The 72,089-nt window shown below is 43.9% G+C and overlaps 4 protein-coding genes across 4 annotated transcripts; all 4 read left to right on the forward strand.

Moving 5' to 3' along the window:
* Window positions 1-8,662: 8,662 nt before the first annotated feature.
* LOC127338846 (transcriptional activator hap3-like) lies at window positions 8,663-9,453 on the forward strand. The gene has a single exon (XM_051364815.2). It carries the CDS (start codon window positions 8,735-8,737, stop codon window positions 9,239-9,241), a length of 507 nt encoding a protein of 168 aa, XP_051220775.1. The 5' UTR covers window positions 8,663-8,734; the 3' UTR covers window positions 9,242-9,453.
* A 34,836-nt stretch (window positions 9,454-44,289) lies between these two features.
* On the forward strand, window positions 44,290-45,000 carry LOC127340310 (uncharacterized). Its single transcript, XM_051366079.1, has one exon. It carries the CDS (start codon window positions 44,290-44,292, stop codon window positions 44,998-45,000), a length of 711 nt encoding a protein of 236 aa, XP_051222039.1.
* Window positions 45,001-49,932: 4,932 nt separating this feature from the next.
* On the forward strand, window positions 49,933-50,643 carry LOC127340311 (uncharacterized). Its single transcript, XM_051366080.1, has one exon. It carries the CDS (start codon window positions 49,933-49,935, stop codon window positions 50,641-50,643), a length of 711 nt encoding a protein of 236 aa, XP_051222040.1.
* Window positions 50,644-55,355: 4,712 nt separating this feature from the next.
* Window positions 55,356-56,075, forward strand: LOC127340312 (uncharacterized). The gene has a single exon (XM_071827644.1). The coding sequence runs from the start codon at window positions 55,356-55,358 to the stop codon at window positions 56,073-56,075; it is 720 nt and encodes a 239-aa protein (XP_071683745.1).
* Window positions 56,076-72,089: the final 16,014 nt, after the last annotated feature.

Genomic DNA, 72,089 nt, shown 5'->3' on the forward strand with positions numbered 1-72,089 from the left:
GTCGATATGCTTTGCTAGAAGGCAATGTCACTAACGTTCCTTGACCGACTCTGCTTTGAGCACATCTCGGATTGGAACGCGACTTGGGTACAAAGTGCGACTCGGAGCATGTCCGGCTTACTAAGAGCATGTGTGTGGTCACATAGTTAAGTGTTTGGGCCCAGGTGAGTGAATGTTCCATCTAACTTAGAACATTTGGAGTGAACGAGATAGGGACAGAGCGAATGGGTTAGACCCAAGTGGACTGGGCTAGGGTTTTGGGCTGCGAGGCACCTAAGTTGTCTCCTCACCCACACCCTATATAAGGAGTGGGATGGCGATGGGAAAAGGCAAGCAAGGAACTTCCTTGGAAGGCAAGTTGCTCCCTCGCCTCCACCATCCGTCTCCGGCAGCAAAGAGAAGTCTAGCACCTGCTCACAATTGTCCCGCCATCATACATGTGCGAGCCGACAAAGATGTTGCATGTGCGGTGCTAGGCCGCGGGGTCGTGAAAGAAGAAGGCGGAGAAGTTCACGGGCACCGGAGACGAGGACGAATGAGCCGGACAAGGGATCATCGTCACTGGCTTTAGCGACGTGCTTTCTCGACTTCTGCATTTGCATGTCCAAGGGTACGATTTGTATGGTCATCTTTCTCAGCCGGATCCGTGGGCGGTGCTCGGCGCTCATCGGAGAAGTTGTTAACACGGTGAAGAAACGAACGTGGCCCAAAAAAGTCTTACTCGGGAAAATAATTGTGGAGTAAATCATAGTGCTAGGGAGGAACAAATTAAGTGATTTAATGAATGAAATTTAAATATTTAGTTCAAGGTTAATTCTTAAATCTCTCTTACTTGGTGGCGAAGGCTAGCGGAAGGATAACAACATATGAAATCACATCCTTGAGCCAGTAAGAGTAATTGATTCAAGATGATGGTGATATTTTAAAGCATGGTAGTAACTGACATGTATGTCTTAATATTCCTCTAGATATTGTATCAAATTGTGTGTATACAAGAAATTTAGAAAAATAGTTCAGTATGGAAGAGATAAAAAAAATGTTGTTATTCAGATGAAACATAATAAGGCACTTGGTCCTTATGGGTGCCCTATATAATTTAGTCAACATTTTGGGATCTCATAATTACCTGCCTAGTCTGTTTAATGATTTTTTTTTATCATGGAACAGACCGATACCATTACTTTGTGATATTCTAGGTTTCAGTGAGTGCTTTTGTTTATATGATGTATGTGCGTATATTTCTAGAGCATTGTGTGTTGATATTACTAGACATCAGGTGTTGATGTATATTCCCTGCAATTTGAGCCAAATGAACCAAACAAATGAGCCTAGAGCATAATGGGATGACCACCAATCTTCTGTTCGGTTGAAATTAGTGGGAAGCTACGTCACTATCTATGCCAGTCAGACATCTGACGTTGCATTGTATTATATGATGATAATGTTCGTCACAGAGGCCCCGGCCCGGCCTACCTATGTATGCTGTCCATCGGTGACAGTGCACTCAAAATAATCACGGAGTATAGCGGTTTTTTGTGATACATGTAGTGCGGCCCCATTGCACCCGCGCCAAGCCTGCCCTAGTCCTTTAGTTAAGACAAGTTGGCACATTGATTAGTACTAATCCCCGTCTAAAATGTAAGGCGTCTTTAATTTCTATAGGTTGATAACTTACAATTTTATTATTATTTATATTTGTATTATGCTCACTAAATTAGTATAAAATTATGTGAAATTTTTTTGCAAGGAAATATAACATATCACTTCTACATTCGGAACTCACATTATTTCCCTGGCGGGGAATATACTTATATTAGTGGTTAAAGTTATACATCAAATGCGTGTCTTACATTTTAGAATGAAGGGAAATACCCAATTTACAGGAATATACAATCATACCATCTTGAGTGGGATATGTTAGACAACATGTATACCGTATAATGTACGCCATGGTAGAGGCTTTTTCTACCCTATATAAACACGTAACACGAGCCAGAGAGAGGTATCGTTTCCGCCCACATGGTATCAGAGCCACCTCTTCCTAAACCCTAGCCGCCGATCGATCACACAAAATCGCCGCCGCCGCCCATCTGGCCGCCGCCGCCGCTCCACGACCCGCCGCTGTGGTGCTCTGCACTGCCGCCGCCAAATACCACGACCTAAAACCCCACGACCTGCCGCCGCCCTAGCCCCTTGCTTCGGCCGCCGCCAAAACCAAGACCCAAAAACCCCACGACCTGCCGCCGCCCTAGCCCTCTGCTTCGGCTGCCGCCAAAACCAAGACCCAAAAACCCCACGACCTGCCGCTGCCCTAGCCCCTTGCTTCGGCCGCCGCCAAACTACGACCCAAAAACACCTGCCGCCGCCACGACAACAACGACCGATCTGATGGCTTCTTCCTCGACGGTTCCCCTCGGTGTCATGCTTGGATCTCCACCGGCCACGAAGCTCACACGCTCCAACTTCCTTTTCTGGAAGACCCTGGTGTTCCCCGCCATCCGCGGTGCCATGGTTATGGGTCTCCTTGAAGGTACTGACCGCGCACCTGCAAAACTCATCTCCTCCAAGGACGCCGACGGCAAGGACATCACCATCACCAATCCTGCTTATGCTGCATGGATGGCGCGCGACCAGGCAGTCGTAAGCTACCTGCTGCAGTCGCTCTCGCCGGAGCTCCTTCCCCACGTCTTCGGTCTCGAGACCACCGAAGTTGTCTGGAACGCCATCACACGCATGTTCTCCACTACGTCTCCTGCCAAGGTGAATGCGCTGCGTGGAGCCCTCAACAACACCAAGAAGTCCTCCATGACTATGGCGCAGTTCTCCGCCAAGATGAAGGGCTATGCATCCGAGCTGGTCGCCCTCGGCAAAACCCTCGATGAGAGTGAACTCATCACCTACCTTCTCAATGGCCTTGACGGAACATACAATGACGCCGTCGCCTCCGCTAATGGACAACCTGGTATCACTGTTGATGAACTTTACGATCAGTTAACTGCTCATGATCTTCGTCATTCCTTGCTCCAGGACACAGGCGACAGTTTCACCTCCTCTGTCAATCTGGTTCGTCGTGGCCAGGGTGACACACGCCCTCGAGGACGCACTGATGATGATGATGACCGCGGCCCCCACGGTCGTGGTGACGGTGGCTACCGCCGCGATGCTGATCGTGGTCCTCGTGGCCGTGATGACGACCGTGCACCACGCCGCGATCGTGATGATGATCGTGGCTATGGAAATCGCCGCGATTGTGACGATGATCGTGGTTCCCATGGCCGCGGCGACCGTCGTGGTGATGGTGGCATCCGCCGCCGTGATGACTCCACTTGGCGTCGTCGTGATGATGGACCTCGGCGTGATGGTGGTCGCCACCGACAGTCGCGCGCACCCACTAAGTTTGTCGATGTTACTTGTCAGATTTGTACTATTCATGGCCATCCCGCCAGCGAGTGTTGGTGGCGTTATCAAGACCGCAACAAGGAGGACTCTGATGATGACGGTGACCGCCAGGACAAATCTGCCAATGCTGCCTCTTATGGAGTCGATACGAACTGGTACACCGACATAGGTGCCACAGACCACATCACCAGCGAGCTAAGCAAACTCACCACCCAGGAGAAGTACAAGGGCCGCGACAACGTCAACACGGCCAATGGTCATGGTATGCAAATCTCTCATGTTGGTCATTCAGTTTTGCATACCCCATATAGTTCCTTGCATCTAGACAACATCTTACATGTTCCAAGTGCCTCTAAAAACCTGCTTTCCGTTCAGTTTCATACTTTTTTCTTTTTGATTAAGGATCAGGCCACAAGGGAGGTTCTGTTTAAGGGTCCATGTCTTGGTGGTCTTTACCCTCTACTTCCAGTCTATAGTGGGGGCGCAAGGAAGCTTTCATCACAATAAAGCCATCTTCATCCACATGGCATCGTCGTCTAGGCCATCCATCATCCTTTGTGGTGCATCAAATAATTAGGAAAAATGAACTCTCTTATTCGCCAGAAATAAATCCATATGTCTGTGATGCTTGTCAGTTAGCTAAGAGTAACCAGTTGCCATACCCTGTATCCACTAGTGTCTCTACAGTTCCTCTTGAACAAGTGTTTTCTGATGTATGGGGTCCAGCACCTGCTTCTGCTGGTAAACACGAGTATTATGTCAGCTTTATTGATGATTTTAGCAAGTTCACCTGGATTTACTTGCTTAAGAAACAATCTGAGGTGTATCAAGTTTTTCTCAACTTTCAGAAATATGTTGAAGGAAAGTTTGAAAGAAAAATTAAAACTATGCAAACTGATTGGGGTGGTGAATATGAAAAACTCAACAGCTTCTTTCAAAAAGTTGGCATAGTTCATCATGTCTCATGTCCACATGCTCATCAACAAAATGGTTCTGCTGAACGTAAACATCGCCATATCGTTGAAGTTGGTTTGTCTCTTTTAGCCAATGCCTCCATGCCACTAAAATTCTGGGATGAAGCTTTTCTCACTGCCACATTCTCTATAAACCTTCTCCCTAGCAAAGTCATTCACTTTGAGACACCAGTTGAGCGCCTCATGAATACCAAACCCAACTACGAGTCTCTTCGTGTCTTTGGTTGCGCTTGTTGGCCAAACCTTCGGTCCTACAACAAACGAAAACTTGCGTTTCGATCTACACGGTGTGTTTTCCTTGGGTATAACCCTCTTCATAAAGGTGTCAAATGTCTTGATGTCAAAACTAGCCGTGTCTATATCTCTCGTGATGTTGTGTTTGATGAACAAGTTTTTCCCTTTGCTGAACTTCATCCTAATGCCGGCCGACGCCTCCGTAATGAAATTCTTTTGCTTCCCACTGATATATCTTCATCCACTTCCACTATTGGGGATGCACAAACTAATGACTACATGCCTTTGCCTATTGTGCCTGTTGTCGCTAACCATGATCAGGTACATCACGAAGATGCAGTCTATGATGATAGTGCTTCTGATTCTGATCAGTCTGATGAAAATTTCGCTGAAAATGATCAAGAAATGGCCCCGGTAGAGCAAGAACAAGATCCTGCCCCGTCTACACCGCCAAGGGGCAACGCCGGCGCGCGATCCTAGGCGGATTCGCCATCTTCCTCGGATCGGCCGCCGCTCGATTCCCCTGGTCGCGCCAATGATTGGCTACCAGGACGAGCCAGCGATGCTGACGCTGCGCCCAGTCCGGTGCCGCCACACGTGTGCACCAGCCCGGCTCCCGCGCTGCCTTCTCCGCCAAGAGCTGCTTCACCGCAGGCGGCACGTGCCCCTGCCTCCCCTCCCGCGACCGTGCCTCCGACAGATGACGCTGTGGCGCGCCAACCTGCGCCAGCCCTGCCTGCCTCTGCTCCTGCGGGATCCTCTGCAGCCCCAGTGCATGTGGCCTCCTCTGCGCCGGGAATGCGTACACGCCTACAACAAGGTATTCGCCAACCCAAAATTTATAAGGATGGTACCGTGCGCTATGGATTACTTACATCTTCAGGAGAACCTCAACATTTGTCTGAAGCTCTTTCCCATCCTCAATGGCGGGTTGCAATGGAGGAAGAATATACTGCTCTCATGAACAATCATACATGGCATCTTGTCCCTCCTGTCCAGCACAAAAACTTGATTGACTGCAAATGGGTATATAGCATCAAAAGAAATTCTGATGGCACTATTGACAGGTATAAGGCTCGGCTTGTTGCCAAGGGATTCAAGCAAAGGTTTGGTCTTGACTATGAAGATACCTTTAGCCCTATTGTTAAAATAGCTACCATTCGCACTGTTCTGGCCCTTTCTGTTTCCAGAGGCTGGAGTCTTCGGCAGCTAGATGTCAAGAACGCGTTCTTACATGGTGTTCTGGAAGAGGAAGTTTATATGAAACAACCCTCTGGTTTTGAAAATCCTGATGCTCCAACTTACATATGCATGCTTGATAAAGCACTATATGGTTTGAAGCAGGCCCCTCGTGCTTGGTTCTCACGGCTGAGTTCCAAACTTCATGATCTTGGTTTTATTCCCTCCAAGACTGATACATCTCTCTTTATATATCACAAATCCACTATTATGATCTATGTTCTGGTATATGTTGTTGATATTATTGTGACCAGTTCCTCAGATGCAGCCATAGATATTCTTCTCAAGGATCTCAATGTTCATTTTGCCATCAAGGATCTTGGTGAGCTGCACTTCTTTCTTGGTATTGAAGTGACCCGTTCTCCCCGTGGACTAGTTCTCACACAACACAAGTATGCTACTGATCTTCTTGAACGAGTTGGTATGAAAGATTGGAAGGCCTCGCCCACCCCCCTCTCTTCCACAGATAAGCTATCTCTCACTGAGGGGGAGCCATTGGGCACTGAAGATAGCTCAAAATATCGCAGCATTGTGGGAGCTCTTCAGTATCTCACATTGACACGTCCTGATATATCCTTTTCAGTCAACAAAGTGTGTCAGTACTTACATACTCCCATGACATCTCATTGGACTGCAGTTAAGAGGATTCTTCGTTATGTGTCCAATACTGCTCATCTTGGTATTACATTTCAGAAGTCACGTTCTATGTTGTTGAGTGCTTTCACAGATGCAGACTGGACAGGAGATTTAGATGACCGCAGATTCACTGGAGGTTTTGCCATTTTTGTTGGACCAAATCTGGTTTCGTGGAGTTCTCGAAAGCAACCAACAGTGTCTCGGTCAAGTACAGAAGTAGAATACAAAGCTTTAGCTAATGCCACAACCGATCTTATTTGGGTTGAGTCCCTTCTTCGTGAGCTTGGTGTACGACTGACAGAAAGGCCTTGCTTATGGTGTGACGACTTGGGTGCTACGTCCTGTTGTACGCTTACAGGAGTTTAGACGTAATCTAAATCTTCATAGAAGTTTAGATTAAGGGGGGCTGTTAGACAACATGTATACCATATAATGTACGCCATGGTAGAGGCTTTTTCTACCCTATATAAACACGTAACACGAGCCAGGGAGAGGTATCGTTTCCGCCCACAGGATACTCTACATATAAGATTTGGCCAAATATAAATGTTCCCAAGTTTAACCAGTTGTATGTAAAAATATATTATATTTAGAAAATCAACATAATACGATTAGTACCATTATGCAATGATACTATCATATCAACATTTGAATATGTATATATTGATATTTCATGCTGAATAGTTTGTTAAAAAATTATAATGCTTGACTCTAAGTCTCTAAACTAAACTTTATATGCGAAATAATATGAAACTGATGGAGTATTAATACATGGATGGTTGCGGCCAATGGTGGTGACCCGGCCTTGGGAAAGAGTAGCAGCAGCAGCTAGCAGAGGCATCAAAAGATGAGTTCGCTACCCCCCTCCCTCGTTGGCTACCCAGCGATTATCCCCTTTTGGAGCGGTTTTATGCTTGAGAAGGCTGCAAATCGGGGAGCCTTTCGTAGCATCAAGTGGCCAACCCTCCATTGGCATCTACGCTTTATTTTTCTCTCCGGAAGCCCACAGGCCACAGCGCGGGTACTCCTGTTGCTCCTCTATACGCGTCGCCTTTGCAAAGGTAGTAAAGCTCGCGGGTCTCGACATTGATCTGGGAGGATCCACGGCCACGTGCCGCGGCGCTGGAAGCCATGATCGCCCGCCATGCGAGGCCGGCACGGCCTGTCGGCAGGTGTCGACAATCCACCACCACCACCACCATGTCCGGTGTACCGTCGTAAAGAACGCCTCATTGGCGCGGCTAGGTTAGCACTGCATAGATGGAGCTCCCACAACGTCTTGGCGTTAACTTTCTTCCTGTCATCCTGTGTTTGCTCTTTGCACCCAACGCAACGCAAGCTGGTAAAGACGCTAGAGCTAGCTACTGGCAGCAACCGTAGATCCGTCGACTTGCGCATACCTAGCTAAACTGTGCTGCCAATTACTCTAGTACTTTCTCCGTTTCATAATGTATGTCGTTTTGGCCAACTATTTTTGTTTGATAAAAAGTTTTACATTGTGGAACAAAGTGATAACATATAAAGTGAGAGCAAGTTGCCAAGTTCACATCGACATGAATGGTAAAGTGGTACTACGTAAAGTACTTACTAATACCTCCAACTTCAAAAAAAAAAAAATACTACTACCTCAGGTTCCAAAAACCAAGTTCTTCAAATTTAGTCAAAACGTAAAGTTCACTAAGTTTAACCAAATATAAATATTAAATATATATGTTATGTGAAATACATAGATATATTTTTAGTTTTAGATTTATGGACGTTCATAGTTCTAGCTGTAAAATTGGTCAAACTTAGAAGGCACTAACATTTGACTAAGTTTATACATCTTTTTTTCTAGAACAGAAGGAGTGCTGAAAAGATACACATATAAGTACTCTACACTTTCTGCTCAAAATGCTCTTAGTAAATTCTTTTTTATTGGGCAAGATGGTCAGTTGGATATTTTTTATCCCATGAACGAATAAATGTGACGTCTACAATTATAAAATTAAAATTTCCCATGGAAGAATAAATCTAAAATTTAAAAATTAAAGACGAATCATTAACCCGCATGGAATGATGGACGACTGCAACACTATGCCACGATATAACATTCCGCACTTTTTGAGCATTCCAAGAATAAAATAGGCAAAATATTGCGGCTCTCGATGTATAAGTAGAGCCAGGTGTGGTAGCTACTTTTGGTGTGTCTGAACTGTATATATTGTTGAGACCAAGATCTCGCCCTTAACTTATGCATATACAAGATAGATATGAGTAGAGAGGATTTCATCAATTTTTCCGGTTTTACCCAACCGGGCCGTCTCAGCCTTCCTAGGGCATCAACCTCAAGCTTAAGCTCAGTCTCCGGAGATGTCAACGCGCAAGGAGGCCTGCTGCCGATCGCCAACATCGGGCGAATCATGAAGGGCGTGCTGCCGCCGGAGGCCAAGGTGTCAAAGAGCTCCAAGGAGACGATGCAGGAGTGCGCCACGGAGTTCATCGGCTTCGTCACCGGCGAGGCCTCGGAGCGGTGCCGGCGGGAGAGGCGCAAGACGATGAACGGCGACGACATCTGCCATGCCATGAAGAGCCTCGGCCTCGACCACTACGCCAGCGCCATGCACAGGTACCTCCAGAGGTATCGCGAGGGCGAGGAGCTCGCGGCGGCGCTCAACAACAGCATTAGGGCGCCGCCGGCCGATGACGACATGATCCAGATAGACGTCAGGGCGCAGCTGTCCATCTCTAGGGGCCAAGAGAAGCATGGTACGAATTGATTAACCGTACGTGGGCAATGAAGCAAATTATACTCCCCCGATCGTCGATCGATCCTCTCACGGGTTAATCGTGTGTTTGTTGCAATTTGTGTGTGTACGCTGGTGACGTACTGACGTGAAATAGCTCTTGTGTTTATGCACTACTCTCGTATTCGTGCGTACTACCATGTATTAACAGTGTACCCTTCTTTTGCAAGAACACTGTACCTTGTCATGCAATGGATATTTTCATGAAATGTTTCAACTTGGTTGTCGCCCACTTAGTCATGTAAAGAGTTCTATAAATATATGAGTACTGATTTTTGTAGTGAGAAAAGTTCTATTTCTGTCAGAACAATATGGAATGGTTAATTACAAAGTACCAATTGCTTAAAGTTTCGTGGGGTCAAGATGAGTTACAAACAAAAAATAACACTCCAACTGGCTGTGTGCATACAACGTCATTCTGGGTAATGAAACCAAGACATTCTATCTGATCTATTGGGTCTTTTGATTGCTAGCTCTCACGTGTAGACAGAGGTTTTTGTTTCCTCTCGAGAAGAGATAGACATGGGTTTTCCTTTCACGTTACTCTATGATACATGCATGGGTTGTATTTGATTCATGTGCACCTAGCAGCAAAAGAAGAAAGTTTGGATGAAAGAGCCCAAGAGGGCACCGAAGATTAGGGTAAATTTGCGGTTCACTACAATTTTGTAGGGGTCATCATTCCTTGAACAATTCCCCTTGCTTTTGTTTTCGAAATGCCACTATTCGTCGTGTGTGAAGAGCCCTACGCATGGTTAATATATATTTGTTCTTCGCAAAAGCGATTTTTGAAGCATATTGATGTTGGGCAACAAGTGTCAAGTTGCGAAGTGAGGGTTGCCCTGTAAACGCACTGCCTGATAAAATCACCTCGAGTGATGCAATGAATGATAATGTTCACATGTTCGGAGGCTCGCTTTATGTAAACTCTGCCCCCTTATTGGTGCTAGCAAAAGGGATCCTATAATAGCAATACCGGTCTAGTGGTGAAATTTTATTTGATTAGTCAATCAGCCGCCATTCAAAGCAGGTAAAGAAACCGCACTACTAGTACTCGGTGAAGTCCTTATTGGATAGGGTTTATAGTGATAGGTTATATAGCTTTTTGTATCATTTTTTTATATTTACGGGAAGAGGGTGGGGGCTCATTCCCTATCACACTGAGAAACACTTGTTGGAAACTTCAAACTATGTTGTGTGTGTATCCCAAGTTATCATCGATAGTTGTTTCGCTACAACCATATGTCAAATAAATGTAGTTAGTTTGGTAGTAGCCTCTGCCAAATTTTGTATACACAAGCTTTCTTCGTACTTATAGATAAATTCCAAAATTGTATGACCCAACATACCACTTCATGTTGTACTACGCAAGTCACTGATATAACACCAGTGAAACACCGTTCCACGAGTATTATATCCAGCAGAGTGGTACAACAGAAATATTTACGGTTCCAAGGGCGTGTCTATAGAATTAAAGCACTGATTCTTACAAAAGATCAGCACAACCTCATAATTTACAATGAGTTAAAACTGCAAATAAACTTCAAAAAAATAACTCATGGACTAAACTTTTTTCTAGCTCTACATATAGAGATACTTGGTGGGAAATAGAAACTATGACTGAATTCTAGCTACTCAGTTTCTAGGATTAGGGAACTGGTTGCCTTCTACTACTCGTCTAGGTTTACACCATAGTGTATGTAGAAATTGACTTTGTTGACTCCTCTGACTGGTTATGGGCTTTGACTCCTCTGGTTGGTTCACTTGTACTCATAGTCTAGGATTCCACCATAACTATGACTGAACTTTGACAGTTTAAGTTAGCTTTAGTTTTAATCTATCATAAGCATGCTCTTGGTTTATAATTGTGTACTGATGGGTATGTGCTTTGGCATTGGTATGGCTTTACAATGATCTTATGATCCTCTAGATACTCTTTTATGTTATCTACATGTTGGTAAAGTGTTTTAGTGCTGGTATTTGATAAGAACATCCACATACATACTTGTCCCGGTTGTTGGTGATGATTTTCTAAGGTTTATTACTTCTAGGTTGTTGGTGATGATTTTCTAAGGCTGATTAATTCCCTGGCGTTCCTGGTAATTACTTGGTGGCTTTATCCATTGAAATGTTGTAGTGGATTATTTCCACTCATATATAGGTTTTGCCATGCTTTGCAGATGCTTTAGATTATCTGATCATGACCTGATCATGTACTTACATGATCATGTAGTGTGAAAAGTATTGGAATGTATCCCATGGAAAAATTAATTGCTTATAGAGGGATGCTTTATTTGTCGACTTGCTTATACTTAAGCTGATGATCTTGTAGTTTAGATTATTGTATTTTATTTATTTGCATAAGTGCCCATGTGCTTCTCACTAGCATAATTATCATGTGGTTCCTTAGATGAGTGTGCACATGATAATGATATGTTGGAGCGAGTCCTAGTTCTGTAGGTGTTTGTGTAGAGAAGAAATAAGCATTTACATTGGCTAGATGATCAGATGATGTTAAATGTTCATCCAAGATCTTAATGATGCTTGAGATGATTTTAGTGGGCATACATATGCTTGCTTTAACTGATCACGCAAAGGCCGAGGCAAAATCTTGAATAAGAACAGATACTTTTGAGTGGCCATTTACTCTCTCTGATGAAATTAGCATAGCATTTCTATGCCATCTATGAGAGAATCAATTCTTCTAATCATCCTATACAAAATCTGGTTGCAGGGTGGTTGGATTTGGTGGATTGTATGATTCCCCTTTTATTTTCCCTCTGGTGATCATGCATAAGCTACAAAATAAATACCCCTCGAACTAGCTTGTATTTCTGGTAAAATTTTACCTGCTATACTTCTATAGCTTGGTAGCTGTTCTTCTGGCCTTTGAGATGTCCTTCTTGTGGAGTGCCTGCCCCTCATAGATACTTGATAGTTTCTTGAGATCCATATGTAGTCCTGAGACTGTTCTTGTGTGTTGAGGCTACTATTGTTCTTGTTATTCTAGTGTGACCAAATGAGTTGCAAAGTGAATTTGCGAGGAAGCAAAATGAGGTATGTCTAACATTCTTAGTACGATTACTGTAACTACTTGTACTATTGGGCTATGTCTCTGAGGTTGATAACACATAGTTGTATGTGAGCTACCTACTTGCATGGTTCAAGTTTCAACCAGATCCATCCCCGTTGTGGATATGCATTGGCTAAGAAATATCTGTTAAGCTTCATGCACTAGCCAGTTGAACCAAAAGTCCGAACTGATGGAAAGGGCTAGGCAATCCACATATACACTTCACAACACCCCCACTCGCGTGTGACGGGAGAAGAGAGAGTCAACACGTGAAAGAAGAAGAGCACACCGAAACAGCGGTGGCTAAAGAGGGGGGCAATAGCAATTTTTAGGCTTAATTGCGAAAACCATGTGAAAGCCAGGATTTGAACTTAAGACCTGGGGCTCTGATACCATGTTAAGCTTCATGCACTAGCCACTTGAACCAAAAGTCCGAACTGATGGAAAGGGCTAGGCAATCCACATATACACTTCACAACAATATCTACTTCTTTTGTACCCTTTTTCTTTTTAGTCCTATGCCATTTGGCATTTCCATTTGTTTGTCTTTGTTGTGCAGGTTTCCAATTGGAGAAGATGACCAAGACTTAAGTTAGGCTTTTATTATTCTTTTTCATAATTTGTAATTCTATTTGTAATATTTATTTTTAATTTATTCATTGTAAATACATTGTATTAATATCACTAAAGAAAGATTTTTCTTATCGTATAATACATATATTCTTGAATTACTTGTCTTGTAAACATTGGATTATTATATATGTAATTAAGTGTTAAATGCTCTATCAATTTTTAGTTTATATATTTTGTTTTATTAAACATGTGTATTTTATATAATGGTTTAGAATTCAAATTATTATTTGAATTTCTATTATTCAAAATTGAGTTGATTTTAAATTGTGCCCCAAAACCAAATAGTTGAACAAAGGTCACATTGAAGTACATCGCACTGATGTCAATGACCTAAGCTAATTCCCATCAACACAAGCGAAACCTCGATCTCTTTAACCGGTTAAATAAACGCGTGAAATTTCCTCGGGTTTTCGATGCATGAATATAATGCATACAACTGGGTTCGCTCAATTTTTAGTCTCGAAATCCTAGGACGTTACAAAAATATAAGGCTCTTCTCTTCACAACCAAATAGGCATTGTTTAGTTTTCATTTTTCAAGGTCATCGTAAGCAATCATCTATTGAAATATTCCTCCCTCAATATATGTATGTTGTGTGTGTCTTTGTAATTATGGAGAGGTGTGTGTCGGAAAACTTCTTGAGCGGCCAAGGATGGGAAAGAGTGTATAAACCACACATGTTGAAGGAGCATCATGCCGCACATGGGTGACGGAATTGGTTTAGCTCAACTAGCGGAGCGTAATGTAAAAGAAGTTGGATATGTGGCGCCCAGATGGAGTCACACTAAACATGTTGATGTTGTGGCAATGACATGTGCGGATATATTTGCTAGCAACAAAATAGCATGAACATGTGTTGTTTTTTTCTATTTTCTAGCATGAAAATTAAAAGTAAAATCATGAATAATTAACAATATCAATTTATATAATATAATTATTAATTTTGATAATATTTCTACCATCTAGTGTTCATGTGTGTTAAATAGGGTGTTTACGCTGTTTGTAAAATTCGCTCGAATAGATGAAGTAATATGCATGTAAAAAAATCTTGAATAGTGTTCTATGGTCCATAAAAAGTTTATGTGTGGTGAATAAGATGTTCATGTTTGCATAGCAAATCCAAAACAAACATCCAGAAATGGCTTTATAAGTTTTCTTGACAATTATTAATCGATTTGTACATTTTCTATAAACATTGTCCAATGTTTATTAAATATGCGTATATATCTTCTTGAAAAATATATCCATGTAACTTGATAAAAGTTTACAACATCTCACAAAAAAAAACGATATGCACCAGTGCTAAATATTCAAGCAGATATTACCATCAAAACAAATTATAATCGAGTTACCTCAACATTTTTGTACATGACGTATCACACACTAGTGGAAAACAGGGCTTCCGTGGGAGCCTTTTGTCGCGGGCGCGCCTGCACCCGCGACAAATGGCCTGGCCACGTCGCCCCGAAACCATGTGGAGCGGGCAGGGCCTTTTGTCGCGTCCTTTTGTCGCTGGCCATATTACGACCCGCGACAAAAGGTGTCTGAGGGCTGGTGCCTCCTGTCGGCACCCCTTTTGTCGCGGGTCGTAATACGGCCCGCGACAAAAGGGCCATGCCTATATATATAGAAGCAGCCAGCCACCCCCACCTCATTTTTTCCTTGGTGGTGAAGGTGGAGGTGTATGCTAGCTCATTTTTTCTACATGTGCACAAGAGGTGTTTGATGGAATGCTTGTGAGAGGGATGCCACTTGGTTTTATTTGATAAGATTTCTCCTCTTTTTGATCCTAAAAGGTTAGCAACTATTTTCTCGACTATATATGCATAGTCCGTATAATACTAATTTTAGCAAGGTGATTGCATCTGATACATATATAATTGTACTTATGATGCAGATGAGTCATCCATGGATGTACGGTAACCGATGTGCTCCCGCTTTCAGAGAGGGCGTGAATTGTTTCCTGCTTGTGGCCGAGGCCAACAAGTCGAAGCAAGGTTTTATGTGCTGTCCATGTCTAAAATGTAAGAACGAGAAGGATTACTCTTGCTCAAGAGACATTAAGAGCCACCTGCTTCAGTTTGGATTCATGTCCAGCTATAATGTTTGGACCAAGTACGGAGAAGAAGGGGTTATGATGGAAGACGGCGATGAGGAAGAAGATAATGATGACCAGTACCGATCTATGTTCTCTGAATGCTTTGATACCGCAATGGACGACAATGAAGAAGAAGGAGGTGAAGAACAGGCATCAGATGATCCTGTTGATGATGATCTTCGTCGGGCTATTTCTGATGCAAGAAGAGACTGTGGCACGGATAAGGAGAGGTTGCAGTTCGACAAGATGTTAGAGGACCACCACAAATTGTTGTACCCAGGTTGTGAAGATGGGCATAGAAAGCTGGGTAGCATATTGAAATTGCTGAAATGGAAGGCAGAGGTCGGTGTGACTGACTCGGGATTTGAGAAATTGATGATAATATTAAAGAAGCTGTTTCCAAGAAATAATGAATTGCCCGTCAGTACATATGAAGCAAAGAAGCTTGTCTGCCCTCTAGGATTAGATGTGCAGAAGATACATGCATGCATTAATGACTGTATCCTCTACCGCGGTGAGAAGTACGAGAATTTGAATAAATGTCCGATATGTGGTGCATTGCGGTATAAGATCAGAAAAGATTACCCTGGTGATGTTGAGGGCGAGCCACCCAGGAAGAGGGTTCCTGCGAAGGTGATGTGGTATGCTCCAATAATACCACGGTTGAAACGTTTGTTCAGAAACAAAGAGCATGCCAAGTTGTTGCGATGGCACATGGAAGAACATAAGAAAGATGCGATGTTGAGGCACCCCGCTGATGGTCGGCAGTGGAGAAACATCGGGAGAGAGTTTCCGGATTTTGCAGGTGAGGCAAGGAACTTATACTTTGGTCTAAGTACAGATGGCATGAATCCTTTTGGGGAGCAGAGCTGCAGTCACAGCACCTGGCCCGTGACTCTATGTATCTACAACCTTCCTCCTTGGTTGTGCATGAAGCGGAAGTTCATTATGAAGCCAGTGCTTATCCAAGGCCCAAAGCAACCGGGCAACGACATTGATGTGTACCTAAGGCCATTAGTCGATGAACTTTTGGAGTTGTGGGCCAAACCAGGTGTACGTGTGTGGGATGAGCACACGGAGCAAGAATTTGACCTACGAGCGTTGCTATTCGTAACCATCAATGATTGGCCTGCTCTTGGTAACATTTCGGACAGACGAACAAAGGATACAATGCATGCACACACTGTTTAGATGAGACTGAAAGTAAATATTTGGGAAAAAGCAGAAAAGTTGTGTACCCGTTCAATCGTCGTTTCCTTCCGCGCAAGCATCCCTTAAGGAAAAAAGGCAAGCATTTCGATGGCGAGGCAGACCGCCGTCCGAAGCCTGTCCCCCGTAGTGGTGCTGATATATTTGACATGGTCAAGGATTTAAATGTTATCTTTGGAAAGGGTCCAGGCAGTCGACCTGTTCCGAAAGACGATGACGGACACGCGCCCATGTGGAAGAAGAAATCTATTTTCTGGGAGCTAGAATATTGGAAAGTCCTGGAAGTCCGCTCTGCAATCGACGTGATGCACCTGACCAAGAATCTTTGTGTGAATATTCTAGGTTTTCTGGGCGTGTATGGAAAGACAAAAGATACACCAGAAGCACGGGAGGACCAGGAACTTCATAAAGGACGAAACGGCAATCATCCAGGGCAGTTTGTAGGGCCTGCCAGCTACGCTCTTACCAAACAAGAGAAGGAGATCTTTTTTGAAGCCCTATTCAGTGTCAAGGTTCCGTCTGGTTTCTCGTCGAATATAAAGGGGATAGTAAATATGAAGGAGAAAAAATTCCAGAACCTGAAGTCCCATGACTGTCACGTGCTTATGACACAATTGCTTCCGATTGCATTGAGGGGACTTCTACCAGAAAATGTTCGACTAGCCATTGTGAAGATATGTGCATTCCTCAACGCAATTTCTCAGAAGGTAATGGATCCAGAAACTTTGTCAGGATTACAGGAAGATGTGGTCCAATGTCTTGTCAGCTTCGAGTTGTTGTTCCCACCATCCTTCTTCAATATTATGACGCACCTCCTCGTTCATATAGTTGAAGAGATTAGAATTCTCGGTCCTGTATTTCTACACAATATGTTCCCCTTCGAGAGGTTCATGGGAGTTTTAAAGAAATATGTTCATAACCGAGCTAGGCCGGAAGGAAGTATCTCAAAGGGCTACGGAACTGAGGAGGTCATTGAGTTTTGTGTTGACTTTCTTCCTGACCTTAAGCCGATTGGTGTTCCTGAATCTCGGTATGAGGGGAGGCTGACTGGAAAAGGCACACTAGGAAGGAAAGCAACGGTGTGGAGGGACAAGATTTCTTTCAATCAAGCACACTACACAGTTCTATACAATTCCAGCTTGGTGGCTCCGTACATCGAGAAACATAAGAATGTTTTACGAGAAATAAACCCGGGCCTTTCCGAGTCCTTGATTACACGTCAACACATGAATACCTTCGGCAGTTGGTTGCAAAGACATCTCATTAATGACCCATCTGTTGTGGAGCAGTTGTACTTGTTGGCTAGGTTACCATCTTCAAACATATGTACATTCCAAGGGTACGAGATAAATGAGAATACATTTACACGATCGACCAAGATAAAAAGAGCACCAACCAAAACAGCGGTGTCCGCTTCGATGCAAAAGACGAGAATGGGCAGACCACCACATATTATGGATACATAGAGGAGATATGGGAACTTGACTATGGTCCCACTTTTAAGGTCCCTTTGTTTCGGTGCAAATGGGTGAAGCTCAGCGACGAGACAGCAGTGTGGCCGACTCGGAGGCCCCTCCTACACGGATGATGATAGATGCCGGTCCTGGCGACCCCTTGGATGGAATCAAGGAGCAAACACCTTGTGATCTCCATGAGGTGTTCAGGAAGGTTTCTGTTAAGGTGGCGGTCGGCTATGTCTTACCGGCATTTGGACCTCAAGTTCAACAAGTGCACCCCTCAAGGCCAAGCAAACGACAAAAGGCAAAAAGAGAAAGGAAGTTCCCCTCCTCGGTGCTCAGCCCAAACAATCGATCCCAGCACTCAAAGTGCTTAATGTTCCCAAGGTGTACCAGGAACATGGTGGTATCGATATGGAAGAAGCTGCAAGGCTAGCGGCTTCATGTTCAGTTACCGTGGAGGAATTGCTACTTGCAGCAGATGCTGCACTACCCATTGTTGATATAGCTCCTAAATTTGTCTACGGGGCCGACTTGGTCAGCAGAGAGCAGCTGCATAAACTACCAACACATATGCGGAATTTGCATCAGTGGTACCTTGATGCATGCAAGGAGAACATAATATACATCGTGGCGAGTATACCATGGGAATATTACTACCGAAAGGAGGAGATCCATATTGAGATGAATGAACTCTGGCAGTTATTCAATCTAGATGCCCTCGACAAATCTCTCATGAGTTGCTATTGCTTGTAAGTTGTTAACTACATATAAGTTCATTTTCATTCAGTTCATGTTCGTTTTCATTGCATATATATACTCATTATATCTTATGTGTTCTCTTATGCAGACTGAAGATCAGTGAATGCAAAAGTAATAATATTATCAATGTTGGGTTTATTGACCCAGATAAAATACATGTTGAAACGGTGAAGCATAAACGCGAAGAAACGGGGGGAAACCTACTAAGGTTTTTGGGGGAGCAATATTTCTGTGATTCAATATTGTTTCCTTACAACTACGAGTGAGAGTCTTAATGATCTTTTATGCACATTCAATTTTTCTTACTCGATGTTAAGTGTAATTCCTGACGTATATGCATAACATGTGCAGCTTCCTTTGGATTCTACTAGACATTCAACACGATAAGGGAATAGTTGAAGTAAAAGACCCACTTTGAGTAGAGGCGTGGACGGGTTCCAGGACTTGCAGAAGTTGCTCCAAGTGTAATTTCCTTCATCGCCGCGCTTTATCTTTCGTGAGATATCAATTAATTATCCACTCATTCAATCATTCTTTTGCCTGGCAGGGCTTGGCAAGCTTTGAAGAATCATCATAAGGAGATTACCTTTGCAAAGAAGCTAACATTTACTCCTGTACCGTGCCCCTAGCAGCCACAAGGGACGAATCTATGTGGATACTACGTTTGCGAGTCCATTCGCATGTTAACCACTGAGAAGCAGAACAAAAATAAATTCGACGTAAGCAATAACATTCACAACTTTATTTATTATCATCAATATTTCGTTATCAAGACTGATATAGTCATACTCATCTCATTTTCGTATATAGGTCGACTTCATGCGGGACAGACTCCAACCAAAGGAACACGCACTAGGAATCGCGGAGGAACTGGCGAGACTTTTGGTTAGAGAAGTAATAAACAACAAAGGCTTGTTTAGTCCAAATAGATGCTCTACCTCCAAATAGACGGTCGTTAGTACCGCTTGTCGATCGTGAGCTCCATGTATATATGTAGGGAATCTACGAATATCTGTAAGGGGAATCGACTTTTGCTTCCAATATTTGTTTGATCGATCTATATATATATATATAATGAATGAACGTGTACAACTTCTAGTAGCGTACAAATATATGCAACTTTTATTTTCGAACGAAAAAATGAAATAACAGGCGATCGGTGGCGGGGGGGGGGGGGGGGAGGGGTGCTGCACCCCTCAAACCCTAAAGCAGCAGCGTTGTGCGCGCGCCACGTAGAGGGCCTTTTGTCGCGGGTGGTAATACCGCACGCGACAAAAGGGCCTGTGCCCTGCGCGCCCCGCGGCTGCCACGTGGTGGACCTTATGTCGCGGGTCGTAAGCAACCCGCGACAAAAGGCCTACCTTTTATCGTGCCTTTCTTGTCGCGGATGGCCGCCCGCGACAAAAGGCCCTTACCACCCGGATCAAAAGGCCTGTTTTCTACAAGTGCACAGAACATATGGAAACTTATGGAATATTATATAAAAACAAAACAAAAAATTAAAACTGAGGTGAACAAATATAAAATTGAGAAATATGAGAAGAGAGAAAATAACAAAAGGCAATGAATTCGTTGGTTCATTGAAGAGTGAGACATAGATACTACTCCCATGCCTTGGTGCTATGGTGTCCATAATTTCAGCACCATGTTTTCGAATAACATTTGAAACTTTTGAAGTGCAAATACACCAGGACAAAAGGGAGGTGAAAGCCCGGTCACTGATTTGTTTTTTGTTTTCTGAGAAGTCCCTGTCACTGATTAGTGATAACCGTGTAGAAACTGAACGCGATACGTTTTGAATAACAACCGGTTTCATTTAAAGGCATCTCCAGCGGCGGGATGCATTTTATTATCCGCGAGCGTACGTTTGCGTCGCGCCGTGGATGCTAAAATGACTTTTATCCGCGCGTCCGTTTGCATCTGGGGGTGGCTCTAGCGAGGCGACGCATTTTTTTTACTTGTTTTGTTTCCTCTTCTCCATTTAAACATAGTTCCAAATATTGTATATTGGAACATGATTTTACACAAGCTAATACATAGTTTGGAACATGGTTTACACAAACTAATACATAGTTTAAACCATGGTTGACACAAATAAAACATTTTTTAAAAAAGAAACCAGTTGTGTTGATTTTCGTATGTTCGCTGCCAAGAAAGAACATCCGAGGGCACACCCAGTCACCCAAACTGGAAAATCCAGCTGGTGATGGTGGCCCTGTTGGTTCTTTCGAGGAAGAACAACCAGAAACCTTCACTAGCGGCTTCAATTGGCTCGTAGCCATATTCGCTGCAAAGAAAGAACACTCTAAGTTCTAACTATCGGTGTCCGAGCCGGATTTGCCGGTGTGTTAGTGCCTACGGCACGCTGTATCGTTGAACACCTTAACGATCATCTCGTCATCACCCTCGTAGAGGAAGGTGAGCTGGCAGACGGGCTCGAGCTCGAGGTCGCGGGCGAACTTGTCCCACCCTGTGTGCAGGTACATCTTGCCCTGCCCATCGAAGAAGACCTCGACATTTCACCGGCAGAAGTTGCAGCTGGCCTCCTGTAGCTGCAACTGCGCTGGCTCGACGACATCGACGAACTCGGTGAACTTATCCAGGAGTCGCTTGATGCTGAGTGGATCGTCGTCGATGCAGAGGAGGAACTCGAAGCAGCGGTCATCCTGCGAAGACGAGGAGGGCGCAGGCGACGACGACCGTGGTGTCGTAGCTGCTCCACCACGGCGCCCCCTCAAGGCTGCCCTAGCCGGCGCCCCCTCTCCCAAACCCTAGGGGTTCCCTCCTACCTCTCTCTCCCACATAGCTTAGGCGAAGCTCTGTCGGAGATCTCCACCACCACCGCCACCACGCCGTCGTGCTGCCGGGATTCCGAGGAGGATCTACTACTTCCGCTGCCCGCTGGAACGGGGAGAAGGACGTCGTCTTCATCAACACCGAACGTGTGACTGAGTACGGAGGTGCTGCCCGATTGTGGCACCGTGATCAAGATCTTCTACGCGCTTTTTCAAGCGGCAAGTGATCGTCTACCGCAGCAACAAGAGCCTACTCTTGTAGGCTTTGGAAATCTTCAAGGGTGAGTCTTGATCATCCCCTCGTTGCTCCCGTCTTTTAGATTGCATCTTGGCTTGGATTGCGTTCTCGCGGTAGGAAATTTTTTGTTTTCTGTGCAACGAATCCCTACAGTGGTATCAGAGCCGTGTCTATGCATAGATGGTTGCACGAGTAGAATACAATTGTTTTGTGGGCGTTGATGCTTATGTTGTCTTTAGTTCGAGTACTTTGCATCTTTGTGGCATGGTGGGATGAAGCGGCTCGGGCTAACTTTACATGACCGCGTTCATGAGACTTGCTCCACGTTCGACATGCAACTTGTATTGCATAAGTGGCTTTGCGGGTGTCTGTCTCTCCCACCATAGTGAAGATCCAATTTACTCTTTCTATTGACAACACTAGTATCACCGTTGTGGTTCATGTTCGTAGGTAGATTAGATCTCACTCGAAAACCCTAAACCACGTAAAATATTCAAACCAAATTAGAGACGTCTAACTTGTTTTTGCAGGGTTTGGTGATGTGATATGGCCATATTGTGATGATGAATATGTATGAGATGATCATTATTGTATTGTGGCAACTGGCAGGAGCCTTATGGTTGTTTTTAAATTTCATGTTGAGTAGTATTTTAAAGTAGTTGTAATAGTTGCTACATGAGGTGAACAACCATGAAGACGGCGCCATGGACCTTGACGCTACGCCGACGATGATGGAGATCATGCCCGTTGATGATAGAGATCATGTCCGTGCTTTGGAGATGAAGATCGAAGGCACAAAGACTAAAGGGCCATATCATATCACATATGAATTGCATGTGATGTTAATCCTTTATGCATCTTATTTTGCTTAGAACGCGACGGTAGCATTATAAGATGATCCCTCACATTAATATCAAGATAATAAAATGTTCTCCCCTCGTATGCACCGTTGATATAGTTCGTCGTTTCGAAGCATCTCGTGATGATCGGATGTGATAGACTCAACATTCACATACAACGGGTGTAAGCCATGTTGCACATGCGGAATACTTGGGTTTGCTTGACGAGCCTAGCATGTACAGACATGGCCTCGGGACAACGGAAACCGAAAGATTGAACACGAGTCATATGGATAATATGATCAACATGTTGATGTTCACCATTGAAGCTACATCATCTCACGTGATGATCGGTTTTGGTATAGTGGATTTGGATCGTGTACCACTTAACAACTATGAGGGATGTTGTATTAAGTGGGTGTTCATTAGTAATTAGATTAAAACATGAACTAATTATCATGAATATAGTCTGAGTAGTATTTTGAATTAGTTTTGTAGTATTGGCATCCGTTTTCTACCATGCGCTAGTTTTGTAATTGAGATAGAAATACTGTTAAAAATCTGACAATAAACTTTACGGACTGGTACCGTATTGTTAATGAATCAAGAAATGTTTAAAGTCCTATTGCAAACTTTTAGTAAACCTCAAATTGTTGATTCAAAGAACTATGGTTTCAATTAGTACCTAAAGTTATCTTGTCTCCGTGAGCTTGAAGTTCAAATCTGTTTGAAAAGTAAGGAGCTGAAAATTTAGTTTTCAGAAATAATCAAGGTATGAGATATATGTGATATCTAAGACCTTATTGCAAGATGATAGAATATAATTTGGTGAAACTACATAAACTCATAAGTTTTATGGGAATGTACGAAGGTTGAAGACGCAAGGCGTCCCAATCCTCCAACTATTGGGGCACTAACGATATTCGCATATCCATGAAGTGATCGTCCTTAGTATGCACCGTTGCTAAGACTAGTCGTTTCGAAGCATCACGTGATGATCGGGTGTTATAGATTCTACGTGTGCATACAACGGGTGCAAGCCAGATTTGCACATGCGAATAGTAAGGTTAAACTTTATGAGCCTAGCATGTACAGACATGGTCTCAGAAAGTCGTCATGAATTGATGGATAAAATTATGAGTGAAATTGTTCATCATATTACAAAGTTACTAATAGTGAAATCTAGAACACTTGTCATAGGATGATCAACTTCAAAGTAAGAACCTCAAGGTTATTGGTATTTGACCAACAAACTTAGAAGTTATTAAAGATGAAGTGTTTTTCTGAATAATGAGGAAAGCTAAAAGAGAAACTACAAAAGATTATTGGCAGAAAGAAAGAAAAGACAAGAAGTCTAACTCAGGTGTATAAAAATGATATACATGTTATGGATGTATTCCTTGTTTGGTCACATAATGAAATTCTTGGGTATTTGTACCAGGTTGGTTGGTATGAGATGTCACACAATACAACGCAATACAAGAATACGATGGCCTAAGTGACTAATAAGGAATATGGTAATAATGCATGTCTGGAACATAGTGTTATTATGTTTATCGTTGGCATTCTACCTAGCCCTTAGAATTTATAATAAAGAACTTAACAATTGTTATTTTGCTCTGGTCAAATAAAAACAATGAGTTGTTCAAATTATGACATTACTCCATATACGATGGATAAGTTATTATAAATCTTAATGGTGAATCACAGATACATAATACTGACGCTAAAATGCCATAAGGCAAATGATTTGAATTCCACTTATTTGTGGAACCGCCATTTAGGTCATGTTAGAAAGGAACGCATGAAGGAACTCCATGCAAATGGATTTTTGGAGTTATTTGATTTTTGAATCATTTGGCGCTTGCAAATCTTTTCTAAAAGAAAATGACTGAGATACTTTTCATAGGCCAAGAGTTGAACATGCAACTAACTTAGTGGAAACATACATGATGATATATGTGGTTCACTTGACATAGTTGTGTGCGGGAGATTCTCCTACTTCATGAAAACTTCAAACAATGAATTGAGTATATATATGTGGATATATTTGATAAGGAAGAAGTTTGAAACATTTGAATAGATTCAAATAAATTTCAACATGAAGTGGAAATCATCGTAATAGAAAAATCAAATGTCTATGATTAGATCATAGTGGAAATATTTGAATTACTTGTTTTAGCGAACATCTAAGAGAGTTATGAAATTGTTCTACAACTCACGTTTCTTGGAGTATCATAGTGATGATGAAGTATCCGAGAGATGTATCCAAACCTTGTTGGGTCAATGATGAGATAAAATATTAATGCCATTATATTTTTTGTGGATTATGCTTTAGAGACTACCGCTTTTACACTAAATAGAGCATCATCATGATCCGTTGATATGACACCATACGAGTTATGGCATGGGTATGAACCCTAATAGTCATTTCTTAAATTTTGGTATGCATAGCATATGAAAATAAGTTTACAACCAAAATCGGATAAATGTCTTTGTTGTTATCCCAGAATTGGGAATTCTTCCCACTATGAAGTAAAAGACAAAAATGTTTGTTAATGTTACTTGCTTATTTCCAAGAAATTGTTTTCTAGCGAAGTATTTGAGTGGGAGGACAATAGAACTTGATAAGGTTTATGAACCTGAGCATAATGATTAGAGTAGCGCAGCATCGGAAATTGGTTCCGGAAGCGGTCACAACGATCATGGCTCCCATGACTACAAAGTATTTTAGCCATGGAGATCAAAGTACATATTGAACCTTGTAGGTATGGTTTACTTTGTGATCAAATAAATGATTTGTGGACAAAGGATTGATTTTGAACAATGATAAACCAACTACAAACAAGGAAGTTATGATAGGCCCTGACTCCGTTAAAATGGCTATACGCCATGAAATCCAAGATATATGAATACTTTTTAGAAAGTAAATGGATCTATAAAAATGATGGACTTGGATGAAATATCCTTGAAGAAGCTCGACTTGTCGAAAAGTTGTTTACGACAAAGTTCAAAAAGTTGAGTACGATAAGATTAGATCTTCCGTGGCAATGCTTATAGTCTATGTGGATTATTCTAGTAATCACTACATATTTCTTTTATGAGATATGCTAGTAGGATGGCAAAATACATTACTTAACAGAAGTGTGTATTAAAGATGTACACAAGATACAACCAAAAGTTTTGCTAGTCCGTGGAATACTAGATAGGTATATGATACGTCTCCGACGTATCGATAATTTCTTATGTTCCATGCCACATTATTGATGATATCTACATGTTTTATGCACACTTTATGTCATATTCGTGCATTTTCAGGAACTAACCTATTAACAAGATGCCGAAGTTCCAGTTGTTGTTTTCTGCTGTTTTTGGTTTCAGAAATCCTAGTAAGGAAATATTCTCGGAATTGGACGAAATCAACGCCCAGGGTCCTATTTTGCCACGAAGCTTCCAGAAGACCGAAGAGTCAACGAAGTGGGGCCACGAGGTGGCCAGGAGGGCAGGCGGCGCGGCCCCACCCTTGGCCGCGCCGCCTGTCTCTGGGCCCTCGCGACGCCCCCTGACCTACCCTTCCGCCTACTTAAAGCCTTCGTCGCGAAACCCCCAGTACCGAGAGCCACGATACGGAAAACCTTCCAGAGACGCCGCCGCCGCCAATCCCATCTCAGGGGATTCAGGAGATCGCCTCCGGCACCCTTCCGGAGAGGGGAATCATCTCCCGGAGGACTCTACGCCGCCATGGTCGCCTCCGGAGTGATGTGTGAGTAGTCTACCCCTAGACTATGGGTCCATAGCAGTAGCTAGATGGTTGTCTTCTCCTCATTGTGCTTAATTTTCGGGTCTTGTGAGCTACCGAACATGATCAAGATCATCTATCTGTAATGCTATATGTTGTGTTTGTTGGGATCCGATGAATAGAGAATACTATGTTATGTTGATTATCAATTTATATCTATGTGTTGTTTATGATCTTGCATGCTCTCCGTTATTAGTAGAGGCTCTGGCCAAGTTTTTGCTAGTAACTCCAAGAGGGGGTATTTATGCTCGATAGTGGGTTCATGCCTCCGTGAATCTGGGGAAGTGACAGAAATCTCTAAGGTTATGGATGTGCTGTTGCCACTAGGGATAAAACATTGATGCTATGTCCGAGGATGTAGTTATTGATTACATTACGCGCAATACTTAATGCAATTGTCTGTTGTTAGCAACTTAATACTTTGGAGGGTTCGGATGATAACCTGAAGGTGGACTTTTTAGGCATAGATGCATGCTGGATAGCGGTCTATGTACTTTGTCGTAATGCCCAATTAAATCTCACAATACTCATCATAATATGTATGTGCATGGTCATGCCCTCTTTATTTGTCAATTGCCCAACTGTAATTTGTTCACCCAACATGCTGTTTATCTTATGGGAGAGACACCTCTAGTGAACTGTGGACCCCGGTCCAATTCTCTTTACTGAAATACAATCTACTGCAATACTTGTTCTACTGTTCTCTGCAAACAATCATCATCCACACTATACATCTAATCCTTTGTTACAGCAAGCCGGTGAGATTGACAACCTCGCTGTTTCGTTGGGGCAAAGTACTTGGTTTGTGTTGTGCAGGTTCCACGTTGGCGCTGGAATCCCTGGTGTTGCGCCGCACTAATCTCGCCGCCATCAACCTTCAACGTGCTTCTTGGCTCCTACTGGTTCGATAAACCTTGGTTTCATACTGAGGGAAAACTTGCCGCTGTACGCATCACACCTTCCTCTTGGGGTTCCCAACGGACGCGTGCTGTACGCGTATCAAGCTCTTTTTCTGGCGCCGTTGCCGGGGAACTGAAGAAAAGTTACACCACAGAGATCTCTAACTCCCACGTCAACTTTGCGCCAGCAGCTCTTTTTCTGGCGCCGTTGCCGGGAAGATCAAGACACGCTGCAAGGGGAGTCTCCACATCCCAATCTCTTTACTTTGTTTTTGTCTTGCTTAGTTTTATTTACTACTTTGTTTGCTGCACTAAATCAAAATACAAAAAAAAATTAGTTGCTAGTTTTACTTTATTTACTGTCTTGCACTCTATATCAAAAACACAAAAAAATTAGTTACTTGCATTTACTTTATCTAGTTTGTTTTATTTACTACTGCTAAAATGGGTACTCCTGAAAATACTAACTTGTGTGACTTCACAACCACAAATAATAATGATTTCTTATGCACACCTATTGCTCCACCTGCTACTACAGCAGAATTCTTTGAAATTAAACCTGCTTTACTGAATCTTGTTATGCGAGAGCAATTTTCTGGTGTTAGTTCTGATGATGCTGCTGCCCATCTTAATAATTTTGTTGAACTATGTGAAATGCAAAAGTATAAAGATGTAGATGGTGACATTATAAAATTAAAATTGTTCCCTTTCTCATTAAGAGGAAGAGCTAAAGATTGGTTGCTATCTCTGCCTAAGAATAGTATTGATTCATGGACTAAATGCAAGGATGCTTTTATTGGTAGATATTATCCCCCTACTAAAATTATATCTTTGAGGAGTAGCATAATGAATTTTAAACAATTGGATACTGAGCATGTTGCACAAGCATGGGAAAGAATGAAATCTCTGGTTAAAAATTGCCCAACCCATGGACTGACTACTTGGATGATCATCCAAACCTTTTATGCAGGACTGGATTTTTCTTCGCGGAACCTATTGGATTCAGCTGCTGGAGGTACCTTTATGTCCATCACTCTTGGTGAAGCAACAAAGCTTCTTGATAATATGATGATTAATTACTCTGAATGGCACACGGAAAGAGCTCCACAAGGTAAGAAGGTAAATTCTGTCGAAGAAACCTCCTCCTTGAGTGATAAGATTGATGCTATTATGTCTATGCTTGTGAATGATAGGACTAATGTTGATCCTAATAATGTTCCGTTAGCTTCATTGGTTGCTCAAGAAGAACATGTTGATGTCAACTTCATTAAAAATAATAATTTCAACAACAATGCTTACCGGAACAATTCTAGTAACAACTATAGGCCATATCCTTATAATAATGGCAACGGCTATGGTAATTCTTATGGGAATTCTTACAACAATAATAGGAACACACCCCCTGGACTTGAAGCCATGCTTAAAGAATTTATTAGTACACAAACTGCTTTTAACAAATCTGTTGAAGAAAAGCTTGGGAAAATTGATATACTTGCTTCTAAAGTTGATAGTCTTGCTACTGATGTTGATCTTTTGAAATCAAAAGTTATGCCTAATGAAAATCATCATAATAAAATTGTTACTACAGCAAATGCCATCCAAGTTAGAATTAATGAGAATATAAGATTGATGGCCGAATTGCGTGCTAGGTGGGAAAGAGAAGAAAATGAAAAAGAAGATAATATAGCTAAAGTTTGGACTATTACCACCACTAGTAATGCTAATGCTACACAAGTTGCTGCACCTCCTACTATTACTAATAAAATAATTGGTGTTAGCAATGTTTCCACTTCTAATGCAAAGCGCAAAAAACTGCCTGAAACTGCTAAAACTGCTGAAACTGCCTGTGATAAAACTGCTGAAATTTTTTCCAACATTGGGGATGATGATCCCATTGCTTTAGATTATAATGGTTTGAATTTTGATGATTGCCACATCTCTGAAGTTACAAAGTTCTTGCAAAAACTTGCTAAAAGTCCTAATGCTAGTGCTATAAATTTGGCTTTCACAAAACATATTACAAATGCTCTCATAAAAGCTAGAGAAGAGAAATTAGAGCGCGAAGCTTCTATTCCTAGAAAGCTAGAGGATGGTTGGGAGCCCATCATTAAGATGAAGGTCAATGATTTTGATTGTAATGCTTTATGTGATCTTGGTGCAAGTATTTCTGTTATGCCAAAGAAAATTTATAATATGCTTAACTTGCCACCATTGAAAAATTGTTATTTGGATGTTAATCTTGCTGATCATTCTACAAAGAAACCTTTGGGGAAAGTTGATAATGTTCGCATTACCGTTAACAATAACCTTGTCCCCGTTGATTTTGTTGTCTTGGATATTGAATGCAATGCATCTTGTCCCATTATATTGGGAAGACCTTTTCTTCGAACTGTTGGTGCTATCATTGATATGAAGGAAGGTAATATTAAATATCAATTTCCTCTCAAGAAAGGTATGGAACACTTCCCTAGAAAGAGAATGAAGTTACCTTTTGATTCTATTATTAGAACAAATTATGATGTTGACACTTCGTCTCTCGATAATACTTGATACACACTTTCTGCGCCTAGCTGAAAGGCGTTAAAGAAAAGCGCTTATGGGAGACAACCCATGTTTTTTACTACAGTACTTTTTTTTTATTTTGTGTCTTGGAAGTTGTTTACTACTATAGCAACCTCTCCTTATCTTAGTTTTGTGTTTTGTTGTGCCAAGTAAAGTCGTTGATAGTAAGGTTCATACTAGATTTGGATTACTACGCAGAAACAGATTTCTTTGCTGTCACGAATCTGGGCAAAATTCTCTGTAGGTAACTCAGAAAATTATGCCAATTTACGTGAGTGATCCTCAGATATGTACGCAATTTTCATTCAATTTGAGCATTTTCATTTGAGTAAGTCTGGTGCCTCAATAAAATTCGTCAATACGAACTGTTCTGTTTTGACAGATTCTGCCTTTTATTTCGCATTGCCTGTTTTGTTATGTTCGATGGATATTTCGATTCCATTGACTTTCAGTAGCTTTGTGCAATGTCCAGAAGTGTTAAGAATGATTATGTCACCTCTGAACATGTATATTTTGATTGTGCACTAACCCTCTAATGAGTTGTTTTGAGTTTGGTGTGGAGGAAGTTTTCAAGGATCAAGAGAGGGAGATGATACAACATGATCAAGGAGAGTGAAAGCTCTAAGCTTGGGGATGCCCGGTGGTTCGCCCCTGCATATATCAAGAAGACTCAAGCGTCTAAGCTTGGGGATGCCCAAGGCATCCCCTTTTTCATCGACAACATTATCAGGTTCCTCCCCTGAAACTATATTTTTATTCCATCACATCTTATGTGCTTTGCTTGGAGCGTCGGTTTGTTTTTGTTTTTGTTTTGTTTGAATAAAATGGATCCTAGCATTCTTTGTGTGGGAGAGAGACACGCCCCGCTGTAGCATATGGACAAATATGTCCTTAGGCTTTACTCATAATATTCATGGCAAAGTTTCTTCTTCGTTAAATTGTTATATGGTTGGAATTGGAAAATGATACATGTAGTAATTGCTAAAATGTCTTGGATAATGTGATACTTGGCAATTGTTGTGCTCATGTTTAAGCTCTTGCATCATATGCTTTGCACTTATTAATGAAGAAATACATAGAGCATGCTAAAATTTGGTTTGCATATTTGGTCTCTCTAAGGTCTAGATAATTTCTAGTATTGAGTTTGAACAACAAGGAAGACGGTGTAGAGTCTTATAATGTTTTCAATATGTCTTTTATGTGAGTTTTGCTGCACCGGTTCATCCTTGTGTTTGTTTCAAATAGCCTTGCTAGCCTAAACCTTGTATCGAGAGGGAATACTTCTCATGCATCCAAAATACTTGAGCCAACCACTATGCCATTTGTGTCCACCATATCTACCTACTACATGGTATTTCTCCGCCATTCCAAAGTAAATTGCTTGAGTGCTACCTTTAAACAATTCAAAATTTATTACCTCTGATTTGTGTCAATGTTTTATAGCTCATGAGGAAGTATGTGGTGTTTATCTTTCAATCTTGTTGGGCAACTTTCACCAATGGACTAGTGGCTTCATCCGCTTATCCAATAATTTTGCAAAAAGAGCTGGCAATGGGATTCCCAGTTGATACGTCTCCGACGTATCGATAATTTCTTATGTTCCATGCCACACTATTGATGATATCTACATGTTTTATGCACACTTTATGTCATATTTGTGCATTTTCTGGAACTAACCTATTAACAAGATGCCGAAGTGCCAGTTGCTGTTTTCTGCTGTTTTTGGTTTCAGAAATCCTAGTAAGGAAATATTCTCGGAATTGGACGAAATCAACGCCCAGGGTCCTATTTTGCCACGAAGCTTCCAGAAGACCGAAGAGGAGACGAAGTGGGGCCACGAGGTGGCCAAACCATAGGGCGGCGCGGCCCAAGCCCTGGCCGCGCCGACCTGTAGTGTGGGCCCCTCGTGACGCCCCTCGACCTGCCCTTCCGCCTACAAATAGCCTTCGTCGCGAAACCCCCAGTACCGAGAGCCACGATACGGAAAACCTTCCAGAGACGCCGCCGCCGCCAATCCCATCTCGGGGGATTCAGGAGATCGCCTCCGGCACCCTGCCGGAGAGGGGAATCATCTCCCGGAGGACTCTACGCCGCCATGGTCGCCTCCGGAGTGATGTGTGAGTAGTCTACCCCTGGACTATGGGTCCATAGCAGTAGCTAGATGGTTGTCTTCTCCCAATTATGCTTAATTGTCGGGTCTTGTGAGCTGCCGAACATGATCAAGATCATCTATCTGTAATTCTATATGTTGTGTTTGTTGGGATCCGATGAATAGAGAATACTATGTTATGTTGATTATCAAATTTATATCTATGTGTTGTTTATGATCTTGCATGCTCTTCGTTACTAGTAGATGCTCTGGCCAAGTAGATGTTTGTAACTCCAAGAGGGAGTATTTATGCTCGATAGTGGGTTCATGTCTCCGTGAATCTGGGGAAGTGACAGAAATCTCTAAGATTATGGATGTGCTGTTGCCACTAGGGATAAAACATTGGTGCTATGTTCGAGGATGTAGTTACTGATTACATTACGCGCAATACTTAATGCAATTGTCTCTTGTTAGCAACTTAATACTGGAGGGGGTTCGGATGATAACCTGAAGGTGGACTTTTTAGGCATAGATGCATACTGGATAGCGGTCTATGTACTTTGTCGTAATGCCCAATTAAATCTCACTATACTCATCATAATATGTATGTGCATGGCCATGCCCTCTTTATTTGTCAATTGCCCAACTGTAATTTGTTCACCCAACATGTTGTTTATCTTATGGGAGAGACACCTCTAGTGAACTGTGGACCCCGGTCCAATTCTCTTTACTGAAATACAATCTACTGCAATACTCGTTCTACTGTTTTCTGCAAACAATCATCATCCACACTATACATCTAATCCTTTGTTACAGCAAGCCGGTGAGATTGACAACCTCGCTGTTTCGTTGGGGCAAAGTACTTGGTTTGTGTTGTGCAGGTTCCACGTTGGCGCCGGAATCCCTGGTGTTGCGCCGCACTACATCTCGCCGCCATCAACCTTCAAAGTGCTTCTTGGCTCCTACTGGTTCGATAAACCTTGGTTTCATACTGAGGGAAAACTTGCCGCTGTACGCGTCACACCTTTCTCTTGGGGTTCCCAACGGACGCGTGCTGTACGCGTATCAAGCTCTTTTTCTGGCGCCGTTGCCGGGGATCTGAAAAAAAGTTACACCACAAAGATCTCTAACTCCCACGTCAACTACACGCCAGCTCTTTTTCTGGCGCCGTTGCCTGGGAGATCAAGACACGCTGCAAGGGGAGTCTCCACATCCCAATCTCTTTACTTTGTTTTTGTCTTGCTTAGTTTTATTTACTACTTTGTTTGCTGCACTATATCAAAATACAAAAAAATTAGTTGCTAGTTTTACTCTATTTACTATCTTGCACTCTATATCAAAAACACAAAAAAATTAGTTACTCGCATTTACTTTATCTAGTTTGCTTTATTTACTACTGCTCAAATGAGTAATCCTGAAGTTGAAGTTCGTACGTTTAAGCAACAAGGGGGAGAATGTTTAAGAGATGCTTGGTATAGAATCAGTAATGCCCATAATAGGTGCACTAAGAAACACTCCACCACTATTTTACTCAGGAATTTTTATGTTGGTATCTCTAGCTGGAATAGGTATGTTCTTGATTGTCTCGCGGGAGGTAACTTCCTAAGTACTCCTGCATTAGAAGCTAGCTGTATCATTGAGAGTCTATTTGGAATACCCCTTATTGATGAAGTTAAAACTGAAATCTCTCTTGAAGATGTTATGAAAAAATTGGAAACCATAGAGAAATTTTTTCCAAGTATTGAAACTAAATTGGAAATGTTACTTGATAAAACTGATGAATTTGATAAATCCTTAGGAGGAATTGATGAAAGAATTAGTGTCCTAGGAACTTGTGTTGACCATGATGATCAAACCAATAGGATTGACGAACTTGAAAAAGCTATGGGAACCTTGGGTTCAACATTTTCTTCTCTTAAATATAAGGAGAAAGCTTATGTGGGTAAGGAGCAAAAGTTTATGTATGTCTCTAAAGTGCCTAAACCAAAGAAGTATTATTATAGGACTAAAATTGACAAAGCCCTTAGTACCACTACGGATGGGGGAGCTCATGATAACGATGCACCATCTCTTGGTAACACTTGATACACACTTTCTGCGCCTAACTGAAAGACGTTAAAGAAAAGCGCTTATGGGAGACAACCCATGTTTTTTACTACAGTACTTTGTTTTTATTTTGTGTCTTGGAAGTTGTTTACTACTGTAGCAACCTCTCCTTATCTTAGTTTAGTGTTTTTTTGTGCCAAGTAAAGTCGTTGATAGAAAAGTTCATACTAGATTTGGATTACTGTGCAGAAACAGATTTCTTTGCTGTCACGAATCTGGGCAAAATTCTCTGTAGGTAACTCAGAAAATTATGCCAATTTACGTGAGTAATCCTCAGATATGTACGCAACTTTAATTCAATTTGAGCATTTTCATTTGAGCAAGTCTGGTGCCTCAATAAAATTCGTCAATACGAACTGTTCTGTTTTTGACAGATTCTGCCTTTTATTTCGCATTGCCAGTTTTGTCATGTTCGATGGATATTTCAATTCCATTGACTTTCAGTAGCTTTGTGCAATGTCCAGAAGTGTTAAGAATGATTATGTCGCCTCTGAACATGTATATTTTGATTGTGCACTAACCCTCTAATGAGTTGTTCTAAGTTTGGTGTGGAGGAAGTTTTCAAGGATCAAGAGAGGGAGATGATACAACATGATCAAGGAGAGTGAAAGCTCTAAGCTTGGGGATGCCCCGGTGGTTCACCCCTACATATATCAAGAAGACTCAAGCGTCTAAGCTTGGGGATGCCCAAGGCATCCCCTTCTTCATCGACAACATTATCAGGTTCTTCCCCTGAAAATATATTTTTATTCCATCACATCTTATGTGCTTTGCTTGGAGCGTCGGTTTGTTTTTGTTTTTGTTTTGTTTGAATAAAATGGATCCTAGCATTCACTTTGTGGGAGAGAGACACGCTCCGCTGTAGCATATGGACAAGTATGTCCTTAGGCTCTACTCATAGTATTCATGGTGAAGTTTCTTCTTCGTTAAATTGTTATATGGTTGGAATCGGAAAATGATACATGTAGTAATTGCTAAAATGTCCTGGATAATGTGATACTTGGCAATTGTTGTGCTCATGTTTAAGCTCTTGCATCATATACTTTGCACCTATTAATGAAGAAATACATAGAGCATGCTAAAATTTGGTTTGCATATTTGGTCTCTCTAAGGTCTAGATAATTTCTAGTATTGAGTTTGAACAACAAGGAAGACGGTGTAGAGTCTTATAATGTTTACAATATGTCTTTTATGTGAGTTTTGCTGCACCGCTTCATCCTTGTGTTTGTTTCAAATAAACCTTGCTAGCCTAAACCTTGTATCGAGAGGGAATACTTCTCATGCATCCAAAATACTTGAGCCAACCACTATGCCATTTGTGTCCACCATACCTACCTACTACATGGTATTTCTCCGCCATTCCAAAGTAAATTGCTTGAGTGCTACCTTTAAATTTCCATTCTTCACCTTTACAATATATAGCTCATGGGACAAATAGCTTAAAAACTATTGTGGTATTGAATATGTACTTATGCGATTTATCTCTTATTAAGTTGCTTGTTGTGCGATAATCATGTTCACTGGGGACGCCATCAACTACTCTTTGTTGAATATCATGTGAGTTGCTATGCATGTTCGTCTTGTCTGAAGTAAGGGAGATCTACCACCTTATGGTTAGAGCATGCATATTGTTAGAGAAGAACATTGGGCCGCTAACTAAAGCCATGATCCATGGTGGAAGTTTCAGTTTTGGACATATATCCTCAATCTCATATGAGAAAATTAATTGTTGCTACATGCTTATGCATAAAAGAGGAGTCCATTATCTGTTGTCTATGTTGTCCCGGTATGGATGTCTAAGTTGAGAATAATCAATAGCGAGAAATCCGATGCGAGCTTTCTCCTTAGACCTTTGTACAGGCGGCATAGAGGTACCCCTTTGTGATACTTGGTTAAAACATGTGCATTGCGATGATCCCGGTAGTCCAAGCTAATTAGGACAAGGTGCGGGCACTATTAGTATACTATGCATGAGGCTTGCAACTTGTAAGATATAATTTACATGATACATATGCTTTATTACTACCGTTGACAAAATTGTTTCTTGTTTTCAAAATCAAAGCTCTAGCACAAATATAGCAATCGATGCTTTCCTCTTTGAAGGACCTTTCTTTTACTTTTATTGTTGAGTCAGTTCACCTATTTCTCTCTACCTCAAGAAGCAAATACTTGTGTGAACTGTGCATTGATTCCTACATACTTGCATATTGCACTTATTATATTACTCTATGTTGACAATATCCATGAGATATACATGTTACAAGTTGAAAGCAACCGCTGAAACTTAATCTTCCTATGTGTTGCTTCAATGCCTTTACTTTGAATTATTGCTTTATGAGTTAACTCTTATGCAAGACTTATTGATGCTTGTCTTGAAGTACTATTCATGAAAAGTCTTTGCTATATGATTCACTTGTTTACTCATGTCATATACATTGTTTTGATCGCTGCATTCACTACATATGCTTACAAATAGTATGATCAAGGTTATGATGGCATGTCACTCCAGAAATTATCTGTGTTTATCGTTTACCTGCTCGGGACGAGCAGGAACTAAGCTTGGGGATGCTGATACGTCTCCGACGTATCGATAATTTCTTATGTTCCATGCCACATTATTGATGATATCTACATGTTTTATGCACACTTTATGTCATATTCGTGCATTTTCTGGAACTAACCTATTAACAAGATGCCGGAGTGCCGATTCTGTTTTCTGCTGTTTTTGGTTTCAGAAATCCTAGTAAGGAAATATTCTCGGAATTGGACGAAATCAACGCCCAGGGTCCTATTTTGCCACGAAGCTTCCAGAAGACCGAAGAGGAGACGAAGTGGGGCCACGAGGTGGCCAAACCACAGGGCGGCGCGGCCCAAGCCCTGGCCGCGCCGACCTGTAATGTGGGCCCCTCGTGACGCCTCTCGACCTGCCCTTCCGCCTACAAATAGCCTTCGTCGCGAAACCCCCAGTACCGAGAGCCACGATACGGAAAACCTTCCAGAGACGCCGCCGCCGCCAATCCCATCTCGGGGGATTCAGGAGATCGCCTCTGGCACCCTGCCGGAGAGGGGAATCATCTCCCGGAGGACTCTACGCCGCCATGGTCGCCTCCGGAGTGATGTGTGAGTAGTCTACCCCTGGACTATGGGTCCATAGCAGTAGCTAGATGGTTGTCTTCTCCCCATTATGCTTAATTGTCGGGTCTTGTGAGCTGCCGAACATGATCAAGATCATCTATCTGTAATTCTATATGTTGTGTTTGTTGGGATCCGATGAATAGAGAATACTATGTTATGTTGATTATCAAATTTATATCTATGTGTTGTTTATGATCTTGCATGCTCTCCGTTACTAGTAGATGCTCTGGCCAAGTAGATGCTTGTAACTCCAAGAGGGAGTATTTATGCTCGATAGTGGGTTCATGTCTCCGTGAATCTGGGGAAGTGACAGAAATCTCTAAGATTATGGATGTGCTGTTGCCACTAGGGATAAAACATTGGTGCTATGTTCGAGGATGTAGTTACTGATTACATTACGCGCAATACTTAATGCAATTGTCTGTTGTTAGCAACTTAATACTGGAGGGGGTTCGGATGATAACCTGAAGGTGGACTTTTTAGGCATAGATGCATGCTGGATAGCGGTCTATGTACTTTGTCGTAATGCCAAATTAAATCTCACTATACTCATCATAATATGTATGTGCATGGTCATGCCCTCTTTATTTGTCAATTGCCCAACTGTAATTTGTTCACCCAACATGCTGTTTATCTTATGGGAGAGACACCTCTAGTGAACTGTGGACCCCGGTCCAATTCTCTTTACTGAAATACAATCTACTGCAATACTCGTTCTACTGTTTTCTGCAAACAATCATCATCCACACTATACATCTAATCCTTTGTTACAGCAAGCCGGTGAGATTCACAACCTCGCTGTTTCGTTGGGGCAAAGTACTTGGTTTGTATTGTGCAGGTTCCACGTTGGCGCCGGAATCCCTGGTGTTGCGCCGCACTACATCTCGCCGTCATCAACCTTCAACGTGCTTCTTGGCTCCTACTGGTTCGATAAACCTTGGTTTCATACTGAGGGAAAACTTGCCGCTGTACGCATCACACCTTCCTCTTGGGGTTCCCAACGGACGCGTGCTGTACGCGTATCAAGCTCTTTTTCTGGCGCCGTTGCCGGGGATCTGAAGAAAAGTTACACCGCAAATATCTCTAACTCCCACGTCAACTACACGCCACCAGTCCCAAATTAATTAATAAAAATAGACACTCCTCCATGGTATGTGATTGTTGGACGGCACCCGAAGGATTCGGTTAGCCATGGCTTGAGAAAGCAAAGGTGGGGAGGAGTGTCATCATAATAAAACTAAAATAAAAAGGCACTCCTTCATGGTATGAGATTGTTGGCAGGCACCCGAAGGATTTGGTTAGCCATGGTTTGTGAAAGAAAGGTTGGAAGGAGTGCCACACAAAAATAAAATAAAATGGGAGCCGCTCTTTGAAGGTTTGTCTGGCAAGGGGGATTGAGTGCCCACTACCATTCGTTGACAACAACAAACACCTCTCAAAATTTTACTTTTATTGCTCTCTATATGTTTTCAAAATCAAAGCTCTAGCACAAATATAGCAATCAATGCTTTCCGCTTTGAAGGACCATTCTTTTACTTTTATTGTTGAGTCAGTTAACCTATCTCTCTCCACCTCAAGAAGCAAACACTTGTGTGAATTGTGCATTGATTCCTACATACTTGCATATTGCACTTGTTATATTACTCTATGTTGACAATATCCATGAGATATACATGTTACAAGTTGAAAGCAGCCGCTGAAACTTAATCTTCCTTTATGTTGCTTCAATACCTTTACTTTGAATTGTTGCTTTATGAGTTAACTCTTATGCAAGACTTATTGATGCTTGTCTTGAAGTATTATTCATAAAAAGTCTTTGCTATATGATTCAGTTGTTTACTCATGTCATTTACATTGTTTTGATCGCTGCATTCATTACATATGCTTTATGATAGTATGATCAAGGTTATGATGGCATGTCACTCCAGAAATTATCTTTGTTTATCGTTTACCTGCTCGGGACGAGCAGAAACTAAGCTTGGGGATGCTGATACGTCTCCGACGTATCGATAATTTCTTATGTTCCATGCCACATTATTGATGATATCTACATGTTTTATGCACACTTTATGTCATATTCGTGCATTTTCTGGAACTAACCTATTAACAAGATGCCGGAGTGCCAGTTGCTGTTTTCTGCTGTTTTTGGTTTCAGAAATCCTAGTAAGGAAATATTCTCGGAATTGGACGAAATCAACGCCCAGGGTCCTATTTTGCCACGAAGCTTTCAGAAGACCGAAGAGTCAACGAAGTGGGGCCACGAGGTGGCCAGGAGGGCAGGCGGCGCGGCCCCACCCTTGGCCGCGCCGCCCTGTCTCCTGGGCCCCTCGTGACGCCCCCTGACCTACCCTTCCGCCTACTTAAAGCCTTCGTCGCGAAACCCCCAGTACCGAGAGCCACGATACGGAAAACCTTCCAGAGACGCCGCCGCCGCCAATCCCATCTCGGGGGATTCAGGAGATCGCCTCCGGCACCCTGCCGGAGAGGGGAATCATCTCCCGGAGGACTCTACGCCGCCATGGTCGCCTCCGGAGTGATGTGTGAGTAGTCTACCCCTGGACTATGGGTCCATAGCAGTAGCTAGATGGTTGTCTTCTCCTCATTGTGCTTAATTGTCGGGTCTTGTGAGCTGCCGAACATGATCAAGATCATCTATCTGTAATGCTATATGTTGTGTTTGTTGGGAGCCGATGAATAGAGAATACTATGTTATGTTGATTATCAATTTATATCTATGTGTTGTTTATGATCTTGCATGCTCTCCGTTATTAGTAGAGGCTCTGGCCAAGTTTTTGCTAGTAACTCCAAGAGGGGGTATTTATGCTCGATAGTGGGTTCATGCCTCCGTGAATCTGGGGAAGTGACAGAAATCTCTAAGGTTATGGATGTGCTGTTGCCACTAGGGATAAAACATTGATGCTATGTCCGAGGATGTAGTTATTGATTACATTACGCGCAATACTTAATGCAATTGTCTGTTGTTAGCAACTTAATACTGGAGGGGGTTCGGATGATAACCTGAAGGTGGACTTTTTAGGCATAGATGCATGCTGGATAGCGGTCTATGTACTTTGTCGTAATGCCCAATTAAATCTCACAATACTCATCATAATATGTATGTGCATGGTCATGCCCTCTTTATTTGTCAATTGCCCAACTGTAATTTGTTCACCCAACATGCTGTTTATCTTATGGGAGAGACACCTCTAGTGAACTGTGGACCCCGGTCCAATTCTCTTTACTGAAATACAATCTACTGCAATACTTGTTCTACTGTTCTCTGCAAACAATCATCATCCACACTATACATCTAATCCTTTGTTACAGCAAGCCGGTGAGATTGACAACCTCGCTGTTTCGTTGGGGCAAAGTACTTGGTTTGTGTTGTGCAGGTTCCACGTTGGCGCCGGAATCCCTGGTGTTGCGCCGCACTACATCTCGCCGCCATCAACCTTCAACGTGCTTCTTGGCTCCTACTGGTTCGATAAACCTTGGTTTCATACTGAGGGAAAACTTGCCGCTGTACGCATCACACCTTCCTCTTGGGGTTCCCAACGGACGCGTGCTGTACGCGTATCAGTATACGAACTTCAATTGGATGAAGTGAGTATCGCGGAGTTGGAATCTTCACCGGATGAAATAGTCAAAGAGTTTTTGATTTCATCAGAGACGATGAAGAGACTTGCATTTGCAAGAAATTAAGTGGGAGCGCTTAGACATATTTATAATACTTATGTAGATAACATATAGTTGGTTATAAATGATGTAATTATATACTTGATTAAAAAGTTTCATTGAGAAATTAATTTCAATGAAAGGATATGGACTGAAACAAATTTAGTGTCAAGATCTATGAAGATAGATTGAAACACATAATAAGTTTAAGTCAAAGTACATAGAATGGATATTGAAGTAGTTCAATATAGAAATATTAAGAAAATGTTCTTATCATGTGAAGGTTTAACAAGACTTGAGTATATCTGACACTCAATGAGTAAAAACACATGAGTGATTATAAATTACGAATAATATGTACACAATCAGATGTCCTGTGCTCTAAAGTGTTATGAGCATGTACCAAAATGATTCATGTGATGATCATTGAAAAACAGTAAGAATATTCTTGAGTACTTAAGAAGAACCATGGATATATATATATATAGTTTTGTATGGAGAAATGACAAACAAATCGCTGTAAGGTGTTGCACCGATATTTTTTTTGTCACATATGAAAATAAAATTTCAATCTCAAATTAGACTAAGTGTTGTTTAAAAGGTAGCACAGTGAGCTAGAAGTTGTCTATGCTAGATTTAGAAGAGTTCTAAATATTGTGACGAATTCTACAAAAGAAGGCAGAGTATGTCATTGTTTTGACAATGACAAAGGATGTTAAGTCAAGAGGTTCTTTGAGAACTTGGTGTAGTTCCGACAAAGTCAGAACTTTGAAGCTATATTGTGTGTGACAATATTAGTGACATATTTCAGACCGCGGAATTAAGGTTCCACCAGAAGACCAAACATATTTAATGCCGAATCATTTGGAAATGAGTGATGCGTTGAGACGCAAATGAATTACAAAATACATACGTTTCTGAGTGTGTCAGATCCGTTGACTAAAACATCTCCCGTGAGCAATACATGATAAAGCACCGGAAGGCCAAGGTGTTATATCTTTACAAATGTAAACTAGATTATTGACTCTAGTGCAAGTGGGAGACTGTTGGAGATATGCCCAAGAGACAATAATAAAATGGTTATTATAAATATATCTTTGTGTTTATGATAATGTTTACATACCATGCTATAATTGTATTAACCGAAACATTGATACATGTGTGTTATGTGAACAACAAAGAGTCCCTAGTAAAGCCTCTTGTATAAACTAGCTTGTTGATTAATAGATGATCATGGTTTCGTGATCATGAACATTGGATGTTATTAATAACAAGGTTATGTCATTATATGAATGATGTAATGGACACACCCAATTAAGCGTAGCATAAGATCACGTCATTAAGTTATTTGCTATAAGCTTTCGATACATAGTTACCTAGTCCTTATGACCATGAGATCATGTAAATCACTTATACCGGAAAGGTACTTTGATTACATCAAACGCCACTGCGTAAATGGGTGGTTATAAAGGTGGGATTAAGTATCCAGAAAGTATGAGTTGAGGCATATGGATCAACAGTGGGATTTGTCCATCCCAATGACGGATAGATATACTCTGGACCCTCTCCTGGAATGTCGTCTAATGTCTTGCAAGCATATGAATAAGTTCATAAGAGACCACATACCACGGTACGAGTAAAGAGTACTTGTCAGGAGACGAGGTTGAACAAGGTATAGAGTGATACCGATGATCAAACCTCGGACAAGTAAAATATCCTGTGACAAAGGGAATTGGTATCATATGTGAATGGTTCATTCGATCACTAAGTCATCGTTGAATATGTGGGAGCCATTATGGATCTCCAGATCCCGCTATTGGTTATTGGTCGGAGAGAAGTCTCAACCATGTCTACATAGTTCGCGAACCGTAGGGTGACACACTAAAGGTTTGATGTCGTTTAAGTAGATATGGAATATGGAATGGAGTTCGAAGTTTTGTTCGAAGTCTCGGATGGGATCCAGGACATCACGAGGAGTTCCGGAATGGTCCGGAGAATAAGATTCATATATAGGAAGTCATTTTCTAGGTTTGAAAATGATCCGGTATTTTTCCAGGAAGGTTCTAGAAGAGTCCGGAAGAAATCGGCATGGAAGGTGGAGTCCCAGAGGGACTCCACCCACCTTGGCCGGCCAGCCTAAGGGAGGAGGAGTCCCAAGTGGACTCCTCCCCATGGTGGCCGGCCACCCCACCAAGGAAAGGGGGAGTCCCACTCCCCCTAGGTTTGGTCACAAGGAAGGTTTATGTTGGGGTCTTATTCGGAGACTTTGACCTAAACCTTGGGGCTTCCACCTATATATAGAGGGGAGGAGAGGGGCTGGCCAGCCACATCAATACCACCATGGCCGCACCCCCTCAAGGCTGCCCTAGCCGGCGCCCCCTCTCCCAAACTCTAGCGGTTCCCTCCTACCTCTCTCTCCCACATAGCTTAGGCGAAGCTCTGTCGGAGATCTCCACCACCACCGCCACCACGCCGTCGTGCTGCCGGGATTCCGAGGAGGATCTACTACTTCCGCTGCCCGCTGGAACGGGGAGAAGGACGTCGTCTTCATCAACACCGAACGTGTGACCGAGTACGGAGGTGCTGCCCGATTGTGGCACCGTGATCAAGATCTTCTACGCGTTTTTGCAAGCGGCAAGTGATCGTCTACCGCAGCAACAAGATCCTACTCTTGTAGGCTTTGGAAATCTTCAAGGGTGAGTCTTGATTATCCCCTCGTTGCTCCCGTCTTCTAGATTGCATCTTGGCTTGGATTGCGTTCTCGCGGTAGGAAATTATTTGTTTTCTGTGCAACGAATCCCTACACCCCTGCCCCGGCCACGGCCCCGGGGGCGCCCACGCCCGCGGCCTCGACCGCCTCGTTGGCGACCAGGTCCCGCCATGGGCTTCCTCGCGGGCCTGGCTGCGTCGCAGGAAGAGCTAGACGACGCTACGGTCGAGCTTGTGGCGGCTAGGGTTTGCTTTGAGGAGTGGATGAGGAAGAAGAACGCGCGTCCTCTTTATATAGGCCGAAGGCAGGAGACGGCCGCGAGACGCGTGGCATCGCCATTAACTTCGTTTGCGGAGCTGGGCGGCGGCCGCTCGGCAGCAGAGGCATCGCCATTAACGTGGCGCAGACTGCCGAAGCGACGCAGCGGCGCCAGGCGCTGGCGCGCTTGAGAAGACACATCGACGCAGGGTCGCAACCAGGCGGGCCCGACGAAACATCCGCCAGACGCGAGCGGACACTTCCGCGTCTGCGCAGCGTCCGCAGAGACGCATCCGAGGTGCATATTTGAGCCAGATTTGCATCGCCGCGGACGGCCCGATTAGTTTGCGTCGCTCCGCTGGAGGAGGGCCCAGACACATTTTCGATCCGGCGACGCAATTTGCATCGCCCGTTGTACATGCCCTAAGTGATCCACGGTTTAGAATAACAATACACGGGTCTGGCCTGTGCTTATAAGCTGACGATGGGCCGAGTGAAAACCTTTAAAATCTTATTAAGTTTCAGGCCATAGCCCATACGCGTGTGTGTGAACGGTTGAATGAATTGGCGTATCGCGTTCGGACTGGATTTCGAATTTCCAGCGCGACGACGGTAGTTGGCGCCACCCGCGAGAGCTATATATAGCAGCCACGGATGGAGTGACCAAGCAACGCAACGCCGCCAATGGCGACAACTAGATCCGCCACGGCTCCCCCAGTCGAGCACAGCATCGAGGTAGACACGATCTGCTTCTACGAGCACGCCGCCCCCGCCGGCCGATTTGCGGTGTGCGTGGCATGCTATCCGATGAGTTCCGTCGGCTTCTGCAGGCTCGGCGCCGCGCTGCCCCACGAATCGGTCATGCAACCCGGCGAGAACTCCCTGACGACGTTCCTCGTCGCTGACCCCGCCACGCTCCGGAGCGCCGCCGCCTGCCACGGCGCCCTGCGCGGGATGCTGGCGGCGCTCCCAGAGCTCCAGTCGCTGCGCCTCACGGAGGACGAGTGGGACGCTGTCGTGCCCGCGGATGTGGTGCCGGAGATCGTGGGCGTGGCGGGCCGTGCCAACGGCTTCATCTTCTGCTTCCATATGGGGGTGCACCGCCGGGTGATACACGACGAGCGGGGTCTCCTCATGGCGTGCAAGGAGTGGCGGCTGGCGGCATCGGCGCTGGGAGAGAAGGACTGCGGGATCTGCCTCGATGAACTGGAGCGAGAGTCCGCCGCGCAGATGACGGGCTGCGAGCACGCGTTCCACCGCCGGTGTATTTCCGAGTGGATCTCCAAGGCGACGTGCCCCATGTGCCGGCGCGACGTCTGGCGCCCTGCCCTGCCGGAGATCCTTGAACTGTCCTTCACCGGCGCGCCGGCTCAAGGCATGCCAGATATTGAGTAGTTCATTTCCAATCTCGTTTTTTGTTTCCCAGAAACAAAGATTGTAAGGCTGGCGTCACTCTTTGTTGCTGTTGAGGTCGATCTTGAGGAAACGTCGGAGGTGTAGCATCGTACACTGCATAATACATATCATGAATGTGTCTTGTTGGCCGGCCGGAGACAGTATCGACAAATATATCATTGGCTACATGCTTAGCTCTATGCGTTTTTTTTAATATTCTTCTTTAGTGTCTCAACCGATTTGCATCTAGAATTTTTCGATCCCAGTAATTCTGTCCAATATGTACACTAACAACAATCTCCTTGAGCTCTCATATGATTTTGGGGGAATCACTCTGACCGTGGAGTAGAGAGAATGAATAGAATGATTCATCTTTCTCCACAACTTGTCCGTATGTGGCGATGCCAGCGACAACGCCGGCACTATATGCCTGAGCCCAAGGTCACAGGGAAGCTGGCTGTGAAATTTCATGGATTCAGAGATGGTTGTCAAATTCAGAGATGGTTGTAAGATTGCCAACATGATCACTGGGAAAGACCCTGCGGGTGGGTGGGGATGGTGTCGTGCTATATTGCAGCTTTGTGGGCTAGAGTTAGCTAATGGGTAATACTAGTAGCATTTTTGTAGATAATACTTCTGTTTTTTTAGATGGATAACTTATGTGTTCTAGAAAATGGATAATTTGTGTATGTCTAATAGGAAAAAAGAGAGGTTCTGAATGAAGTCTAACAAATCTGGAATAAAAAAAGGTTTTTTTTTAGAGAAGTTTAAAAGTGGCTTAACATAAGTGCAGCCATGGCAATATACACCTTTATATATGCAAAAAAAACTGGATCCATTATCATAAAACTTATTTATTGGTGCATCGCACACCATTTCAGTGTGAAAACTGCGTGATTGCCTACTATATCACACATCCTTCCTAAGCGAAATCGTGCTCGATGGATTGACATAAATTCATTTAAATATGTGAGCATTGATACAAAGTTTGCAAATTTATAATATCCAAGGAGATTTTTACAAAGCGAGAGTTCCGCATCCGGTGAAAGCTGGAGTTCACATAGGGAACGGAGTTTCTGCACATAGGGTTTTATTGGAAAGCAAACATAAACAATATACTACAAAATACATCATTCACCCTATCTTTAGCACGTAGAAAATGAAAAATAATTTTTTAAAGAACGTTGGAAACTCTCTTTGGCGATGTTATTTACCATGGAACTATGGAACACCTATATGCAAAAAATGAACCCGATATCATGAAAAAAATGGTGCATCACACATTTTTTTTAGAACATTGTGTGATTGCCTCCTCCATCACACGGATGTTTTTAAGCAAAATCTTATGCGATTGAAATCATCATAAAGTCATTTAAATGGGTGAGCATAGATAATAAAAGCTTTCAAAATTCTAATAAGTGGGCATTATCCATCTAATATGGTCAAGTTTTTTTTAATAAAATTATAGTGGTACCATTTTCCACCATAATATTTATGTTTGCTTCACATAAAACCCCAATTTTTGCAAATAGAAAATGTAAAATGATTTTTACATACAAAACATGGAAGCTCAATTTGGTACTATTGTTTTTCCCATGGCAATATATACATGGTTGTGCAAATAACGGACCCATCAAAATAATTTGGTGCATCACACATAAGTTTTATGGAAGTAGGATGGCTGAATTAAGCGATACCACGATACCTCTGTAGGTGTTTTAAAATTTGGGGCCTATAAAAGCACAAATCTTGGTGGAATGTTTGGTTTTGCGGTGTACGGGCCACTCGCTCCTGTAACTCTTAGCGAGGTGATCTACAAGCGATCGATCTAACTCTTGCATGAACCGTTGGTCACTGGAGCTCACCCTCCTCGACCTATCACCCGCTCCTACGTGGAAGGTCTGTGCCTGTCGGCGGCTCCTCCAGACCTTCCTCCGAGAACCTCCCCTCCAGTTGCCACCGCTAGGGGCGTCGTCGGGCAAACCACGTGTGGTGCGGTGGCGATGGTTTTCCTTCGCCGTTGTTTGGCATGGTATAGGCAGGCATGTTCTCATACAAGCCTCGACCTGCACATCACCTGCTGCATCTCGCCGTCTCCGACAACGGAGCCTAGAGGTGCTCCTAGGCTAGGCCCATAGCATTATGATGCCGGGGGGGGGGGGGGGGGTGGTTGCCAGTTGGCTGTGGCGGATCTCATGATCTCACATCTAGTCTCGATGGCAATTTGGGGAGGCACAGCTGCCGGTGATAACCGAGCTCCGACTCCGATCATGCCGGGCGATTGTGGCGTACACGTGTCCTTACCTTGTAGAAAGCATCGACGTTGCAGTCGATGTCTCCTCACTCGTGCCGCTCCTGGTGAAACCCTAGATATGGGCATCCCGGGTCGGATAATGCTGATGTTGTCGACGTCTCTCCCCCGCACGGCGGCATTTTTTGGAGGAGTTGTTGGATGGTGGAGTCAATAGGTAGAGCGGTGTGCATACCTCGTCAACAATGGAGGTAGCTTCGGGTTGATCTTTGTATTCTCTTTGTAAGTATTTGTAGATTTGAATAATATTAATAAACAAGGTTGTATGCATCATTTGATGAAGGGGCGGGGGTTTCAACCTCCATTGAAAAAAGACGGAATTTTTAGTTTCATACCATGTGTGGTTTCCACCGACCCCTCACACCCTTTTACAAAAAGCGTGTGCGATACATCGCATAAATGTTTTCAAAGGGTATTTGGCTGTCTTATATCGCAAATAGTTTTTTCAGAAGGAATGTGATTTATAACACCCCCCCCCCCCCCCCCACACGGTTTACAAAATTTGCAATGGGTGGGTGGGGGAGCTTAAAATGCCTGACCTCTAGTAGTGTTAGTCTCATAACCATTTGTTATCACATCAAAACTCACTTAGGGAGACATGTATCCTTTCATTTCCACGTAGTCTATGTGCTGCCAAGAGTAGTGGTATTTGTTGTGTGTTGTTTGCAGAGGCTGGCTGTAAATGATATCTCTCGATATTAATATATTTTCTTTATCGATTTTTTTTGTTGTGTGTTAACCAAATTGGCATTGTTTAATTTGAATTTTTCAAGGTTATCGTAAGAAATCATCTATTGAAATATCCCTCGCTCAATATATGTTTATGGTGTGTGTCTTTGTAATTATGGAGAGGTGTGTGTAGGAAAACTTCTTGAGTGGCTAAGGATGGGAAAGAGTATATAAACCACACATGTTGAAGGAGCATCATGCCGCACATGGGTGAGGGAATTGGTTTGGCTCAACTAGCAGCGAGTAGTGTAAAATAAGTTGGATATGTGGCGCCCAGATGGAGGCACACTCAATATGTTGATGTTGTGGCGGTGAGACGTGCGGATACATATGTTAGCAACAAAATAGCATGAACATGAGTTGTTTTGTTGTATTTTCTAGCATTAAAACTAAAAGTAAAATCATGAATAACTAAAAATATCAATTCATATAATATAATAATTATTTTTTAAAATATTTCCTACCATCTAGTGTTTCATGTGTGCTAAATAGGGTGTTTATGCTATTTGTAAAATTCGAGCGCATATATGAAGTAATATGCATGTAAAAAAATCTTGAATAGTGTTCTATGGTCCATAAAAAAATTATGTATGGTGAATAATATGTTCATGTTTGCATAAAAAATCCAAAAAAAAAAATCCATAAATGGCTTTATAGGTTTTCTTGACAATTAATCGATTTGAAATTTTCTATAAACATTGTCCAACGTTTATTTAATATGCGGCATATATGTGCTTGCAAAAGATATCCATGTAACTTGAATAAAGTTAACAACATCTCACAAAAAAAGAGGATATGTAGCAGTGCTAAATATTCAAGCAGATATTACTATCAAAACAAATTATAATCGAGTTACCTCAACATTTTTGTACATGACGTATCACATGATACATGGAAACTTATGGAATATTATACAAAAAGAAAACAATACTGATAATTAAAACTGAGGTAAAAAAATATAAAATAATAAATAAACAAAATGTTGGAAAATCCCATAAGATGGAGATAAAAAAAATAGGGAAGCAAAAAATGAGAAATGTGAAAAGAGAGAAAATAACAAAAATCAATGAGCCGGCTCTAGAAAAATGAATTCGTTGGCTCATTGAAGAGTGAGAACACAGATACTAGTCCCATGCCTTGGTGCTATGGTGTCCATAATTTGATCACCATTTTTTTGAAAACCATTTGAAACTTTTGAATTGCAAATACACCAGAAAAAAAAGAGAGCTGAAAACCTGGTCACTGACTAGTGATAACCGTGTAGAACCTGAACGCGGTCCGTTTGGAATAACAACCAGATGGCCGGCCCTAGTTGGCTATGCAAAATATTACTACCTTCATTTCAAAGCTTACTCCATCCCAAAGCTTAAGGCTTATATTTTTTGAAACGTCAAAATAAGTAAAGTTAAACCAAATGTTTAGAAGAATATATTAAAAATATAATTTTGTAGATACCATACGAAAATATAATTTATTATCTATCTAATGATATTGATTTTGTATTTTGCATGTTAATATTTTTTGATAAAAATTTAGACAAATTTAACATAGTTTAATTTTCTAAAAATAACTGAGTATAAGCCTTAAGCTTTTGAGATAAAGGTGATATCATTTAAGTAATCCACGGTTTAGAATAACAGTACACGGGCCTGGCCCTGCTGGCATGTGCTTATAAGCTGACGATGGGCCGAGTGAAAACCTTTAAAATCTTATTAGTATACCAAGTTTCAGGCCATAGGCCCCATCCGCGTGTGTGTGAACGGATGAATGAATTGGCGCATCGCGTTCGGACTAAATTTCGAATTTCCAGCGCGACGCCGGTAGTTCGCGCCACCCGCGAGAGCTATATATAGCAGCCACGGATGGAGTGACCAAGCAACGCAACGCCGCCAATGGGGACAAGTAGATCCGCCACGGCTCCCCCAGTCGAGCACAGCATCGAGGTAGACACGATCTGCTTCTACGAGCAGGCCGCCCCCGCCGGCCGATTTGCGGTGTGCGTGGCATGCTATCCGATGAGTTCCATCGGCTTCTGCAGGCTCGGCGCCGCGCTGCCCCACGAATCGGTTCTGCAACCCGGCGAGAACTCCCTGACGACGTTCCTCGTCGCTGACCCCGCCACGCTCCGGAGCGCCGCCGCCTGCCACGGCGCCCTGCGCGAGATGCTGGCGGCGCTCCCAGAGCTCCAGTCCCTGCGCCTCGCGGAGGACGAGTGGGACGCCGTCGTGCCCGCGGATGTGGTGCCGGAGATCGTGGGCGCGGCGGGCCGTGCCAACGGCTTCGTCTTCTGCTTCCATATGGGGGTGCACCGCCGGGTGATACACGACGAGCGGGGTCTCCTCATGGCGTGCAAGGAGTGGCGGCTGGCGGCATCGGCGCTGGGAGAGAAGGACTGCGGGATCTGCCTCGATGAACTGGAGCGAGAGTCCGCCGTGCAGATGACTTGCTGCGAGCACGCGTTCCACCGCTGGTGCATTTCCGAGTGGATCACCAAGGCGACGTGCCCCATGTGCCGCCGCGACGTCTGGCGCCCTGCCGTGCCGGAGATCCTTGAACTGTCTTTCGCCGGCGCGCCGGCTCAAGGCATGCCAGATATTGAGTAGTTCAATCTCGTCTTTTTTCCCAGAAACCAAGATTGTAAGGCTGGCGTCATTATTTGTCGTTGTTGAGATCGATCTTGAAGAAACGTCGGGGGTATCATGAATGTATCTTGCCGGCCGGCCGGAGACAATATCAAATATATCACTGGCTACATGCTTAGCTCTATGCGTGTTTTTTTTCTTCTTCTTTAGTGTCAACCAATTTGCATCTACAATGTTTCGATCCCAGTAATTTTGTGCAATTTCCAATATGGGGAAGCTCCTTGAGGTCTCATATGATTTTGGGGAATCACTCTGACCATGCAACGCCGATGGAATCCTGCACAACCAGACAGCCACACTCCGATCTGATGGCGTGCAAGACGTAGAAGTCGACGGAGGAGAACAAAGTGGACAGCCAGACCCAAGGGACGATCTTGGAATACGAGAAGGTATCTATGCACCGCCCGATCGGGTGGGAGCACCGTCGTGAAGCTCCTAGGCTGCTCGCTTAGCTTCCTTGTTCCTTCCGCTGGGGATTCAGAGATGGTTGTAAGACTGCCAACATGATCAATGGGAAAGATCGTGCTATATTGCAGCTTTGTGCGCTAGGGTTAGCTACTTGTTAGCATTTTTGTTGATAATCTTCTGTTGTTCTAGATGGATATTCTATGTGCTCTAGAAAATGGATAATTTGTGTTTGTGTAATAGGAAAAAAGAGGGGTTCTGAAAAAAAGTATAACAAATGCTTGAATAAAAAGGGTTTTCTTAAGAGAAGTTTAAAAGTCGGTGAACATAAAAGTGCAGCCATGGAAATATACACCTCTATGAAAAAAATATGGATCCATTATCATAAAACTTATTTTTTTGGTGCATCACACACCATTTTAGTGTTAAATTGTGTGTGACTGCCTACAACATGACACATCCTTCTTAAGTGAAAACATGTTCGATTGATTGGCATAAAATCATTTAAATGGGTGAGGGTTGATAGAAAGCTTACAAATTTATACTAGCAAAGGAGATCTTTACAAAACGAGAATTCCTCCGGTGAAGGCTGGAGTCACATAGGGAAGGGAGTTTCTGCAGATGAAGATCGAGTCCATCCAACATGGTCTAGTTTTTTTTAATAAAAAGAGTGATGTCATTTTGCACTATATTGTTTATGTTTGCTTTCTAATAGAACACTATATTTGGCACTTAGAAAATGGAAAATAATTATTTTAAGAAGTTGGTAACTCTCTTTGTAGATGTTGTTTACCATGGAACTATGGAATTATAAACCTATATGCAAAAAAAAAATGAACCCGATATCATGAAAAACAAATTTGGTGCATCACACACCATTTTTGTTTTAAAACCTTGTGTGATTGCCTCCTGCATCACACGGATTTCTTTTTAAAAACTTATTCGGTTGAAATCGGCATAAAGTCAAAGCAGGTTACTATAGATAAAAAAAGCCTACAAATTCCTAATAAGTGGGCGTTATCGATCCAATATGGTTAAAAAAAATATTCTATAGTGGTACCATTTTGCACCATTTTGTTTATGTTTGCTTCACATAAAACCCTATTTTTGGCACATAGAAAATGTAGAATGATTTTTATATACAAAACATGGAAGCTCAATTTGGTACTAATGTTGTTTGCCATGGCAATGTACACCGTTGTGCGAATAATGGACCCATTATTATGAATTTATTTTTGGTGCATCAGTCACAATTTTTAATGGAATGTTTGGGTTTGTGGCATACGGGTCACCCGCTCCCTAACCACCCCTATGCAGCAGGTTTGTGCCCACCGCCGACTCCTCAAAACCCACCGCCGACTCCTCAAAACAGGCGATCGATATAGGTCTTGCATGTAGCTTTGGTTACCGGTGCTCACCCTCCTTGACCCATCAACCACCCCTATGCAGCAGGTTTGTGCCTACCGCCGACTCCTCAAAACCCTCCTCCTAGCACCTCTCCTCCAATTGCCGCCGCCAGGGGCATCGTCAGGCAAAGCCTGTGTGGCGTGGCGGTGCTTTTCCTCGACCGTTATTTAGGTCTCAGTGGCGGCGTTCACTTAGGCCCTCCATGCGGCAATGGTATGGGTGGTAGCAGTGAGGATGGCTAGACGATCTCGCGGCGGAAGGCAGCGTGAGGCAGTGGCAGGGTACATGTAGTCATATGCTCAGACGAGCCGCGATCTTCACATCACATGTTGTAGCTCGCTGTCTTTTTTTAGACGGAAGGCTCGAAATGATCCCAACTTTAATTAACGAATCCATCAACCGGCCAGGAGTTACACCAACACACACTCAAAACGCAAACCAAAAACTAACAACAAAAGACAACACAGAGGACGACCAAGCGCCAGGTTGAGGGAGCCCTGTCTTCTGTTGCACCGGAGCGAGCACGTTCTAGACCACGCCAACAAACCTCCTACACAACAACACATCGGCTCAAGGGGGACTCGACGACGGGCCAACAGCATAGCAGAACTTGAGGATCCAAAGGAGAGGGGGTCTTGTGGCGACACCTCCAAGAAGGTGCATGGCGCCCGAATGCGTCATCGTCATCGGCAGAGACCGAGGTCCTGCAAAGCTTTCACCCAGACCCTGAACCGCCACCCCCCGAGCTCGGGTTAGGTCCATACCAGAAGCACAACATCTTCCAATGGCATTGGGATAGGCACATCGGCCAAGACTACAACTAGACGCCGACCTAGCAAAGCCCCCCAAGGCACTAGGCGTGCCGTCAGCTACCGAGTCAAGGCCGTGTATAAGCAGCCAGGCTGACGAGGTAGAGGACTGGGAGACCAACGAGAGGTCAAAGGGTGATCCACAAGACACTACAAAAGAGGCTTGACCGAAGCGGGGCCACCAAGATTAGCAGGTTGAGGCGGAGGGACAAAATCCATCAAATTGATATGGAGGATCAACATCGGGACACCTTCAACAAGGGAACGACACCTGATAAGTGACGCCGTCACCGGCAATGGCAAGGCCATGCGTAGTTTTAGCCTAGATCCCATCGGGTCAAAATCTGGACGTCATCGCGAGGACGCACAACGAACATAATAGAATCGCTACCGCACCTCCAACCCAAGCCACACTAAAACCTAGCCCCAACTAAATTCACCCACAAGAAGGGCGCAAAAGCTGGTAGGCCAAGCCCGACCAGACCCGGAACGAGACGTCGCTCGACATTGTATTGGTGGCACCACGTTGGACACACCATCCCCAGCATGCCAACACCTGCGGCAGCGCGACCCAAGTAGATCGGAGGGAAAGACCGCAGTCGCACGAGCGGTTGCAGTACAGAACATGCTACCTACCCCTGCGAGCATGCGCCAGCTTAGGAACCCATCCCAGAAAAAGCGGCCAGGACGTCGCCCAGTGCAGCGTCTGAGTGTCGAGATCCCTCTGCAAGAACCAGGAAGACACCGACACCGACGGGCTACAATGATGCCAGATTCGCGAATGTGGCCACCCCCGCATTCGAGGGCTTCATCGCCCATCACAGTAGAAGGGAAATCCAGCCAGGCCCTGCCAGGCCCAGATCTGGGCCCACAAACCTAGATCTGGCTGGAACCCTAAGGCTCAAGCCCATGGCCGACGGCGGCCAGAGCAGCACCGTGGCCGCCGGATAAAGCCCACACAGCACCGGCCGGAAACCGATGCCGCAGCGCCCCCCACCATGAAGCCGTGACCCGCCCCAATGGGCCCGCCTGATGCGCGGGAGGAGGACGGCCAGAGGCGCGACGACGGGCGAAGAGGCGCCGCCGCGACCACACGCTTCGCCGTCCGCGACCTCAGCCGGAGTCAGTGCCGCCGCTCTTCAACGCTGCGAGGAAGGGGCCGCCCTGTCGGGCCTCCAAGCACGCAGAGAAGAGGAGCTCTGCCGCCGCCGGCACCGCGCAGGCTTTGCCCGGCAGCTCGCGCCGGCGGCGGTAGGGGAGGAGGGGGAGGCAGCGAGAGTTGGCTGGGGAGGAGGGGACGCCCCGGTCGCCTAGGGGTGGCAACGAGAGCGGTCTCGGGTATGGGTGTTCAGGTCCCGGTAGTTCACCGTCTCTGACGATGTTGCCCGGATGTTCTCCTGGGCTAGGCCCATAGCATTAGAATGCCGGGGATCCTGGCCCGGTGGCGGTGGTGACCTCCTTTTTTGTTGGAGGTGATCGATCAGTTGGTTGTGGCATCTCAGGATCCCACATCTTACTCCCTCAATTCCTAGATATAGGTCATATAGTTTTTTGAGAAAAAAATCCAGAATATAAGCCGTATTGTGTTGCACCATTTGTCTCGATAGTTTTTTAAGAAATTAGTTTATGTTTTCTTATCTTATGCAAAGTTCTCTATTTTCTCTTCAATTGTTCGGTGGTAATCTCCACAAAAACTGGTATGATTTTTTTCTCAATGTGCATTCATTAGTAGAGGTGCCAAAAACTATATGGGTTATATTAAGGAATGGCGGGAGTATCATTTAAGTCATCAACAGTTTAGAACAACAGTACACGGGCCTAGCCCATCTGGCCTGTGCTTATAAGCCGAAGATGGGCCGAGTGAAAATCCTTAAATCTTAGTACGCCAAGTTCAGGCCATAGCCCATCCGCGTGTATGTGAACGGTTGAACGAATTGGCGCATCGCGTTCGGACCAAATTTCGAATTTCCAGCGCGACGCCGGTAGTTCGCGCCAGCCGCCAGAGCTATATATAGCAGCCACGGAGTGACCAAGCAAGGCAACGCGGCCAATATGGCGGCCAATAGATCACGGCGCGCCACCACAGCTCCCCCAATCCAGCGCCGCATCAACGTGACAACGATCTGCTTCAAGGAGGAGGCCGCCCCCGCCGGCCAATTTGCGGTGCGCGTGGTGTGCTACGTGACGGCTTCCATCCAGTTCTGGAGGCTTGGTGCCTACCGGCCTCACGAATCGGATATGGAATCCTTCGGGGCCAGCACGACGACGTTCCTCGTCGCTGACCCCGCCCCGCTCCGGAGCGCCGCTGTCTGCCGCGGCGCCCTGCGCGGGATGCTGGCGGTGCTCCCACAGATCCGGTCGCTGCGCCTCAGGGAGGATGAGTGGAACGCCGTCGTGCCCGAGGATGTGGTGCCGGAGATCGTGGGTGCGGCGGGCCGGGGCACCGGCTTCACCTTCTGCTTCCATATGGGGGTGCACCGTCGGGTGATACACGACGAGCGGGGTCTCCTGATGGCGTGCAAAGAGTGGCGGCTGGCGTCAACGGCGTTCGGAGAGAAGGACTGTGGGATCTGCCTCGATGGACTGGAGCGAGAGTCCGCCGCGCAGATGACGGGCTGCGAGCACGCGTTCCACCGCCGGTGTATTTCCGAGTGGATCTCCAAGGCGACGTGCCCGATGTGCCGGCACGACGTCTGGCGCCCTGCCCTGCCGGAGATCCTTGAACTGTCCTTCGCCGGCGCGCCGGCTCAAGGCATGCCAGATATTGAGTAGCTCATTTCCAATCTCGTTTTTTTTTCAAGAAAAGATTGTAATGTTGCCGTCACTGTTCGTTGTTGTCGTTGTTGAGGTCTTGAGGAAACGTCGAAGGTGTAGCATCGTACTGCATAATGCATATCATGAATGTGTCTTGCTGGCCGGCCGGAGACAACATCAACAAATATATCATTGGTTATGCTTAGTTCTATATATGCGTTTTCTTCTTCTTCTTCTTCTTTGATGTCTCAAGCGATTTGCATCTAGAATGTTTCCTTCCCAGTAATTCCTGTGCAATATATATACTAACAACAATCTCCTTGAGATCTCATATGATTTTGGGTAATCACTCTGACCGTGGAAAGTAGAGAGAATGAATAGAATGATTCAACTTTCTCCGTGACTTGTCGGTATATGTGGCGATGCCAGCGACAACTTCGCCACTATATACCTGAGCCCAAGGTCACTGGGAAGCTGGCTGTGGAATTTCATGGATTCAGAGATGGTTGTCAAATTCAGAGATGGTTTTAAGATTGCCAACATGATCACAGGGAAAGACCCTGCGAGTGGTTGGGGATGGTGGCGTGCTATATTTGCAGCTTTGTGGGCTAGGGATAGCTAATGGGTGATACTAGTACTAGCATTTTTGTAGATAATACTTCTGTTTTTTTTTAGATGGACAACTATGTGTTCTAGAAAATGGATAATTTGTGTTTATCTAATAGGAAAAAAGAGGGGTTTTGAATGAAGTATAACAAATGTAGAATAAAAAAAGGTTTTTTTTAGAGAAGTTTAAAAGTGGCTTAACACAAATGCAGCCATGGCAATATACACCTCTATGCAAAATAAAAGTAGATCCATTATCATAAGACTTATTGGTGCATCGACAGACCATTTCAGTGTGAAAACTGTGTGTGATTGCCTACTATATCACACATCCTTCTTAAGCAAAATCGTGCTCGATTGATTGGCTTAAAGTCATTTAAATGCGTGAGCGTTGATACGGAGTTTTCAAAATTTATAATAGTCAAGGAGATCTTTACAAAACGAGAGTTCCGCATCCGGTGAAAGCTGGAGTTCACATAGGGAACGGACTTTCTGCAGATGGAGATCCACATTATCCATCCAACATGGTCTAGTTCTTTAAAGAAAAGTTAGAATGATGTATTTTGTAGTATATTGTTTATGTTTGCTTTCAAATAAAACCATATCTTTAGCACTTTGAAAATGAAAAATAAATTTTTAAAGACGTTGGAAACTCTCTTTGGCCATGTTATTTACCATGGAACTATGGAAGTGTACATCTATATGCAAAAAAATGAACCCGATATCATGAAAACAAAATGGTGCATCACACACCATTTTTTAAAACATTGTGTGATGCCTCCTCCATCACAAGGAATTTTTTAAAACAAAGCTCATGATCACATAAAGATCACACCATGGGAGAGAGAGATGAACCACATAGCTACCGGTAGAGCCCTCAGCCTCGGGGGAGAACTACTCCCTCCTCATCATGGGAGACAGCAACGGCGATGAAGATGTCGGTGGTGTCGATGGAGATGACTCCGGGGGCAATTCCCCGTCCCGGCGGCGTGCCGGAACAGAGACTTCTGTCCCCCAAAACTTGTCTTTGCGATGGCGGCGGCTACGGAACTCTTCGTGGAATATCATCGGTTGTTTTAGGGTTTTCGGAGACGGAAGAATATATAGGCGAAGGGGCGATGTCGGTGGAGTCCCGAGGGGCCCACCCCATAGCTGGGCGCGCCCCCCCTCTTGGCCGCGCCGCCAGGTGGGGTGGCCACCTCGTGGCCCCTCTCCGTCTCTCCTTCGGTGTTCTGGAACACTCTGTGGAAAATAAGGCCTTGGGCTTTTGTTTCGTCCAATTCCGAGAATATTTCCTGTGTAGAATTTCTGAAACCAAAAACAGCAGAAAACAGGAACTGGCGCTTCGGCATCTTGTTAATAGGTTAGTACCGGAAAATGCATAAAAATGATATAAAGTGTATATAAAACATGTAGGTATTGTCATAAAACTAGCATGGAACATCAGAAATTATAGATACGTTGGAGACGTATCAATGCTCCTGGGAGGTCGCCGGAACACCGGCGGCGGCGAGGATCTGCAGAGGAGACATCGGCATGAACGAGGGAACGTGAACCAGGATGCAAGGAGAGAGGAGAGGAGTTGCAGGGGACGCGTGAGCTCACCCCGAAGCTGTTGGTGTGGTCGGGGACGACGGAGGTGGACCGCGACGGCCGGAATCGAAGAAGAACAACTTCGCCCCAAATTGGGGAAAACGCCCTTGGCGACGATTTGAGGGTCCCGGCGTCGATTCCTTGTAGCATGAGGTGAAGGGAGACGATGCGCACCTGATGGTGCCATCAGAACATCGAGGGGTGGAGGGTAGCAGCGGCGCCATGACGGAGAAGGTGTGGTGGTGCTCGAACGCTTACAGAGAAGAAGAAAGAGAGAGGGGAGAGGCTACTGGTGGCGCGAGAGGGGAAGGAGAGGAGGGTTGGTGGAAATTAGGGTTTCCAGGCCGAAAGATAAAGAAGAGAGCAGGCGTGCGGGGTGGGTGCGGTGGTGGAGGGGAGGACCACGCAGAGGCGTCACACTGCATGCTCGCTTTCTCTCGAAGGGGAAAGACGACAAGAAACGAAAGGGATAGAGGCTGAAGGGGTACGGGCCAGGACGAAACAAGGTGGGCTGGGGAGGGAGCCATCGGGCTGGGCTGGAAGAGGGATAGGAGCGGGCCAGAGACGTGGGCTGCGGGGGAGAAGGAAGAAAGAGAGAGGTGGGCCGAACAGAGAGAGGGAGATGGGTTTAGGTTTTCTTTTTATTTATTTGAAATCTGGTTTGAAACAAGATTCAAAAACAACTTTGATTTCAACAGAGATGAGAGGGAGAGAAAACAAAATAGTTAAAATAATAATTTTATTTTGTTTTAGGGTTTGGTAAGAAGAAAAGAGATGACAAGGGGTTTATTAAACCATATGAGAGGAAGAAACAAAATAGTTTTTATTTGCATATGCCATGATGAACTTGGAATGACACGGAAAAACAGGCAGCGGTGAAAAATCTAATTTGGGGTTTTTCCGGGTCGTTACAAGGGGGGGGGGGTTATTTATGCACGCATGCATTAGTGGGAGTTTAAATTAATGAGTTGTAGTTGAACTGCTACTATGCTAGCTATGCATTGTTGATGCCAAACCTAACATTGCATGATATGGCCTTCGAACATCATTTTTTTGGGTTTTCTGCTAGCCATTTGGGAAATGAGTTCATTGAATTATTCATTTTTGTAGATAACATTAGACGCAATTTGAACTGTTACATCCGAGCATCCATGTTTCCATTAGTGCCTATGATGATTGCAAGTGCACAGTTCGTTTGTAGCTAGTTTCAAAAGCAAGAGTATTAAACCACAAAGAGTTAGATTGTAAGAGATCTTAATGCTCCTAATTACTGTTATTAAAGTATATTTATATGAAATCTAATAATGCAAGTAAGAATGTTTTCCGATTGTTTGAGAATGTTTGAATGAACTAGATGCTAGAGATTCCAACCAAAGGGTGGATTTTGAAGGTTTTAAGATGAAACTGAATAGGCAAAAGATTTCTTAGGAAGGTGTGGATACACCGGTAGCAAGGTATTAATCATAATTAGAACAATCTATTCCTTCCTTCATGTGTATGTATGGGGGTGAAGTTCCATAAGTGGATCAGTGCGAATCATCCATCAACTCCTCATCCCTCATAACCACCACAATGATTGATAGTCAGCTAGTTCAATCCACTATAATTAAGGGTTTCCCCGTGACCATGGCTAGTGAGTCTCCTCGTACCCCCCTTGGATAGGTAAAATGAAGACCAGATGCGACATGTCACTTAGCACCCTTAGCATCACCCTCTACCTAAGAGTAATTAATTACCTCTTTCGTCCTAAAGGAAAATCTTGCATGGTCGACTTTATAATAGATCAAGAGAGACAACTAATGCATACAATGATAAATTAAGAAACATATCATATTTATTTCATATAATAATGTTGTTAGGGTTTCTCCATATCCCCAAGAACAAGGCAAACTACTCAATCATGGAGGTAATCAACATCATCATAGTAATACGTATGATACACAAATGGATATGTGAATACTTGTGCAAAATCTACAATAAGATCTAGGGCTTACAACAAGGATGGAGGTAAAGGGGTAAAGATTTTGATGACGATGAAGATGGTGATGATGAAGACGATGCATTAACCTCCAAGGATCTTCGGAGTTGTCCATATTGATGCCCTCTACTAGTTCCCCCTCCGGATCCCTCTCGGAGGTCAGGTTTTCGCGACTTCTGGTGTTTCTGTGTGTTGGATATTCTTTCCGTCTGTAGGGGGTGAGAGTATTTGACGAAGCTGCCAACGCTCGATACGGGCACCAATACGAGCGGGCCCTGCCCGTATCATTGCTCGTTAAAGTTTTTGGTGCTTGTTTTCTTGATGGCTTTCCTCCCAGACACATAAATAAATGTTCGGAGCACTTCCGCAGCTTCAATTTGGTGATTCATCAGAGATAATGACTTTAAAAGGCATCCCCTTTGCTCCTTAATATTTTGGGATCCTGGTAAAACAAGCATAGAAAGGCATGCACAATCATGATAAAATATGAAAATCATAATGTAACTAATGCGAAAACTATAAGGTAAAAGTGCTGCAAATTGGACTCATTAGCCTAGCTTGGTGGTCATGATCTGAGTACAACTAGAATTATGGAAGGAAATAAGACATATACTAGGAAATGCCTCTCAGCTTGTGTTAGGCCAAAAAGTTTTCGCCTTGATGCTAGACTACAGAAATTCAGGCTAAGAGAGAAAAGTTGCTGCCTTGATGCAAGATCGAGAATATTATGGATTACACCGGTATGTCCTCGTGCACCCTCGATATCAAGGGTGATACTCTGCAAGCCTGTAACTCACACTGAAGGAGGCTGTCCGGAAGCGCGATACACATGACAATCCGGCTAGCGCTTTTTGAGAACCGAAGCTCCAGTTCTTCGGGAGGGACCATATCCAGATTGTATGACTAAGTGTTAGTCAAAAGAAATCATATACTATTACTAGGAACAAGAAAAGGGAGCACTGGCATGACAATTCACTCGCATGCGACTTACCACAAATACCGTGAGGAAAATGGACTCAGACAAAACACCATATTGAATTGATAGTCTACTCGTAGGTAACCATGAGTCGATATGCTTTGCTAGAAGGTAATGTGACTAACGTTCCTTGACCGACTCTGCTTTGAGCACATCTCGGATTGGAGCGCGACTTGGGTACAAAGTGCGACTCGGAGCATGTCCGGCTTACTAAGAGCATGTGTGTGGTCACACAGTTAAGTGTTTGGGCCCAGGTGTTGTCGTCAGAAACCCACCGGCGGGCAGCGACGGGCAACACCGTAGAGCCGGGAACAACCTAGAGCTGCGGCTGGCTGAGGTCCCTCCGAGCGACGGCCCGCAAAGCCTTCTGGTCACACGTCCGATGCTGATGCAAGGGCGTGCCACCTGACCTATACCTGGTCAGGAAGGTGATGGAGATGCCTTGCTTAGTTTCCTGCATGGCATACACGTAAACATTAAATACGAGCCTCGATCGGCTCTCAGGTTATCCTGTGAATCGGCTCAGGGAGCCGATCCACCCATGATTCGTACGAGGTGCACGAATATATGGTGGTCCTGCTTGATCAAGATAAAGCTAATGAGATCTACGACGATTTAGGGTTTTCACCGCATAATCGGATCATCCTACTCACGGTTGGGCCTCGCGGCCACGCACGGTGATCGTAAGCCGATCCTAAACAAGGCCTAAAAACCAACACGAGGTTGATCCCCGGAACATCCTGTTTAGGGCTAGCGAACGACACCCTACGTGCCGCTGGATCCTCCACCCCTTTGTAAGGCCTAACTATTGCAGATATTAAACTAATCCTTGTAGAACAAGGAGCAATCGTAACGGATCAGATCTACTAAATAATGATCAAGCGGGGTGCCGCCCCCACACCTAAGATAGGTGTGAGGGCGGCTAGACATGCAAGGGTTGCACTACGATAGCATGTTACGCGAAGAACTATGCTAACCCTAACACATCTATGATAACTACGTTGCTCGCCATCAACAAGGCTTCAGTACGAGCAACGCATGAACAACGTGGAGCTTGTGCTGCCTAGATCGCAAGATGCGATCTAGGCAGCATGTTGCTTACCGGTAGAAACCCTTGATGTCTACGTTCCCCCTCCTTTTCCTGTAGACAGTGTTGGGCCTCCAAGAGCAGAGGTTTGTAGAACAGCAGCAAGTTTTCCCTTAAGTGGATCACCCAAGGTTTATCGAACTCAGGGAGGAAGAGGTCAAAGATATCCCTCTCATGCAACCCTGCAACCACAAAGCAAGAAGTCTCTTGTGTCCCCAACACACCTAATAGGTGCACTAGTTCGGCGAAGAGATAGTGAAATACAGGTGGTATGAATATATATGAGCAGTAGCAACGGTGCCAGAAAATAGCTTGCTGGCGTGTAGTTGATGGTGGTAGTATTGCAGCAGTAGTAACACAGTAAAACAGTAAACAAGCAGTAGTAACGCAGCAGTATTTAGGAACAAGGCCTAGGGATTAGACTTTCACTAGTGGACACTCTCAACATTGATCACATAACAGAATAGATAAATGCATACTCTACACTCTTGTTGGATGATGAACACATTGCGTAGGATTACACGAACCCTCAATGCCGGAGTTAACAAGCTCCACAATAATGCTCATATTTTAGTAACCTTTAGTGTAAGATAGATCAAAAGACTAAACCAAGTACTAGCATAGCATGCACACTGTCACCTTCATGCATATGTAGGAGGAATCGATCACATCAATATTATCATAGCAATAGTTAACTTCGCAATCTACAAGAGATCATGATCATAGCATAAACCAAGTACTAACACGGTGCACACACTGTCACCTTTACACACGTGCAGGAGGAATAGGACTACTTTAATAACTTTGCTAGAGTAGCACATAGATAGTAGTGATACAAAACTCATATGAATCTCAATCATGTAAAGCAGCTCATGAGATTATTGTATTGAGGTACATGGGAGAGATGAACCACATAGCTACCGGTACAGCCCCGAGCCTCGATGGAGAACTACTCCCTCCTCATGGGAGCAGCAGCGGTGATGAAGATGGCGATGGAGATGGCAGCGGTGTCGATGGAGAAGCCTTCCGGGGGCACTTCCCCGCTCCGGCAGGGTGCCGGAACAGAGACTCCTGTCCCCCAGATCTTGGCGTCGCGATGGCGGCGGCTCTGGATGGTTTCTGTGGTTTTCGTCAATCGTATCAGGGTTTTCGATCCAGGGGCTTTATATAGGCGAAGGGGCGGCGTCAGAGGGTCGAAGGGGCGACGACACCATAGGGCGGCGCGGCCAGGGCCTGGGCCGCGCCGTCCTATGGTCTGGGGGCCCAGTGCCCCCCCTCTGGTCCTTCCCGGGTGTTCTGGATGCTTCCGGTGAAAATAGGAACTTGGGCGTTGATTTCGTCCGATTCCGAGAATATTTCGTTACTAGGATTTCTGAAACCAAAAACAGCAGAAAACAGGAACTGGCACTTCGGCATCTTGTTAATAGGTTAGTTCCAGAAAATGCACGAATATGACATAAAGTGTGCATAAAACATGTAGATAATATCAATAATGTGGCATGGAACATAAGAAATTATCGATACGTCGGAGACGTATCAGCATCCCCAAGCTTAGTTCTGCTCGTCCCGAGCAGGTAAAACGATAAATACGTATAATTTACGGAGTGACATGCCATCATAACCTTGATCATACTATTTGTAAAGCATATGTAGTGAATGCAGCAATCAAAACAATGTATATGACATGAGTAAACAAGTGAATCATATAGCAAAGACTTTTCATGAATAGCACTTCAAGACAAGCATCAATAAGTCTTGCATAAGAGTTAACTCATAAAGCAATAATTCAAAGTAAAGGTATTGAAGCAACACAAAGGAAGATGAAGTTTCAACGGTTGCTTTCAACTTGTAACATGTATATCTCATGGATAGTTGTCAATGCAAAGTAATATAACAAGTGCAATATGCAAGTATGTAGGAATCAATGCACAGTTCACACAAGTGTTTGCTTCTTGAGGTGGAGAGAAATAGGTGAACTGACTCAACAATGAAAGTAAAAGAATGGTCCTCCATAGAGGAAAAGCATCGATTGCTATATTTGTGCTAGAGCTTTGATTTTGAAAACATGAAACAATTTTGTCAACGGTAGTAATAAAGCATATGCATCATGTAAATTATATCTTATAAGTTGCAAGCCTCATGCATAGTGTACTAATAGTGCCCGCACCTTGTCCTAATTAGCTTGGACTACCGGATCATCACAATGCACTGTTTTAACCAAGTGTCACAAAGGGGTACCTCTATGCCGCCTGTACAAAGGTCTAAGGAGAAAGCTCGCATTGGATTTCTCGCTATTGATTATTCTTCAACTTAGACATCCATACCGGGACAACATAGACAACAGATAATGGACTCCTCTTTTATGCATAAGCATGTAACAACAATTAATAATTTTCTCATTTGAGATTTGAGGATATATGTCCAAAACTGAAACTTCCACCATGGATCATGGCTTTAGTTAGCGGCCCAATGTTCTTCTCTAACAATATGCATGCTTAATCATAAGGTGGTAGATCTCTCTTACTTCAGACAAGACGGACATGCATAGCAACTCACATGAAATTCAACAATGAATAGTTGATGGCGTCCCCAGTGAACATGGTTATCGCACAACAAGCAACTTAATAAGAGATAAAGTGCATAATTACATATTCAATACCACAATAGTTTTTAAGCTATTTGTCCCATGAGCTATATATTGCAAAGGTGAATGATGGAATTTTAAAGGTAGCACTCAAGCAATTTACTTTGGAATGGCGGAAAATACCATGTAGTAGGTAGGTATGGTGGACACAAATGGCATAGTGGTTGGCTCAAGTATTTTGGATGCATGAGAAGTATTCCCTCTCGATACAAGGCTTAGGCTAGCAAGGTTATTTGAAACAAACACAAGGATGAACCGGTGCAGTAAAACTCACATAAAAGACATATTGAAAACATTATAAGACTCTACACCGTCTTCCTTGTTGTTCAAACTCAATACTAGAAATTATCTAGACCTTAGAGAGACCAATTATGCAAACCAAATTTTAGCAAGCTCTATGTATTTCTTCATTAATGGGTGCAAAGTATATGATGCAAGAGCTTAAACATGAGCACAACAATTGCCAAGTATCACATTACCCAAGACATTATAGCAAATTACTACATGTATCATTTTCCAATTCCAACCATATAACAATTTAACGAAGAGGAAACTTCGCCATGAATATTATGAGTAGAAACCAAGGACATACTTGTCCATATGCTACAGCGGAGCGTGTCTCTCTCCCATAAAGTGAATGCTAGGATCCATTTTATTCAAACAAAACAAAAAACAAAAACAAACCGACGCTCCAAGAAAAAGCACATAAGATGTGATGGAATAAAAATATAGTTTCAGGGGAGGAACCTGATAATGTTGTCGATGAAGAAGGGGATGCCTTGGGCATCCCCAAGCTTAGACGCTTGAGTCTTCTTGATATATGCAGGGGTGAACCACCGGGGCATCCCCAAGCTTAGAGCTTTCACTCTCCTTGATCATGTTGCATCATACTCCTCTCTTGATCCTTGAAAACTTCCTCCACACCAAACTCGAAACAAGTCATTAGAGGGTTAGTGCACAATAAAAATTAACATATTCAGAGGTGACACAATCATTCTTAACACTTCTGGACATTGCATAATGCTACTGGACATTAGTGGATCAAAGAAATTCATCCAACATAGCAAAAGAGGCAATGCGAAATAAAAGGCAGAATCTGTCAAAACAGAACAGTTCGTATTGACAAATTTTAAAATGGCACCAGACTTGCTCAAATGAAAATTCTCAAATTGAATGAAAGTTGCGTACATATCTGAGGATCATGCACGTAAATTGGCTTAATTTTCTGAGCTACCTACAGGGAGGTGGACCCAGATTCGTGACAGCAAAGAAATCTGGAACTGCGCAGTAATCCAAATCTAGTATTTACTTTACTATCAAGGACTTTACTTGGCACAACAAAACACAAAACTAAGATAAGGAGAGGTTGCTACAGTAGTAAACAACTTCCAAGACACAAATATAAAACAAAGTACTGTAGCAAAATAACACATGGGTTATCTCCCAAGAAGTTCTTTCTTTATAGCCATTAAGATGGGCTCAGCAGTTTTAATGATGCACTCGCAAGAAATAGTATTTGAAGCAAAAGAGAGCATCAAGAGGCAAGTATGAAACAAATTTAAGTCTAACATGCTTCCTATGCATAGGAATCTTGTAAATAAACAAGTTCATGAAGAGCAAAGTAACAAGCATAGGAAGATAAAACAGGTGTAGCTTCAAAAATTTCAGCACATAGAGAGGCATTTTAGTAACATGAAAATTTCTACAACCATATTTTCCTCTCTCATAATAACTTTCAGTAGCATCATGAGCAAACTCAACAATATAACTATCACATAAAGCATTCTTATCATGAGTCTCATGCAAAAAATTATTACTCTCCACATAAGCATAATTAATTTTATTAGTTGTAGTGGGAGCAAATTCAACAAAGTAGCTATCAAATATAGGAGGCATATTGTAATCATAAAAAAATTTACTCTCCATAACAGGTGGCAACAAAAGACTACTATCATTATAATCATCATAAATAGGAGGTAAAGAATCATCAAAGTAAGTTTTCTCCTCAATGCTTGGGGGACTAAAAAGATCATGCTCATCAAAACCAGCTTCCCCAAGCTTAGAATTTTCCATATCATTAGCAACAATGGTATTCAAAGTATTCATGCTAATATGTTCCATGGGTTTTTTAATTTTCGCATTAAACCATTCATGTCTTGACTCAGGAAATAGTACAAAGAGCTCACAGATGTTTTCCATTATGCCTTACTAGTGTAAAACAAGAAACAAAAAGATGCAATTGCAGGATCTAAAGGAAATAGCTTCGAGTACTTACAACGACGGAAAATAGCTTAGTAGCCGAGGTCCGGAGTGTGAGTACCTTTTACCTTTCCTCCTCGGCAACGGCGCCAGAAAAGTGCTTGATGTCTACGTTCCCCCTCCTTTTCCTGTAGACAGTGTTGGGCCTCCAAGAGCAGAGGTTTGTAGAACAGCAGCAAGTTTTCCCTTAAGTGGATCACCCAAGGTTTATCGAACTCAGGGAGGAAGAGGTCAAAGATATCCCTCTCATGCAACCCTGCAACCACAAAGCAAGAAGTCTCTTGTGTCCCCAACACACCTAATAGGTGCACTAGTTCGGCGAAGAGATAGTGAAATACAGGTGGTATGAATATATATGAGCAGTAGCAACGGTGCCAGAAAATAGCTTGCTGGCGTGTAGTTGATGGTGGTAGTATTGCAGCAAGAGTAGTAACACAAGAAACAAGAAACAAGCAGTAGTAACGCAGCAGTATTTAGGAACAAGGCCTAGGGATTAGACTTTCACTAGTGGACACTCTCAACATTGATCACATAACAGAATAGATAAATGCATACTCTACACTCTTGTTGGATGATGAACACATTGCGTAGGATTACACGAACCCTCAATGCCGGAGTTAACAAGCTCCACAATAATGCTCATATTTTAGTAACCTTTAGTGTAAGATAGATCAAAAGACTAAACCAAGTACTAGCATAGCATGCACACTGTCACCTTCATGCATATGTAGGAGGAATAGATCACATCAATATTATCATAGCAATAGTTAACTTCGCAATCTACAAGAGATCATGATCATAGCATAAACCAAGTACTAACACGGTGCACACACTGTCACCTTTACACACGTGCAGGAGGAATAGGACTACTTTAATAACTTTGCTAGAGTAGCACATAGATAGTAGTGATACAAAACTCATATGAATCTCAATCATGTAAAGCAGCTCATGAGATTATTGTATTGAGGTACATGGGAGAGATGAACCACATAGCTACCGGTACAGCCCCGAGCCTCGATGGAGAACTACTCCCTCCTCATGGGAGCAGCAGCGGTGATGAAGATGGCGATGGAGATGGCAGCGGTGTCGATGGAGAAGCCTTCCGGGGGCACTTCCCCGCTCCGGCAGGGTGCCGGAACAGAGACTCCTGTCCCCCAGATCTTGGCGTCGCGATGGCGGCGGCTCTGGATGGTTTCTGTGGTTTTCGTCAATCGTATCAGGGTTTTCGATCCAGGGGCTTTATATAGGCGAAGGGGCGGCGTCAGAGGGTCGAAGGGGCGACGACACCATAGGGCGGCGCGGCCAGGGCCTGGGCCGCGCCGGCCTATGGTCTGGGGGCCCAGTGCCCCCCCTCTGGTCCTTCCCGGGTGTTCTGGATGCTTCCGGTGAAAATAGGAACTTGGGCGTTGATTTCGTCCGATTCCGAGAATATTTCGTTACTAGGATTTCTGAAACCAAAAACAGCAGAAAACAGGAACTGGCACTTCGGCATCTTGTTAATAGGTTAGTTCCAGAAAATGCACGAATATGACATAAAGTGTGCATAAAACATGTAGATAATATCAATAATGTGGCATGGAACATAAGAAATTATCGATACGTCGGAGACGTATCAACCCTCGAGACGAAGGAGTTGGCGATGCGCCGAGATTGATTTGTTGGTTGAACGTTGGTTGTTGTTTATTCCATAAACCCTAGATACATATTTTATAGTCCAGGGGACTTTCTAACTTAGACGTGCACCTAACCGTGCACGGGTAAAACTCTATCTAAGATACGATCTATTATATTACAGATATATGGGCAATCTAGCCCAACTTTGCATATAAGGCCGATCTACTTATTTTCTCCGTATATAATCTTCAAGCCCATCTCGATCGTGGCCCACCTCTGACTTGGTCAAATTCTGGTGATAACACATGCCCCCCTGGTTTTGGAATTATCAATTCCAAAATCACTCCGTTTTTTTCTTCGTCGGGTCATGTCATGGCAGAGCAGAACCGTCACAGCATTCTTCATCATGATGCCCTGTCTTCTCAACTATTCCGCGTGAGTTGACCGTTGTCTTTGGGCACCGCCTCCTCGGAAATTGCTGTGGCATTGAATTTTTACCATAGCCCCTTTATTTAACCGCTCTGAGCAGTTTGCCATCATCATCCTGCTCTGTTCTGGCCATCGGCACCCAAAAAACCCCCAATCTCCCATAGCCATGTCTTCCTCTTCCTCCTCTTCCTCGTCGGTCTTTTATGACTCCTCCCCCTCCCGCGAGCCGACGCCGGAGTGGGGCTCGTTGGCAGCACACGACATTCTCGCCCCGACAACGTGGGACAAGGAGGAACACGATTCCTCCATCTGGTCTGAGGATGACAAGTCCCTGACCGACGGAGAGGGCGACCTTCAATTCCTCGTCGAAGGGGAAGAAGAGGCGGAGAGCGAGGACGACCGCTTCTCCTGGGACGACTTCACCTCTTCCGAGGAAGAGGCGGAGGAAGAGGGTGACGACGACGACTCCCTTGAAGGTTACCCACCAGCGAAGCGCCTCCGCACCTGGTGGGACGACGACAGCGAGGACGACGATGAGGAAGATGAAGCCCCCATAGAAGGCTACGGAAGCTCCGATGAGGAGCCTCTCAGCAGCTGCGCCGGAGGCAGCGACGACGAGGGCAGCAACGGCCCCTAGATTAGGGATCAATAGTAGTGGTTGGCTTTTGCCCTCTTCTCCCTCGAGCAATCGGCTCTTTCTTTGTAAGGAATCCCCCTATTAATGAAGAAAAAATCCCTTAATTAATTTCGCTTCCTTGCTAACCTTGCCGATTGTCGAATGGGGCTGCCGTACAGGGAGCCGATAGCAGAACATCGGCTCATATTGCTACCCGAGGCCAAGCTGTTGCCTAAACACCTCAACAGGCCTAACTCTCGTCCAAACCATCAGATTGAATCCCTCAGCAACCATTAGGAGATTCGTCTCTCATATCATGATTTCTGGCCTGAACCGATTCCGTTAACTTGCTAATCTGAGCTTATTCCTCTAGAGTCGATATCAGTGTATCGGCTTTGTTTTTCTGAAGTCGATGCCCGTGCATCGGCTGCATTTGCATACTGTTATCTCCATACGTTTTCTCAAGTCGATGTCTGCGCATCGGCTGTGATTTGTTGATTTTTTTTAAGGTGTTGTCGTCAGAAACCCACCGGCGGGCAGCGACGGGCAACACCGTAGAGCCGGGAACAACCTAGAGCTGCGGCTGGCTGAGGTCCCTCCGAGCGACGGCCCGCAAAGCCTTTCTGGTCACACGTCCGATGCTGATGCAAGGGCGTGCCACCTGACCTATACCTGGTCAGGAAGGTGATGAAGATGCCTCGCTTAGTTTCCTGCATGGCATACACGTAAACATTAAATACGAGCCTCGATCGGCTCTCAGGTTATCCTGTGAATCGGCTCAGGGAGCCGATCCACCCATGATTCGTACGAGGTGCACGAATATATGGTGGTCCTGCTTGATCAAGATAAAGCTAATGAGATCTACGACGATTTAGGGTTTTCACCGCATAATCGGATCATCCTACTCACGGTTGGGCCTCGCGGCCACGCACGGTGATCGTAAGCCGATCCTAAACAAGGCCTAAAAAACCAACACGAGGTTGATCCCCGGAACATCCTGTTTAGGGCTAGCGAACGACACCCTACGTGCCGCTGGATCCTCCACCCCTTTGTAAGGCCTAACTATTGCAGATATTAAACTAATCCTTGTAGAACAAGGAGCAATCGTAACGGATCAGATCTACTAAATAATGATCAAGCGGGGTGCCGCCCCCACACCTAAGATAGGTGTGAGGGCGGCTAGACATGCAAGGGTTGCACTACGATAGCATGTTACGCGAAGAACTATGCTAACCCTAACACATCTATGATAACTACGCTGCTCGCCATCAACAAGGCTTCAGTACGAGCAACGCATGAACAACGTGGAGCTTGTGCTGCCTAGATCGCAAGATGCGATCTAGGCAGCATGTTGCTTACCGGTAGAAACCCTCGAGACGAAGGAGTTGGCGATGCGCCGAGATTGATTTGTTGGTTGAATGTTGGTTGTTGTTTATTCCATAAACCCTAGATACATATTTATAGTCCAGGGGACTTTCTAACGTGGGAATAATCCCCACCGTGCACGATACAAATTCTAACTTTTAATCTAAGATACAATCTACCATAATTAAAGATACACGGGCAATCCAGCCCAAACTCCTCGTGCAAGGCCGCTTCAGAGATCTTCCACGTGTAATCTTCCAAGCCCATCTCTCTTTCGGCCCACCTCCTGATTTGACCAAAATCTGGTGATAACACATGCCCCCCTGGTTTTGGCAATGATAATTTCAAAACCACTCTGTTTTTTTTTTTCCGAAGGGTCATGTCATGGCAGAGCAGACCTGTCGCAGTATTCCTCATCATGATGCCTTGTCTTTCCAGCTTCTCTGCAAAATTTGATAACTTTGGCATCACTTCCTCGAAAACTGCAATGGCATTAAATTTCCACCAGGCTTCCCATTATTTAACTGTGCCGATTGATTAGCTCTCTTCATCCCCTTCCTCTGTTCCAACCATCGGCACCCAAAAAACCCTCTTCTCCCTCAGCCATGTCTTCTTCTTCCTCCTCTTTCGTCTCTCTCCAATCCTTCCCTTCAAGCGAGCCGGAGTGGAACTCCGATCACGCGCCAGAGAGCAACCTGCCTCTGACCGATGGGGAAGAGGACCTCAAGTTCCTCATCGATGGGGAGCTGATGAGCGAAAGAGAAGACGACCTCCATCCTTGGGCGAAACCCACCTCCCCCAACGGGAAGGGGGAAGAAGTAAAGGAAGAAGAAGAAAAAGAGGAGGGCGGCCCCTCTTCCTCCGC

The sequence above is a fragment of the Lolium perenne genome, chromosome 3, assembly GCF_019359855.2.
Source record: "Lolium perenne isolate Kyuss_39 chromosome 3, Kyuss_2.0, whole genome shotgun sequence".
NCBI classification, from domain to species: domain Eukaryota; kingdom Viridiplantae; phylum Streptophyta; class Magnoliopsida; order Poales; family Poaceae; genus Lolium; species Lolium perenne.

Excerpts from the sequence above, each read along its gene's own strand:
- LOC127340311 (XM_051366080.1), top strand. The coding sequence starts at position 49,933 with ATGGGGACAAGTAGATCCGCCACGGCTCCCCCAGTCGAGCACAGCATC.
- LOC127340312 (XM_071827644.1), top strand. The coding sequence starts at position 55,356 with ATGGCGGCCAATAGATCACGGCGCGCCACCACAGCTCCCCCAATCCAG.
- LOC127340310 (XM_051366079.1), top strand. The coding sequence starts at position 44,290 with ATGGCGACAACTAGATCCGCCACGGCTCCCCCAGTCGAGCACAGCATC.
- LOC127338846 (XM_051364815.2), top strand. The coding sequence starts at position 8,735 with ATGAGTAGAGAGGATTTCATCAATTTTTCCGGTTTTACCCAACCGGGC.